This window comes from Lytechinus variegatus, chromosome 17 (assembly GCF_018143015.1).
Source record: "Lytechinus variegatus isolate NC3 chromosome 17, Lvar_3.0, whole genome shotgun sequence".
In the NCBI taxonomy this organism is placed as follows: Eukaryota; Metazoa; Echinodermata; class Echinoidea; order Temnopleuroida; family Toxopneustidae; genus Lytechinus; species Lytechinus variegatus.
Window position 1 is genome coordinate 19188617 of NC_054756.1, and position 72089 is coordinate 19260705.

The window sequence follows — 72089 nt, forward strand, 5'->3', positions numbered from 1 at the left end:
AGAGGAGGTAAACAAAGAGTGAAAAAGAAAAGAATTGATGAGATGTGGATAAATTACTAGAAAAACAAATCAAATCAAAACGAAGCCAAGTTAAAGTATGGGATGTTGATCTCACAAGAACTTTTACCCTGAGAATAAATAGCATGAAAACATGGGAGTTGCAAATGAAATCATATCAGAAATTTATATTTGGAGTGTTGTGGCCCAGTGGATTAGTCTCCGGACTTTGAAACAGAGGGTCGTGGGTTCAAATCCCAGCCATGGCGTAATTTCCTTCAGCAAGAAATTCATTCACTGTGTGCTGCACTCGACCCAGGTGATGTAAATGGGAACCGGCAGGAAGTAATTCCTAAAAAAGATGTGTGCGCTTTAATCGGTTGACTAGCTTTGCCGGGGTAATAATAATAGCAGTGCCCTTTTAAAGCGCCATGAACACCGAAAGGTGGACCTATCCGCTATTTAAGTAGTCACCATTATTATTATAACATCTGAAGGTTTCCATGGCGAAGAAGAATAGTGTAGTAGGTTTCACGGTACACCATGTATCTTTCTTGGGCAAGTGTTGGTCCTGAAATTGGGTGGTCCTTTTCAGGACCAACACTTGCCAAGAAAGATACATAGTGTACCGTGAAACCTACTACACTACCATTATTATTATTTCAAGTTCTCATTTATGCTGTAAATCTTCAGGAGAGTGCATAGAGCTATTACTCTATGGAGAGTTGTAAACACAATGGCATATATAACACTGTCCAATGGGAGAGCCTTCTCGATTTTTTTTTACTCTGAGATATCTCAAATTAATCATCTAATGTTACACTAAACACAGACAAAAACTTTTTTTTCCCTTAAACAATGTGGTACAGTGATCTGCCACCTCAGAAAATTATAGACCAACAAGAATTTTTTTTTAGAGAATTACCTTCTCTAGCAGAGGCAAATTATTCATATTCAATTCACCTCCATATTTGTTTCCCTTTCTTCTTTTATGTCATTTTTGATTTCCACAACAAGGTCAGCATGATTGTTGAGCAAGAGCACTTCAAATTAAAATGTCTAAATCAGGTTTTTGCCAAATGATTTGTCAAGGTTTGAAGACATGGGGCAAGAAAATGGATGGCACTCTTGCGTATTAGGCTTTAAATATTTATTTCACTGTGTTCAGAATAAAAAGGCTTATAAATCAATCATTTCAAACTGTTTTTGTTTTTTTAATATTCATGAGCCAAAATCTTTCTTGATTTTACAAGGAATTTACTTTCAAATAAAGAAGAGGTAGTCTATTAGAAGTTTGAATTAATGATTGTGATCTATCTCTATGTCTGAGACGAACTGTACAAGAAGAAAAACAAACGTAGAGAGCGCATTTCTTGTATCTAACTGCAGTATATGTATTTTATTTCCGGAACAAATTATATATCAGATCCGAATTTATATAATATATATATAGTTACATAGATGTACAATATACACAAACGATACTAGTCTAGAAATAAACCAAATTACAGATCGTACATGTATATCAAGCATTATGTCAGAAATCCATACACAAAGCGAATGTACATTTAAGTCATCTGCCATGATATACTCACAAATTATTCTGTACATTTTAACAGACTAATTTACACCAATTTAGGAATCATTCATTGATTGCTTTTGTGTTTTCAATATCTTTCAAAGCAAGGAAAGAAAAATATACTGTGAGTTGATTTAATACTGCTGGCAAACAATTCTTTCGGCTGTATTTTCATCAGTTAAATTGCTATACTGACTTGATACAGTATTGACATATCACATTGTTAAAAAAAACAAGATTTAGCATTGTCCACTGTTCAAACAATGAAGATTTATCATCACTTTGTATGCTTTGTTAGAAAATGGAATATTCTGACAAGACTCTACTCCAGTGTTATCAAAAAAGGAAATAAGAAGACCTTGTGCATACAGTTGTGTCAATCCATCTCTTCATTATATTTCCTTTCAATTTATTTTTTATTGGTCATTTCAAAGTGTGTATAAGTCATGCAACAAATATATCTTCAAATAATTTATTCATTCTATACATAATGAGATTGACAACCCCTTCGACTCAATGAGGCAGATATTTTGTGGAGTCTGTATATGATCTTTAAAATATGAATCTGTCTTATTTTCTCATCAACATATTTGAGTTAAACAGGAAGAACAATAAATAACATCTTCATAACTTCTGTTTCTACAGTGAAATAGATGATACTGCTGTATTTTAAAACAGTTTAATGGTTGGAAGCAATGAGAATGAGTGGCTAACATGGCAAAACTGTAAAAGTAATGAAATTGAATGATTTTGAACATCTATGCATTCAGAAAAGTCAAATTTACACCTCTATAAATTCAAATTTAATTGCTTGTTCTTTTTTTGTAACGCAAGATGTACGCGCAAGGCCTATTGTTAACTCAGAAGTCCATATATAGATTTATGTACCTATTAAGGATGTCCACTCAAAAGTTTTAACTCATTATAACATGAAATGAAATATCATACATGGAAAACACAATTTGTACCAAAGATGTTGGTCTAAAAATTAACTATACATGTAAACCAGCAACAAGTTACAATTTGAGAGGCTAAAATAATAAATTGGGTCCCCAAGATATTGCCTTTAAAAATATACTCACTCAACAGGCATGGAATGGGTAGAAAAATATTGGACACAATATGTGTAATTTATTCATCCCTTTTGGACATGAAATATGCATTGATAATACCTAGAACAGGCATTATATGGGCTCATAATAGTAAAAAAAATAAAGCTATTGTTAAAAGAGAGCCTTAAAACTATCTGTTAGTCTGCAAGTACGACTCAATTTTGACAATTCAACTAATAGACCAGTTCGTAGTTACTTCATGGACAATTTTGGTCAAATGACCTTTCATTTCTTTCAGGCAGATTTCAAGGCAAGATATTATGTAAGCTTGCCTTACATAGAAGGATGAAGAAATTGAATAGACCAGGTGACTAGAATAGGACACCAATGAACACTTCATGAAGGCATTTGTCGCATTCTTACTTTGAATGCATATCATAGCATGTTGCACAATATACTTGGCAAACTGTGAAATTCCAGTCGTGCGCATTGTTGTTTTTTGTGGATGTAATGAACACCACTATTCAAAAGAATATACGAATAATCAAGACATCAATGTTGGTGCTTATCTCATTAGATTTTAAACCACCATGTCACTTTAGTACAAATGACCTTCCTCTGTTCATGCGTAGAATCTTTTGATCATGCGAAGACAGGAACTACAAACTGGCTTATTACACATGTCTGGAGTGAAGACTAGACTCCAAACAATCTATCAGTGGTAAAGGCAGCTGCAGTACACAATGAATCTAGTCTCAATACTTCAGACTCTGTTTAATGCACTATGCAAGTTGCAAAAACTTAAGGTCTGTGCCTGGAGACTAATACCATGGTCACATTTGATCTACAGCGGCCATTCAAGCCACCTATGTATAGCTGGTACAAAAAATGTGAAAACTGCCGTTTTCAACTCGCCGTACGGCCGCCGTAGAGTAAATGTGACCAAGGTATAACTCCCATAGAATCATTTTTTTAAAAAGAAATCTTCCAGTCACAGCACAATTGTAGGATATGATTTTTAAAGTAATAAGCGAGCACATGAATCACAAAATCTTCTCTACAACCTGGGCTTCACACTATTAAATGACCCTTAGACAAGCGAAGTTAGTAATCACTCTTTGTGATAACATTGATAAAAAAGCACTGATTAATTCATGGGTTTGAATACATAGCAGTCGACCAATCTCTCAAGATTAACCTGAAGGATCGATGTCACTTGCGTGTACATACATGTAGCAGAATGCACTATCGAATGGCATGTCAAGACTTACTGAAGCAATCATATGGCAAGATCAATGCATCTCATTACTGTAGATGAAAGTAAAACACCAGAAATTAAAAGCAAAGTACTGCAGTCAGTATCATACAATATTTACAATATCAATATAGATCAAAACATCACACCTTGTCTATAAAGTTTTCATTCAAGAATGATACACATTTGGTCACTGATTCTACGCACTATAATTTCATACACTTGACCTGCAGCACAATACTCAACGGGGTACAAACTTAAAAATAAAAGGAAAAAAGATACTCAATTTTGACATCAGGGTCCCGCAACACAATAGATAACAATTAATCCAATGCTTGATTTTCGTGATTAATTGTGCATTGAAGACGTCAATCAATAAAGTGCAAAATAAATGTACTACGATGATTGGTAGGCTTTGTGTTACGGCCCCAGATTGTACGCAACAATGATTTTTCTTTGAAATAAATGAAGGCCCAAAGGAAAGAAACTATGTGTGTAGATGGATATACTGCCTATTATGCAGATACTGTAAAAGATACATGTACATTTAGATCAGCTAATGCTGGTGATCACTGCTTTCTGATGTCAAAACCCTTAGGACCTTGACAAGTCATAGCACGTTTTACTTCTATCATATTTCAATTTTGCTGTATGATTTCTCGCTCAATAAAAGCATTTAGAAGGTGTCTTTCTTTGCAGTATTCTTCATTACATCTTCACAAAATCTACCTTTGCCATTTCTGTTCAGCAATTGTGCTAACTCTGTTTATTGTACTTATCTTTCATCAGAATTACCCCAACATGTTTATGTACACAAGAGTTGTTTTTGGCCCCTTTGGAACTTGGTCATGAATTGTCCGATTTCACAGAAATCTGCATGCTTGTCCCTGCATACATGTACATCTTCCCTCAGTGATTTCATACAATCATTTTTTTAGGATTTATAACCTGATTGGTGACAAAGACCACATTACCTCAGGTTCGGAACTACAGAAAGTGTGTTTCATACGTATATTTGATATGAAATCTGCTCCAAGGGGCTCTATCAAATTATGACAATTTATTTCTAGCAAAATATACAAATAGTTCAACAACCAAATGAGGCATATCTCTCCCCCTTTAATTCATTTTTACCATTTTATTTTTCAGACATTTTGATCTTTGCAATACTTTGGAAGCCATTAACAGGACTACTTTATTGGCTACAAAGCAAGAATGATGATTCAGTGATGGACTTTGGATAAAAGCACTTATTGTATTGAAACTGTACATAGCATCAGATCTTTGTGCAATATTGGTCCAATGATTAGTTGGACCAAATGAAACCGGGCATACGGTTCATAAGAATCAGGTACCTTGTGTGTGTTTCATAAAGCTGTTCGTAAGTTAAGAGCGACTCTAAGGATGACTGTGACCCCTTCTTGTACTAAATGATACATCCCTATGTCATTAATTTAGGAAATAAGAACATGTTCCAGTTGTTTGTAAAGTTGTGCGTTACATTACGAACAGCTTTATGAAACACCCACCAGGTGTGTGTTTCATGAAGCTGTTCGTAAGTTAAGAGCGACTTTAAGAATGATTGGTGAACCTTTCTCACGCGCTCTGTCATCACCAATGAATATTTTAGTCTACATCATTTAATATGATATAGGGTATTTATATTGCGCACATATCCACATTGTTAGGTGCTCAAGGCGTTCCTATATTACCCGGCTAAGCTAGGCGTTCATAGCGCACACAGCTTTTTAAGGAATTACTTCCTACTGGTACCCATTTACCTCACCTGGGTTGAGTGCAGCACATTGTGGATCAGTTTCTTGCTGAAGGAAATTATGCCATGGCTGGGATTCGAACCCACGACCCTCTGTTTTAAAGTCTGAAGACTAATCCACTGGGCCACAACGCTCCACATAGATTATTATAGTTATTTACCACACAAAAGAATCACCAGTCGTTCTTAAAGTTTCTCTTAACTTACGAACAGCTTCATGAAACACCCATCAGGCCATCAAAAATGAGATCGCTGAAGTCCACAAGATTTCGCACCATTTCCTTTTGGGGGGGGGGTAGATAATACCCTTGGTCTCTATAACTTAAGTACAGACCTATAATAATCTATTTATTCAACCTTCGAAAATAGAGGTAAGATAAATACAAAGGGGGTAAACCGTTTATCAAGTATCCCCAATTGAATGGTAACATTTGATAGCATGAAGCAGGGGTGTAGTAAAGGTTGGCCACGAGTCACTTGTACAAACTCTATGTGAGAAGCACCAGCCTCGACTACATCCCTTACATGAACACATGTATTGCACACAGCATCACTCTCACAGACTTATTGTGGATCTCAGAAAAAAACGGGAAAATTTTTGTGCATCGGATTGGTCTAGTAATAAGTGATAAATGACATAATGGCTACAAATATTTTTGAAAATCTACATGTATTTACAGATTTGTTGATGTCATCATGATTAGTGATCTATTATCAACAATAAACAGGGCCCTGTAACACGAAGGTTAGCGGTCAATTGTTACTTTGAAAGAACAATTCTGATTTGCTCCTAGTCAGTCTACTGAGTCAAATGCTCATGCAACGATGATCATGATAGGCTATTTCATTTAGCATATAATCGCTAACCTTTGTGTTACAGGAATACATACATGTACATTTACCCTGTATGTATTACATTATATGACACAATGTCTCTACATGTTCTTACAGGAATTACATGTATATACTATTTTAGACATCTTTCTTTCAGTATGATTTAGATGCCATTATATTACAAATTAGAAGCTCCATAGTGCAGTTTTTATATTTAAAAAAATGGAACACCTGTCATATCAGTCTTCAGAAATACAATCTAAATCATAACCAATTACACTTTTTCATTGCACCAAATTCCTCAGTTGAGATGACATGGTAAAGACATGTTGATCACAAGATTAGATAAGATTTAGTGCTGTAGCTTAAAAGTCAAAGCAGTCCCAAGAACACTCACTTAATAGCAGGGATGTTCACAAAGCTGGCCACAAAACAGTTGTCGGAGAGATGTTTTTTGAAAATGATTTTGAAGTCCTGCGTGCCTCTACAAACGCCAAGGTAGCGTCTTATGAAAGGACGTCAGATGTGTAATCTGGCAGTCGCCATAGTAACAGTGCTTTTTTAATCAAAATCAAGAAGATTTGTCAGATGCAACAACCTGTTGGTAAAAATTTTTCATGAGACACTCACCTGGAATATGGAATAAAACGTGATCTTCTGGATCAGTCATAGAGTAGTGCAGTATTTTGCTCCTGAAGATCAAACTCCAATCCGACCATCGTCAATCTCAAACAGCAAAACCAAAGTCTGAATTTGATCCTTCATTTTTTTTTTCCTCCAGTTATTGTGAGAAAGATATATTCTCTGGAATATAAGAACCTTTGAGAACTTTACCCTTCTTTAATACCCAGATAAACTAACATTGGCCGCTTAACACAAAGGTTAGCAATTCATCGCTAATTTGAAAGAGAAATTCTGATTGGTTCCTGGTCAGTCCACTGAGAAAAATGCGCTTGCAACGATGATCTTGATAGGCCATTTCATTTCGCGATTAACTGCTAACCTTTGTGTTACGGGGCCCAAACTCATCCTCTGTACTGTATGAATACGCGGACAGAGCTTGGAGGTGGTTCCTCAAGGCTCTTAGCATGCTGAATTGATTTTGGGGGATGATAATGACAATTGTTTCAATGCTATTTTCTTTAATTCAAAATTTCTACATCGCAACATTGATACTTATTATTATTATATAGTTGCTATCCAAGAACTATTGTATATCTAGTTTGAAGTTAGGGAAGAAAACTAATTACTATGATCGTTGAATTTAATTGTACGAATGTGCAAGATTACAACATCAGCACTCAAAGGGTTTACTATCTCGAGAAAGAAAATGGGGTAGACATACTGACGACCCGGATACACATCAAAATGCTTCCGGCATCCATCTAGAGCAGCCAGAGGCACAAAAACAGTTGCACGATTAATCGCAAAGCTTTGTGTATTGAGGACCACATGTATGCTTTGTCTAGTAAGCTACAGCACTAGTAGGGTATAGGCGTTCACCTAGCTGTGGGGTCCCAAACGCCTAGCTTGCCGTCATGGAATACAAGATTCCTTGTGGGGTAGGGAAGGGTCGGTGATTGGCTGCGCTGGGTCGATGACGGCATCATGGCAGCATCGGCCGGCAAGTCTGGCACCACGGGTAAGTCCTGTGACAGGGAGAAGGTTGAAAGGGAAAAGAATATTCTTATCAGGGAAAGGGTTGGGATGCATCTAATTAAAGGTAAAAGGCAGTAGTTGCAGGGGAAAAAAATTCATGAGAAAGTCTTTTAAATCAATGTTAAGAACATGATTGTATGTATAGTGTATAGACCCCCTCAAACTGATATTGATAATTTTCTCACAGGTATTGAGTTATTATTGACTGATATAAATGCATCTGGTAAATCAGTTTGCATTATGGGTGACTTCAATGTTGATCTATTGACAGAAAATGCAAACACTCTCCGTTTCCAAAATATTCTCGAGTCTAATGCTCTTTGTGCAATGATTAACAAGCCAACAAGAATAACTGACAGGTCATCAACACTTCTTGATAACATTTTCGTGAAAACTACCAAAGGTTATTCCCAATCAGGTTTATTTTTTAGTGAGATTTCTGATCATCTTCCAATCTTCTGCATGCTTTATGATATCCATTCCAACAAATACAATAAGGCCAAAGTTATACTAAAGCGCAAATTTACTGAAAGCATTATTTCTAGCTTGAGGGATGCTTGTCAGGAAGATAATTGGGAGGATGTATTGGAATGTCATGATGTTGAACAGGCTTATGAATCATTTAGTAAAATTTTTCATCACCATTTGGACAAGACTATTCCACTTGTTAGAATATATAATAGAAGTACAGGAAAACGGCCATGGATTACAAAAGGTATACTACAATCTATCAAAAGAAGAAATGTCTTATATAAAAAGAGTGTAAAGAAACCTTCACAAGAGCACGTTGAAAAATACAAAAAGTACCGAAATAAGCTTACTTCTATTATACGATCATCACGGAGTTTGCACTATTCTAGACAGTTTGAGAATGCTCGAGGTAACATGCCCTTGACATGGAATGTTGTTAGAGATATATTATGTAAGCGAAATAAGTCAGAACCTGCCACAAAATTTGTCCATAAGGATAAAGAGTTTACTTCTGATGATGACATTGCAAATGGATTCAACAGCTACTTTGTGAACATTGGGCCTGACCAAGCAAAGAAAATAACTCCCGTAGAAGTTAATTACAAAGAATATTTACAAGACAGGTCCGAATCATCTATATTCCTTAAGCCAGCTGATCATCTTGAGATATTAAACATTGTTAAGTCTCTTAAAAATAGTAGGTCATCTGGGCATGATGAAATAAGTTCAGAATTGTTAAAACAAATAATTGGCTCAGTCCTAACTCCTTTACTGCATATCTGTAATCTGTCCATTTTAACTGGTGTATTCCCTTCCTCTCTTAAACTAGCCAAGGTTATTCCTGTTCATAAAAAGGAAAGCATGACCGTTATAAGCAATTATAGACCAATCTCAATTTTGCCTAGTTGCTCAAAAATACTAGAAAGAATTGTTTATAATAGACTGATTGCCTTTCTTGACAAAAACCACCTACTTAATCCCAACCAATTTGGATTTCGCAGGTCTCACTCAACAGACCTTGCGTTGTTGAAATTTTATGACTATGTATCTAGTTCTCTGGCTAATCGTGAGCACGTTATTGGTGTATTTATGGACCTGAGCAAGGCATTTGACACCCTTGACCACTCAATACTGCTTTATAAACTCCAACATATGGGAGTAAGGGGCGTTGCCCTAAATTGGTTTACTAGTTATCTTTCAAATAGAAGACAATACACATGCTATAACTATTCTAATTCTGGTATATCAGTTTTGAGGTGCGGTGTGCCGCAAGGTTCTATATTGGGTCCATTATTATTTCTGATTTATATTAATGATATTTGTTTGGTATCAAACACATTGAATTATATATTATTTGCTGATGACACAAGTGTTTTCCTATCACACCGTGATATTGATATCTTAGAAAACACCATTAATGTCGAACTTCCGAAATTATCTAATTGGTTTCGAAGTAATATGTTATCACTGAATGTTAGAAAGACTAATTATGTACACTTTAAAGGCAGAAAGTCATGTGCTGATCATGATTTAAGATTGAAACTTGACAATGCTTTGCTGGAAAGACAGACATCTACGAGGTTCCTTGGGGTCTATATCAATGATCAACTTAACTGGAATGATCACATGAAACACATCAGTAAACCAATTTCTCGAAATATAGGTATACTGTATAAAGTTAAGTACCTTGTACCTTATAAAATACTTTACATGTTGTACAATACTCTTATTCTACCTTATGTGTCATATTGCAATATTCTTTGGGCAACATCAGAGTGTCACAAACCCGATTCTTTTGTTGCAAAAGAAAGCAATTCGCATTTGTGCTGGAGTTGGTTACCGTGATCATACACGCCCTCTCTTTATAAAGCTGCAATGTCTTACTGTTGATGATGTCCATTTTCTTCAAACTTCCCTTTTTATGTATCGGTTTAATGCCAAAATGTTACCTACCTGCTTTTCCAATATGTTTCAACAAAATAATACTATCCATACCTACCACACAAGACAAGCATCTAATATGCATTTGTATAACCCTCGCACACTGTTGGCTCACAAATCTGTCAGACATTATGGACCTGATGTTTGGAATTCGATACCTACTAGTATTAGGAATATATTATCAGTGCATTCCTTCAAAAATGCGGTAAAACGCATACTTGTCTCTAAGATGTAATTTCTTTAGCAAGACACATTTTGTTGTACTGTACATTTTAAACTTAAGGATTGATATAATTTCAAGTATTATTACGCCTCATACACTCCTTGTAAATATTTGTAAATAGTTGTGGAACATAATAATTTGTTTATTTAGTTTTCTTTGTTTTGTTTTTCTTATTCTTTCCCTTCTTTGAGTAATCATTAGTTTTGACTTTTCAGTATTGTTTTTATATTTATGTATGCATTTCATATATTCAAAGGTATGACAACAGCTCAAGCATCTGCTTATTTTGTCATACCACTGCATGTCTGCAAAAATTAACCTTGTTATAATCAGTTATGTTAATGTTATGTTAATCATCATAATCATACATTATTATTATGTAAAATTCAATGTAATCAATTTTGTGATGGTTACACTATGTAAATTATCATGACATGCAGAAACAAATAAATGAAATAAATAAAAATAAATAAGTGTCCAAATATCATCATATACTTAGATATGGTCCATTAATGTGAACTCATCTTTGTAAATGATGATTTCTTACCTAAAAATGGATAATTCTGTTGATCACTAACACAGAAAAGCATATGTGAGACAGTGTAATTAATATTGCTTCGAGTGCTTATTTTGTAATTTCTCAGCAATTAAGCATTTTCTTCCAGAGCTATTTGGCACATATCTAAACATACAAACACTTTGGTGGTAATTTCATTAGATTCTGCTTGAACTCATTTTGAGATGGTTACCACATCAGACCATGGTCCTTTTGGGGCGAAACTACACCTTTCAACGATTTTGTTGGGGCTATTTGTTAAAAACCCTGCTCATCATCACCAACATCATCAATAAATCAAATGCTGAGTACTCTAAAGAGTGCATTTCATGCTTTATAAGTTACATTATCAGTTTTATTATATGAGTTGATTTTTTTTTCGTTAAAAACCTCTATCATTTCTCACCTGTTGCCTTGCAATAAAATTGAGCAGTTGGAGTGACAGCTTCCGACTTGAATGAAGTAAGCACTCCAAGCTCTTCTTCTGGCACAGGCGCTTTTCGGCTATCCTCTGGCAAACTTCCTGATTGACCACCTCATCAAAGAGAGGGACCCCGAAGCTAAGGTCCAAGAGAACCCAGTTTGATTCCAGCTCTTCAGAGTTGATCCTCTCCCTTTCATCCGGTACCTTCAAAATGAAATCACCATAATAAAGTAGACTCTGCTTAAGTCAACCTTCCATCAGTAAAGTAACTGCGTAATAAAAGACTATTTCAAACCAGAATATGCAAAATCAGGTCTTTTCTTACATCTTCTGAGTCAAATCTCGCCTGAGTCAAACAAATCTCTGTGGTATTGAGAATTGATCTCGGCAGAGTTACTTTTATAATAAATCATAATTGAATTACATAGGCCAATCTATTCTCCTTGCTAACGATAAGACGTCCATGGAAAGAGAAGAGTAGATCTAGAAAATTCAGTAGTTTTCTCATAAAGAATTTAATGGACAGTGTACTACCTTGAAGTACACTTCTTCAGATGGAGACTGTTGACATTGCAGCCCGAGATAGTCCGAGAGGACTTCATTTCCAGCCAATAACAACAGTCTTTTGTCTATTGAAAAAGAAGCCTACAAAAACTTATAAGTAAAGGTAGTAGACAAAGGTAATTGTCCATGGTATTTGTAGCCATCTGAAAGCGAGAATGGTTCCGGATTTGGCAGAGTCTTTAACCAAGCAAAATCTATTGGCACTGTCATGATTCTCATCTTTCACACAGAGCATTGGGGGTTTGAATCTTGAATCCTAGTCCCAGCCCGTTTTTCAGTCTTCAGTAATTAACTGTGCTGCCCTCAAACAAAATGTGGTGAAAGGGTTCCCTATAGGACCAATGCTTTGAATGCATTGGCGATGATGAAAAACAGTGGCAGTTTGAGCTAAAGCTGCGGTAATAATGGTGTACTTTGTAACCTCTGGAGAAACCACTTTAAACGGTAAATCCAGCTTAAACACAAGGACAGTTTGGAAGATCAAATCAACCCATGGGCATACCTGTCTTGATCCTAGCGGTAGCTGCATCGAATCTTTAGCCTTCTCGACATCCAGGCTCTTGCTCTCTGCACCATCCGCTGCCTCCCCCAGACCTTCCTCGTCATCGGCCGCCTCGCTGAGCTGCGATGCAGTCAGCCGGCTCTGAGCATCCTCGTCATCGTTGGGGCCATCCTTGCCATCTTGGCTGCTTGGCTGAGGATGCTGCGAAGATGACAGACAGCCTGACTTGAGGAGGGTGATGTAGCCACAGGAGTGGGTGAGGTCCAGCTCATCCTCAAGCTTCTTGACTGTTCTGTGAGTGTGCATGGAACTCCTTGTTAGGTAACCTGCAAACAGGCAAAGGGGAAGACAAGTAACAGGGCAGTCAATAACATGAAATGCACAGCTGCATGTTCAGTTTCCCTCCTAATGCAGTCATCCTATCAAAAGAAGAACAAAGTGTTAATATCTGTACATAAATGAATATTCTACACGACATGGGTAAGGTAGAAAATGAGTAAACACTCAGTACTTGGCATAAAATACATGTAAGAAGCATTCTGTCACTTATGAAGCTATTCTCAATGGTATATCATAAATTGTGCTCCTGTGTGCTTATTTTTGTTGGCATACTTAAACAATTTACTTTCAAAATCAGATTTCAGCTACCGGGAAATTGCAATACATACCTCCCTAAAGCAAATGTAAGTTTTGTTTTGTAATACATCCCCTAGAAGTGCATGCCAATACTTAAATTCATTATCAGATTATATGTATATGTATGCTGGAAGGCAGTTACCATCTGGAGGATGAAATAAAGATGTGATTTTTTGATAAATTTTGTGATTTTTGCAATGCGATGAGTACCTTCATAACCATTGGAACATCCCTGACTACCTCCTTCGGTTTACAACTGTTACTATTGCACATGTACCTTTTGACCATAATTCCTAGTAATTTACTTACTGATGAGTATAATTTGCAAAACTAATTCAGTGTGATTTCAAGACTTTATTGTATCAATAATACTAATAATAATTATAGGCATTCATATCGTGCCATCTATCTAGAAATAGCCTATTCTGAGGTGCATTGTTGTTATCATTATCACCCCAGCTGTAGCTCAAGCAGCCTTTCAGCTCTCGGTGCATTTCAAGGAATTATTCCTACCTGGTACCCATTCACCTCCCCTGGGTTGAGTGAAGCACAATGTGGGTAAATTTCTTACTGGTGGAAAAAAACATGGCTGGTCCTCCAACCAGCATTCTCGCCAGAAAAAAATTCAGGGTTCCCACAGAAATTTGAAAACAGAATTCCATGACTTTTCCATGACTAAATTGCTGCATTCTATGACTTGCTTTCTGGCACCGTTTCCAAAATCAGACACATTATGATGGCCTCCATAACCACCCCTCACAGCCATCCATTCCACCCACTGCCTTACTCATGACATGTACATCTACATGTATTATCATTGGTATATGGTCTGTTTCTGACCAGGGTACAGTACCATTTTCGTTTCACCAACATCAAGATTCAAAATTGTCTTGAACACAAACTCATGTAATTTCTTGAACTGACAGATTTCCATGAACTATTTCCAAATTTTCAGAGCATAGCATGCAGATCTTGTCACAAAAGTGAACTATACAATACATGTAAATGTAAATGTCAAATTTTCCAGGCATATTGAAATTAGGATCCTGAATTCACCTTTACTACAAAACTTCCACATAAAAGTCATGGAATTCTGTTTTCAAATTTCTGGGGGGAACCCTGAATTATATGAAGATGAAACACTTTACATATGTCACACATGAGCCAATTATTACAAAAAAGTGACATTAGTTTTACAATAAGGTGACATGAAAAAAAAAGGCTAACAAAAATATCCTCATCCTAAAATTCTCAACATAGTGCTGCATTTCACTCTACATTACAAAAAAACGAGGCCATTTGTGATACAACTTGAGGACCCCACTCACACCAGCTAAATTAACAAGTGTATTTCTCTATATGCTCCAAAAATAATGAGGATATCTTGAAAATTGGACATTTGATGCCTATTTTGGTATTTCATTAAACTTCATTTTCAAGTAACTTTTCCAGAGAGGACACATTACTTGATGCTAAAATAGCAATTGAAACATCTTGTGTAACTAAGAGATTCAGAACCTTATGAATGTATTGTGTTCTGATAGCCATGCTGGTAGTGCTTGATCAGTTGTGACTTGATATGTCAATTAATTGCCATGAATTTTCAGTGAAATTGTACTAAACTTTATATTTAAATTCTCTAAAAACAACTAAGAACGCAAAACTGGTTACAAAATGTGACATATTAAAAATACTTTGACTGATTAACATCTTATATCATTGCAAATAAGATGAAATTTTCTGTAGTCTGGTTGTCCGAATTTAATGTCAGGAGCAATCAATTTATTCATGGCCATGAGTATTTTGAGTGAGGAATGTGGATTGTGGCTGTGTTATACATGTATTCACAAAAAACTTTTTTTGTTATTTCAACCTTGCTAGCCCTAACACTAAGTCATCTTGGATTTTTGAACATACAGACAACTGACTGGTCTTGTAACTAACCCTAGTGTATTACTTGACCCTTTAAACCATGGTTTAGACACCAAACTCATATTCCCCAGACAGATATTGAATGAACTATGTCCTTTTATTAAAAAAAAGTAACAAACATCAGACATTTTGTACTCCATTTTTGGAAGCCATCTTGGAATTTTGAACATACTAGACCAATGAGTGTCATTGTAACTTGTCCTTATATATAATTTGACCCTTGAAACCATAGTTTAGACACAAAATCATATATCACCAGTGGATATAATTAAGTATGAGAGAACTTTGCGAGACACAACAAAACGTAAAGCTGCCATAGCCATGAGGTAAATGCAATTCCATGACTTTTCACAAATTTTCCAAATTTCCTGACTTTCCAGGATTTTCCATGACCGTGGGAACCCTGAAATTCACCCATGTCGGGGACTTGTGCTGCCACTCTTGGGGGGTGGGGGTTCACCCCTCCCGTGTGGAGTGCTGAAGCGACGGCCTTTTCATCAAGAAAAGGGTAATCACGAAATGCATTCAACTTCGGAACAAAACAGCGTTCATGATTGAGGGTCATGTGATATGTAATGGAGTTGGTCAATAGAGTCGAGACGCGTCATCCAACTTAATTCGCTGAGCTAGCTGAGCGCATGCGTGTGGCTTTCGTGCACATACACAAATGCAAAATATATCAGACACTTCCTAGTGATTTACGACTGTCTGTTCCAACACCAAACAACGTAATGGCGTGTAGATCGACATGTAAGTTTTGTGTGAGTCTGTGATCTGACGTTTCACCATGGAGCATAGCCGGTGTGTTGTGCGGGGCAAACGGGGTAATAGGCAACGGAACGACCGTACGTGCCGTCATATGCCCGAAATAGCAGCCGCGAGCTAGCTGGGCGCCTTGCCACTTTCCTAGCCATAGTAGGCCTGTAAGTGGTCTTAAGTTGGTGGGACTTCGGCGCAACCCGATAAATGAAGTTGATATCACTAAGATGAGTTCATGGAGTGTATTATTTTTTTCTGAATATTTCCATTTAATTTTTCCACGCATGTCGCTGAAATTTCCATTTCCGCACGCATGGTGTTTGAACCATGCGTATTATACACTGGCGAGAACGCTGATTCCAACCCACATCCCTCTTATTGAGAGATGTGAGTCATAATCACTAGACCACGATGCCTCCTCATCTAATATTCAAATGCCAGAGTATCCCTAATGCGGTTTCATGAAAACACACCAGAGGCCACATATACACATACCTATTCTTGAGCTTTCATCCAAAGGAAATGGTACGCATACTGTCTCCCCATCACTGAGCCAACCATGCACCTGCAAATTACAATTGCAATAAAAAAACAACAGAAAAAATAATAATCCAGTTTTTAAGGTGCTTGGAACATGTTCAATTGCAGATTAATTAACATTGGGTTCCATTGTTTGCTTTACATTTTCCACTCCCTGATGAATATTCTAGCAAGACATGATGTGAGGCGCCTCAAGGCTTTAAATTTGTATTAAGACCATACATTTTTGGGGGACTTTGGGGTCATTTAGCTTGAATTTTTGTTAATTCATTTAGCAAAATAACGCTGTTACATGGACACGGTGTCCGTGTAGCATAGGGATATTTACATTTGGTCGTAAATTAAGTCAAATTATGGCAATAAAAATTAGGTTGACCTACACTTGATTTGTGCTCCAACTTCATGGAAAGACCCAAATGTAGCTAGAATGTTATCAGTTGCCGTTTGTTGATGTTGAGTATTACACAGGTAAAAAAACCCCAAACAAACAAGATCGGCCGAAAACTTCTCATGGGGGTTGTTTGTCAGAAGGGTCCCTATTATTATCATTATTATTTATTCGACCAATAAAAAAAAATGTACATATACATACCATCAGAAAAAAAAAATTACAGTACATGAACATGTTAAGAAATTGCATGTGGGTCTGGGGGCACAAAAGCGAAATTCATCACTATTGCCCGAAGGTATGAGCCCCACACATGCTGCTCCCAAGAGATAAATCAAACATATAAATACTCTTTATACACAAAATATTGCACTTTGGAATAAAGGGGAATGCAAAAAAGGGGGTAAAAAATAAATAAATACATAGGCCTACAGATGCATTTAGAAAAAATATAACACTGCAAAAATTAGACTGCCACTTGGTCTACACCTGGTGTGTGTAATCTCCACTTGGTCTCATCACACATGGTCTAATACAAGTTCGTCTACTAAGAATATAGTCTAATCGCCATTTAGCCCATGATAATATTTTGTCTAGTTTGCAGTTGGACTATACCCATTTCCTCTCAACATCCATTTGGTCTAACATCAAGAGGTCTACCTATTTAAATATATGAACAAATTTGCATTTGAAAATAATTTACAGACGAAGTGGAAATTAGACTAACTGAGCATTAGAGTAAATAAGAAATAGAGTATAAAGTGGATGTTAGACCAAACAGTTAGACCAAACTGACAGTACACCAGAAGGTATAGGACTCTGATAAGTAGACATACTGCTTGTAGACCAATCGAAAGTACACATAAAATATTCATGTAGAACGTTAAAATACTCCTGAAGGAGGGCTTTTAGAAACTCACCTGAATCAGCACAGCTGAGTGAGCGAGGGCATCGTTTATTGTAAAGAGGGCATTTGATGTACTGACCAGGCCTGGATCGTGGCCCCATGTTGTGACCAATAACCGATCAAACTCCTGAAAATAAATGCAAGGATATTTGAAAGGGAAAAAAAAGGAGAAAAGAAAGCATATTACATGAAGAAAGGTTTGAACAGAATCTGATGAACTATGAGGACTATTTATTGTAAAGGAAAGGTAAATGAAAGACTGTTTAAAATGACAACAGAATAAACACAAAGATGCTTACTACTCTAAAAATAAGTCTCAGCTGCCAACTGTCTAGAGAGAAAAGCAGGGCCCCGTCTTTCAACAAAAAGTTCTTCCCAAAGCAAGGTCACCGGAATCCGAAACCCCCGCTCTACCGTCTGAACTGACCAAAGCTCTATCACATTCCGACTCAAGCGGTCATTAAAGACAGCTTACTATGAGGAGTATTCCAGTTTCAAAGGACATCTCTGCTTTGCAGCTCACGGGTGTAGTCTTTGTGGATCGAACCCTATTGTGTTGTACCCTGAACAGCAGAGGGCCTTGAAAAAATGCTAATGGCTATATTTCACACACATGGCCATAATTAAAATAACAGATTTATTTTATAATGTTTCTATTGCAGTCATGCTTTCTTGCCTGGAAATAAATAAATAAATACTAAATAAATAAATAGATAGATAAATAAATAAGTAAATAATAAATGAATAAATAAATGAATAAACATATAAATACATTAACAAATAAATAAATAAATACATAAATACATAAATAGAAAGATTGCTGTAAGCTTCAAGAATCTTTCCTAGAATGTTCATACAACTTACCTGAAACATTGGAGGGAGGTATCTTAACCTGCTTCCTTTGACTAGAAGGAGAGATGGAGGACCACTCTCTACAAGGTGGTAGAGATACAGCTTGAACCACAAGGAATTCACCTGATGTAAACAAACAAACAAACACAAAATGTTGATGAATTCTAGCATAATCCTATATTAAATGCAAAATCCATTAGGTACTGATTTTCAAGAAAATATTCATCTACCGTTATATGTATTTGTATCACGAGTGCATGCTCCAACACCCCCACACAAAACAGAACAAGACACACATATTAAATTTGACGATCTGGGACTCAGTTAAAATTAATCACCACAGTGGGAACATTTTAGTGTGGTATCATACACTAACAAACCAGTGTGGTGTTTCCTGATGCTGTTTGTTACAAATGACTTTACAAATTAATGCAACATGTAATAAATGATCAGTATTCACACACACATCAATAGAGCACAACAAAGGGCCACCAGTTGCTCGTAAAATGATACTAACAAAAAGCTTTATGAAATGACCCCCGTGGTAATTTTCTAAACATAAATCACTAAAAGCAGGGACACTTCCTACCCACTACACACACAACTTGAGTTTGATTTGCCGAAAGAGATGTTTTTACAAATAATTAGGTTCCTATATGATATGGTTTGAAATGAGATAGTCATGGCATGGTTTAATATCTGGACCAGGAAATGTCCCCAGAATCAGCTATTTCCAAACTCACACACAAATGCACAATTAACATCCTCTTTGAATGTATTGAATTATCTTCTCTTTTTCTCACTATTTCTATCCCCCTTTTATCTCTCTCTCTCCCTCTCCCCTTCTTTTTCGCATTTTGATCTCAATCATCCTTACCCTCCAAACTCTCCAATTAAAGATGTATATTGAGCAGTCCCTTGGTGCCCCACCCATTAATTATCAATTAATATACCTACTGCAGTTCTTTTGACTCAATTATAATCAACACAACCCTTCACTGACTCTACCATACCACCACATTTCCCTTACATTCCACATTCAAAAATAAAACTCGGATAAAATATAATTCAGAAATAAATGAAATTCAGAAACTACATCATAAATGAAAAATACTGCACAGAAAAATAAAAAATATATATGACTAACCTCTGGTATAGCAGGTCCTATATGTTGTGGTGTACAGCTACTAATAGGTCTGATCTCATTACTAAGAGGGGCCATCGATACCAAAATCCTGTAAAGTATACAATGACAATGGTTAAATGAATTCTGTACAAATCCGTTGATTACGCAGCTTATAAGCAGTGAGGGTTGGTTAATATAACACTGCTGTATGCAATACAACGCCACTTTATGCACTGAGGTGACATCATGACCAATAATGTGTTCCTTGCAGCTACAATCAGACAGTGGTGCATTGATAATCTATAATACTGCTACTTAAATACATTTTGTACAAATTGCTTGTATAGTTTTTAATCATGAAAGGATGGTTGGTACTACAAAATCTAAGAATGGCAATGAGCAGAGAAATGTTACATCCTCCTAGAGCAAATCAAAGTTATATATTACATTATTTTCTACCTTAATCTTCCATCTTCCTTTGTTTGATTTCATCTTACATGTACAATGTATGTTTATTTTTGCATTTTGCCCCAAAGTAAGTGAGTCATATATTTCTATACTCATTCTCTGATCAAATATGACATATTTTTTATAGGAATTGTTTCTTAGATTGAATTTAGTGACAAATGAATTACCAGGATCGTTTTTAATAAAGAGTTTCAGCATTCACCAGGATTTCATAAAACTCCTTTTACCAGTTAGCAATGAACTGCATCTAGAAGGGCACAGTTCATCATGAGTACGAGAATTTCATAAGAATTTGTAAGCATTTAGATTAAAGAACTTTGATAACAATAACAATGTGACTTATTAAGCAAATCCATTCTGTAGAGTGCTCAAGGCGCATAAAGAGCCAAGAGTAAAATAAAAAAAGTTTTTAGAAAATTTTTGAAAGTCTCTTCATGTCTTCAGGAAGATTAATATCAAACCAAGTTTGGTCCAGTGTGCAGTACAGTTTCTACATATTCTGTAATGATAATTTAACAAAAATCAAAAATAAATCCTGTCTCTGGTATGGCTGCTATTACTCACTCATAGTTTTTCTGCAGTACCCGAGCACACGTAGCTGGTTCTAGACCCAGTAAGCTCTCGCACCTTAGCAGATCTATACCCATACCTTTACTCACACCATCAGAATCAGGGGATATGTCCTTATTGTATCTGAAATACAAGCATACAGAAATAATGATAGCAGTGTTCTAGCTAGACCCATTTTAGTAATCGTAATTTCATGGCATTACAAATTCTTTATCAGGCCAAGTTAGTTGTTTTTAAGTAAAGGAAGATCAACCTAATAACAATCTGACAGTAGTAATAATGAACAGTGGCAGGTGACTCCAGTAACTACTTGTACTTGCTAGTAATGGGGGTGTTACAAAAAGATATAAGTTTAGCTTGAAGATGCACTTTTTGATACCAAGATACATGTGATACAGGTACATGTCAAGTACTAGTTATATCATGCCATTAAAGAGGACATGCGCTACTGTGTATTAATGGGATTAACTGCACTTTTAATATCATGTGCACGTCAGCAATAAACACAACTTTTAGTCACACTTAAATCTTTATGAAAAACCCCACTGATAGGCCATCAAGATGTCAAAGTGCAAAGAAGAGCAATGGGAAAAAAGATACTGCACATGCCTGAGGCAGAAACAGTGCCTCTGACAGTATGCAGCACAATATACATGTACGCATGAGCTACCGCTTGAGGATTAGGCTACGCAGCTCAAATCAATTCATTGTCATTAAACTCTATCTTACACAGGTACATGTGTACATTGTATGCATTACATAAACCATTAAGTTTTAGGTTGCCAATCGATTCCGCATTTGCTTCCATTTTACTTTTTAAAACAGAAGTAAAATAAGAATGAAAGAGGATGAATACATAGTTTATAGGAATAACCCCATATAAGCTGATGCTGTTTTACAGGTGTAACTGTATTTCAGCATCGCTAAATCCCTCGACTGTCGATAATTGACTGAAAAAGGGTAAGAATACATACCTTAGGAATGTGATTGTGTTTTTGAGTATGACAGCATGTTCAAAGTATCGCTGTGCTTCTCCTTCCACTACACTGTCTTTAGGAACCTGAAAAATAAATTAAAAAATCAATACAAACCATATGGTGAATTCAGTGCCCTGTCTTACAAAGCATTGCGACTGACCTGATTAACCACAACTATGGAAAGCCAGCAAAGTCAAAATCTAAACCGCATATTTTTTCAAAATATTTTCTAGCTATGATGTATATTCATGCATTCATCGTTGTCTTGAAAATTCACTGTGCTTCTCTTTGTTTACAAAGGACACTGTGCACATTTCTACTACATTATCTCTCCATTCATGAATGTTCAATTCAATTCAATTCAATTCAATTTATTCAAATTCCATTCAATAAAAAACACAAGATACAATATCAGAAAAATACATAATTGATAAGAAAGCAATTAAACATACATGAATACAAAATGAAATTTGGGAGACTGCAAAAGACCGAAAGGTCTTGACGAGGCAGACCCCGAGTGCCATCATGGCGATACAAATATTGACATATTAGAAATGAGGACATGAAGGGAAAAAAAGTACAGATGTCCTACCCCCCCCAATCGGGAACTGGAAACCAGTGTAACAATTATAAATTATCTAAATACACTTTAAGAAAAAAATTCATGAGTCATATGATGATATGATATGTTTTTTTAGCTTACGTTTAAAAGAAGAAAGCGAAGAACATTCTTTTATTTTACGAGGCAGTGAGTGCCAAACATCGGGTCCTCTATGTCTGATGGATTTATAAGCAAGTACTGTTTTGGGATTACTAAGATGAAAATTGTTGGAACTTCTGGTATTGTGTTCATGAACCTGGGTATTACGTATAAACATTGAATTAAAATTGCTTGGAACCAAGTGATTAGCATAATTGAACATAAAGTTTGCAGTTTGTAAGATATTGATATCAGATATTTTTAATATGTTCAGTTTTTTGAAAATTGGATCAGTATGGGCTAAGTAAGGAGAACTTGTGCAAATTCTTATGGCTCTTTTCTGCAATAACAGTAAGGAATTAACGTTTCTTTTGGTTCCACAACCCCAAGTAATATTAGCATAAGATAAATAAGATAATATGAAAGAATTGTACAATAGTATAATAGACTTTGGCATTAACGTATCTTTTAGTTTGAACATAATACCAATAATTCTAGAAATATGAGTTCTTAGATGCTGAAAATGCAAATTCCAGTTTAAATGTTGATCAAGAATAACACCAAGAAATTTAACATTAGTTTTCCTTTCAATTATGGTATTGTCTATTAAGATTTGGCTCTGGTCTTCCATAATGTTTTTGTTTGTGTTGTGAAATATAACATAATTTGTTTTACTGAGGTTGAGAGATAACTTATTACATTGTAGCCAGTTAGTTAATTTACGTAATTCTACATTGATGGTGTTTATCATTTTGTTAAAATCATAATGAGAATATAGCAGTGTCGTATCATCTGCAAATAACACATAACTAAGCTTTTCAGAAGACTTTACAATGTCGTTCATATATATTATAAAGAGAAGCGGCCCAAGTATGGATCCTTGTGGGACGCCACACTGGAGCTCTAAAATTTGTGATTTATGAACATCGACCTCAGTGTATTGAATTCTATTTTTTAAATAATCTCTAAACCATGCCAGAGGCGTACCCCTTATGCCATAACATTCAAGTTTATGTATTAAAATTGAGTGATCGAGCGTGTCAAACGCTTTTGATAGGTCCAAAAATAATCCGGTTATATATTGTTTTTTTGCAAGGGAGTTAGTTATTCTATCATATAAGTCCAAAACTGCTAATTCCGTTGAATGATGTCTCCTAAAACCATATTGGGCGGTGCAAAGTAAATTGTTTTTGTCTAAAAAATTATATACCTGGTTATGGATTATTCTTTCTAAGATTTTAGATAAAGAGGGTAAAATAGATATGGGTCGGTAATTTTCACATTGGATCCGATTTCCCTTTTTAAATATTGGTACGACGCGTGCTAATTTGAAAGAATTCGGATAGCACCCAAGAGACAATGATAAATTGAAAATATGACAAAGTGGATCTGCTATAAAGAAAATTATTTGTTTTAAGATAAATGAGTTGATATCGTCATGCCCACAAGTTTTGGTATTTTTAAGGGATTTTACTATGGATATAACTTCGTGTGGTCTTACGGGTTTGAAAAATATCGAGTTTTCAGCTCGTTCAGGTAAAAAATCTTTAAAAGAGTGCTCATTGGTTGTAAAAGTTTTTGATAAAGTTGGACCTATGTTTACAAAATATTTATTTAAGATGTTTACAATTTTCTGTGGGTCACGAGTCTTTTCTTTTTCAGAGTACATTTCTTTTGTGAATTCTGTTCTTTTACCCCTGCCTAAGATATTGTTTAAGATGGACCAGGTAGCAGACATATTTCCCGACACTCTTTTAAGTTTATTTGTATAATACATTTTGCGTGATGCTCTAATAATGGCTGTTAGTTTGTTACGATAAGCCTTAAATTTATTATGTTGGACGGTATTGCTAGGATTGCGTATATACAACTTATATAATCGATTCTTTTTTCGAATAGAATTCATTATTGCATTGGTAATCCAAGGATTATGAATATTATTTTTTCTTTTCTTTTTGAGCAAACAAGGTATATTTTTATCATAATATTCCTTAAATTTTTGAAGAAAAAGTTCATATGCTATGTTCACATCATGTGTTACTTGAAATACATCTGACCAGGTTTCTTTTATAAGATCGATTTTAAGGGAGTTTATATTTTCGACTGAATAATTTCTATTAAAGTATTCATTAGATTCATATCGTTTCCCTTGTGTTTTTCTTGATATTGTAAAAATAGGAAGGTGATCTGATACATCATAGTATAAAATACCACTTTGAAAATCTTCTACAATATTTGTGAAAATGTTATCTAAAAGCGTTGCGGATGTCGGGGATACTCTGGTAGGTTTGTCTATTAATGGATAGAGGGCGTAACTATTCAATAACGATATGAAAGTATTATAAGACTTGTCATTTTTTGAAAGTAAGTTTATATTAAAGTCGCCCATTAGATATATATGTTTGCCACCTTTCGAAAAATTACTGATACATGATTCTAATTGATGAGTAAATGAATCAATATTCGTACCGGGTGGACGATATGCTACGCCTACAATTACATTTTTACATTTAACATTGGAAATTTCCACAAAAAGCATCTCAAAGTCTGGTGATTCGGACAGAGGGGTCATTAATTGAAAGGAAATATTTTCTTTTACATATAATACTACACCTCCTCCACGTCCATGTAATCTGTCAGAACGTAACATCTGATAACCTTCCATGTTAAATAAAGTAGGAGAATTAGGGTTTAACCATGATTCACTTACTCCAATGATGGACAATGAATTGTTTAGGGATTTAAGTAGATTAGATACATTGTCAAAGTTGCGACTTAAACTCCGGGCATTTAAGTGTAGTAAGCTGAAATAAGACTTGTCGTTACAATTATGACAGGAGTTAAGCTCGTCGGGTAAATAATAGTGGCATTCATTGGATTTCAGTTCTTCGTCAGATAAAGACATGTTTAAAGACTCAGTCATTTAATGATTTACGTTGCTCGTTCATGCAATATACTACTATAGTTAAGTCACTGGCATTGATATCTAACGACATGTTCTTAAAGTGGTAATGGCAATTGTTACAATGTGAATTTGAAAGAGTAAATACATGGGAAAAACATCTACAGAAGCCCATTAAAGATCTAATACGGAATATGTACACACAAGGCAAAAATAGAAACAAATATAATTGTTGAAAAATAAAATAGAATATAAGAGTATAAAACAATTATAGACTTGTATAGCGTATAAACAATTTGGATAATCTGGAGGAAAATTCGTCAATTTTGAGTTTGCCTTCAGCAAATATATAGAAACATGATAAATATGCATAATGAAATGATATGTTGATATGACATTTGATTGGACTGTAATTAAGAAAACATAAATTTATCGGGTTGAAGTTGTACTGTGACATACAAGGAGTTATTCAGACATGTCGATGGAGAATATAAAATTACAATCTTTGTATGTATGCGTACATTAATGTTAAGTTGTAAATATAATATGGTTTTATTTAAACAACAGTTTCGTGAATATTACATATAGAAGGGTATTTGATATAACACAGTTTTTAAGGATCTACTAGGAATATACAAACTGTAGCGTTTGTAGAGTTTATAAGGCAAGAAGGTCACTATCTCTAAAGATTTGTTTCTTCATTGAAGTGTTAGGATCTGTTGTTTTCACTGAGGCGATAGAAGGGTATTTGATATAACACAGTTTTTAAGGATCTACTAGGAATATACATGTACATGTAAGCCAAATTTATTCAAAATAGAAGGGTATTTGATATAACACAGTTTTTAAGGATCTACTAGGAATATACATGTACATGTAAGCCAAATTTATTCTGAAATGTTCACTATTTTCATGGTCATCTCAAAGGCATATTTACAAAACTAGCTTTTATAACACCACTGCCAATGGGAGATGGAATGCAGAGTAAGCTGGTTTGGTTTTGCTTTGAAATGAATCAAGGGGTATGAGAACGTTTGTCTTACCCGATCCAACTCGGCAAGAAAGCTGTCCAGAGACTCGTCGGAAAGTTTACCGACCTCAAACATGGTTACTGCATGACTCTTCAGACCCTGTGAAAAGAAACGTACAAGAAGAAAAGCTCAGTAAATTACTTTAATACATGTATGACAATGAGGGATACAGCAAATTTTGATGTCACATGGAGGGATTTGGCAGTCAGATTCTTAAGAAACCTAATTTGAAATAAGTGGGTTTTTTGTTTTCAAATGACTAAACAATTTTTTAGTCCATGTCATCATCTCGAAATTGCATCTGTCTTTGTGAAAAATGAAAAGAAGGTCATCTAATTGTAGATCCTATTATTGCAGCATCTTTCACTCTCCTGAGGCCCGATTGATAAAGAGCTGCAACTGTTGTAGCTTTGTCATTACGGGAAATACCATGGCAACAGGGCTCAGCAGCTAATCATAATCAAGGTTACGGTCTCAGTTGCCATAATGGGAATGTTACAACAGTTGTAATTTTTTATGAAACTGGGCCACTGATCGTTAAACACTTCTGAGATTCAAGGGGATTGACTTTGACTAAAGATTAAATAAATAAAAAAAACAGGACAATACTATCCTGAATCATCTTTTGCTAACAAAATATGAGGGAAAGGAAATTTGTCTTACCGGAGATAAATTTCCCATCATGAGAAACGCTGTAAGGGTGGAATCAAACAGGAAAGCTATCCTCTTTGAATGACCTCCAGTCGCCGTGATCGCTGATGCTGAAACATCGGACTCATCGATGCTGGCAATGTCAGAGGTGTCGATGGAGCCCTCGTTGGATGGGGAGGTCTTCTCAGAGTTTGTGGTGTGAGCAGCTCCCCAGTCAATGAGGAGCAGATCATCTTGAACTGTAGATCTGTTCCAAATGTGAATAAACAGAAGTATGTTTTATACCTTGTATTATTAATCATAATTTTGAGGGAAAGGAAGTTGCAGAAGCAGATGAAGGGAGAGAAAGAGGAAAAAGGGAGCAGGAGCGCAAGAAAGGTTAGAGGAGGAGAAGTTCAGAGGACAAAGAAACATTGAGGAAGAAGAAGAAATAGACAACATAAACAAAGAACAAAACTTATAAAGCTTCTCTGAATACCAACTGTTTTCAATGTCCTAGTGGTTTATAATTTGGTGACTTATAATAAAAATCATAACAGTACTTATACTTATTACACGAGTTCATATTTTTTGATAAACTTGCAATAGTGTGAAGCTCTGTTTTTCTCTTCCAGAGCAATAATTGGAGGTATAATGAGGACCTGAATATATTTTGTGCTTCTTTGGTTAACATGTTTATCCCTACAATGTGTTGCTATCATATTGCAAAGAATGAACATTCACATACTTTTTGGTGCCATTTGCTTGGAGAATGTCTTGCCACGATGGATGTAAAGCTTCCATATCAAGGTCCTGTCCTTTCCTCTTAGCGAAACCTAGTCTGCAGTACATGGAGATGGCATTCTTCACTAGACCAAGGTCAATCTGGAGTACATTGGAAAGCTGGAAGATTGAAATCAAATAAAATGATTTTAATATTGCATTCATAATAATGTAGATTGCAATTATATCAACTAATTTAGATTGCAATCAAATTAGATAATTTAGGTTACATGTACAAGTACAATTATCAAACAGATTGCAATATACATTACAATTGTATTAATTGACTTGTAGTGCAATTACAATAAGTAATTCATATTGCAATCATACCAGACAATGCAGATTGCAATCACATCAAATAACTTTTACTGCAATCATATCAAATTATTTATATTGCAATTACATCAAATAATTTTGATGGCAGCCATATCAAACAATTTATATAACAGTTATAATAAATAATTTATATTGCAACCATATCATCTAATTTAGATTGATACAGTGTATCATATCATATGAAGCAATTTACACTGTAATCATATCAAATGATTTATATTGCGATCATATCAAATTATTCAGATTGCAATCATAGCAAATAATTTAGATTACAATCAATCCAAATAATTGAGATTGCTGTCATGTCATTGTTACAATACACATACAAGCAAATTGTGACAATGACAAATATGCATTTGTGTTATATAATGTTTCCTTCATTGAGTAACAATACGGTTGCAATATATATCTACTGCAAGAAAATCAAAATGAGAGAAATTCACCCAACAACACCCTAAATTCACCCACGTGACACCAGGGAAGCCTTTCATAAAGCAGATTGTCATTGTTTTCCACTAACAACTGTTATAAGCTACTGATATCCTTGAATCTCATTGGCACAGAAAACTAATTCAATAAAATTACTGATTATTTGTGTCATGAAACGCTCTCTGGATAGTCACCAATTTGATTAATTTAGGCATTCTGTAGCTTTGCTCACCTCTGCTACTGTTGTGTGTTCATCGATGGAGACAAAGATTTTATACAGGAGCTTCTCAAAGTAATCACCTTGGAGACGATTCATGACAAAGCCTTCCAGTGGAGGTACTGCACAATCTCTATTTCATTTCGTACTGAAGCAGAGAAACACCATAATGTGTGATATATTAAGCCAATGTTACATGATGCGGTTTTGTAGACGACAGTTCACCGTTAAATCCTAACTATGTACCGGTATTACTATATATGACAGCTTGAATGCACTTAGAAGTGATTACATGTAAATGCACTTAGAAGTGATTACATGTAAATGCACATGGTGTTATCGCACATGATAAAGGATGTCTTGCTGAAAATTCGTTTTTAAACTATCCAAAGAATGTCTCAATATATCAAGACCACTTTGTCTTCCTGGAAGCAGGAATGGTATTTGTGCAGCTCTCAGAGTAACACTATGCCAATTCTATACATGGCATGTCTGACTCATGTATGCTGACCTTAATATCATGCCCCCCTACTCCTATACTCTATATAGAGTTCCATGGAGTTAATTTCCACTATAAAACGTCTCGAGGACTTTGATACATTAATGAAATAAGGTTTTCACTATACCTGATATATAATCATCATCTTCAATTGGCACATCAACATAAACAAGACCCTTCAGATATAGTTCTGTGAAATAAAGAAAGTGAATTTTAATTTGCTTAAAAAGGATGTTCAGATTGACAGATATATTAAGAGAAAATTCACCTCCCCCACACACAAAAAAAAATCCAGTAGTACCCACTCCAGTCCAGTGAAGAACAAATTCTCCTGTCTTTTATATGAGATCAATAAAACTTGGCTTTACAAGGTTCTAAAAGTTCTCTTTCCGCCAATGTGGGTTTCAGTATTAAGATATTGTCAAATGTATGGTAAAAAATATGGAGATAGATGGGGTTGTTAAGAAGGCATATGTTACTGCTAGGACTATGCAACCGCGCCTCAGGCTGGGAAGCAATTGCCCCATCCTGAAAATATCATGAGGTACCATGAGCATCCATTATAATACAGATACAAATAATACTGATAATACTTATTATTCCAATGAAAGTCTAGGGGATACGATTAATCAATTAATGTTTTTTCCCTCAACATAAAACTGTCTTGCTAGAATCATTTCAAATTTTGGCCTTATGATTAACAATTATGAAACCAACTAGCAGGAAAATGGAAACCCGGTACACGAAATACTTACTATGCACTATGTAATAATCCATTGCACCAGCTGGTTGAGACCCTGTATCGATGATTCGATCTATAGCATTCTTCTCAGCTATTGACACAGTCTAGGAAAGAAAAAGATATCAAAAGGTATATGTATGAGGGAAAAACAACATATTACGCTTCGGGGGGGGGGGGGGGTCCAAAGTCTGGACATTTTATAAAAACAGCAACATTTAATTTGGGTTTTCTGAACATACATGCATCAAATAGAATAATTAGTTTTAAAAGTTTATGTAAGTTTTTTCGCACTTTACTTTCAACGATTTATGAAATATATTGATCGCAAATTTCTCAAAATTGTCATCTTGTCCAAACCAGCCTGCAGTATACAAGTGGGTATGTATGAGCATGTACAGTAGCCCCTGCAGCCTTATTCTCACTCTCAATAGAATAAACATGTACTTCAATATTGTGCTGCACTCAACCATGGTGAGATAAATGGGTACCTGGAAATGCCACAATGCTGTAAAAGGCCGCGAGGCTAAAACCATGGTACTAATATCCAATCGAGCGCCTGGGACGCATTTGGCAGTAAAATGTGCTAAGCAGGTTGGTATTATTACAACTTTGCTGCTTTGTTTATATTGACCATAATAAATTACTGAAATTAACAAACAGATACCCTGATGTCATCCTCGGTGATGTATCCAGCTTGCACCATCCACCATGGCTCCACGCTCACATCCTCTATAGGCTTGCCTGGAAGCAGGTCACGGATTGGTTTCCTCCGGAAGAATTTCTGCAACAAATCAAGAAGATTACATAATTTTAGCAGAAAAAAATCAGTTTCAACTTTGCATAGGCACCAGTACAGGTAAATCTACGTTGAAGTGAATATTGACCTGCGTGATTTTATCATGTATTTTTTCCATCTATCTATCTATCTATTCATTCATTCATTCATTCATTCATTCATTCATTCATTTATTTATTTCTTATTTATTCATTTATCCCTTTTTTCTTCTTGATTTATTTATTCATTCATTCCTTTTATTTATTTATTCATTTACTTATTCATTATCATTATATTTTTGTTTGCATGTGGGTACATGTACCTTCATTTCCCCAGCCCCACATCCCCTGAACAAAACTCTCACAGCTCAAATTTATGCCATTGTCGAAACAACTCATTTGCTGTACAACCAAGTCTGTACAATACATATTCAAAAAGGCCTTAATACTCTTTACACGTACATGTAAAGTGTACATCCTTTCTGTGACAAACTTTCATGCAAAAATAACATGCACAAATTGCAGTTGTACAATATTCAATGTTTACATACATGTATGTATGAAACAGCCATTGCAATTACACTGTCAGGTCAACAATCTTGGAGACAGATTACAGAGTAGCAAATAATACAAAATATACAGTGCTACGAATACATGTACTGGAAAAATGTTATCAAAGTGAGATATTACATGGACTACATGTATATACATGGTGTACAGCACTGCTCAAAAGTTAGTGAACCACGCCAGAAAACGAACATACCTAAGTGTTAGAGTTCTGCTGTGTTTTAGGTATTTAATTGTTAAGTTTAATAAGTGATAACATATTACATTCAATAAAATATGTTTCTCTGAGCTCATCCAACATTGTAGTGCTGTTGTCTACAATCAACACTCAGCATAAAGGAGTACAGTTTTGGTATGAATTACTGTTTCTTTACAAGGTGGATATTTTTTCTGACTCTGATACATGTATTTCCAATTTACCTGTTGCTGTGTTCATTACTTGTAATATATGCAATGTAATGTGTAACATTTTATGGGCCCACATACATGTACATAGTGTACATGGCTCTATTAATGCAAAAAAATATATGTTTTTTTAATGGGAGGGGGCGTGGGTGGGGGGGGGGGTCCAAGTCAAGCACAATATTGCTGCACAAGCTTCAAACGTAAAATTCTTAGAAAAAAACATAATTATCAATGATACATGTAGATAAAAAAATGTACATGTAGCACAGATTCCTAAAAGATATACATTGTACATGTATGTCACAAAATATAACTTGTGAAATAATAAATATATATAAGTATATAATTTAACATAGCTTTATTGTTTTTAGGAATATTCATATTGTTACATGTACATGTAAGTGCAGGAGATTAGTGAACATTCAGAGAGATAGCATTTACAGTACATGTATGGTTAGCTCATGACAGGCAAGCGCAATGCACCATTCAAAGTAGCTTAATTCAAAGGTTTTTACATTTCACTCAACATGCAGGATTTCTTCAACTTAAAAATTATGTCTTTAGGAGCATTACAGAACATTATAAAGCATACCAAAAATATACAAGTGGAATGCCTCTGGCCGTCTCACCTGCATCACACAGTTCAATATAGCAGCAGTGCTAACTTTGAAAACTACTCTAACTCGCACAAGATGTTCAGTGATACATGGTTACTCTTATGTCCACTTTTTATGAACTAGACCAATAAACTTACAGAGATATGATGGTTATTCAACAGATACACCCAATATGGCCAAAGTTCATTGACCTTTGACCTTGGTCATGTGACCTGAAATGCGCACAGGATGTTCAGTGATACTTGATTACTCTAATGTCCAAGTTTAACGAACTAGACCAATAAACTTTCAAAGTTATGATGGTAATTCAACAGATTTCCCCGATTTGGCCAAAGTTCATTGACCCTAAATGACCTTTGACCTTGATCATGTGACCTGAAACTCGAACAGGATGTTCAGTGATACTTGATTACTCTTATGTACAAGTTTCATGAATCAGATCCATAAACTTTCAAAGTTATGATGGTAATTCAACAGATACACCCAATTCGGCCAAAGTTCATTGACCTTTGACCTTGGTCATGTGACCTGAAACGCGCACAGGATGTTCAGTGATACTTGATTACTCTAATGTCCAAGTTTAACGAACTAGACCAATAAACTTTTAAAGTTATGATGGTAATTCAACAGATACCCCCGATTTGGCCAAAGTTCATTGACCCTAAATGACCTTTGACCTTAATCATGAGACCTGAAACTTGCACAAAATTTTCAGTGATGCTTGATTACTATTATGTCTAAGTTTCATTAATCAGATCCATAAACTTTCAAAGTTATGATGGGAATTCAACAGATATCCCCAATTCGGCCAAAGTTCATTGACCCTAAATGACCTTTGACCTTGGTCATGTGACGTGAAACTCATGCAGGATGTTCAGTGATACTTGATTAACCTTATGTCCAAGTTTCATGAACTAGGTCCATATATTTTCTAAGTTATGATGACATTTCAAAAACTTAACCTCAGGTTAAGATTTCGATGTTGAATCCTCCAACATGGTCTAAGTTCATTGACCCTAAATGACCTTTGACCTTGGTCATGTGACATGAAACTCTAATAGGATGTTCAGTAATACTTGATTAACCTTATGGCCAAGTTTTATTAACTAGGTCCATATACTTTCTAAGTTATGACGTCATTTCAAAAACTTAACCTCAGGTTAAGATTTGATGTTGACGCCGCCGCCGTCGCCGTCGGAAAAGCGGCGCCTATAGTCTCACTTTGCTTCGCAGGTGAGACAAAAACTGAGATCCACATACATGCACAGTGTAGACTTATATTGTGTAAGGGTAATATCAAAACAAAAACCAAAAAAATAACAAGAAAATCATAATATCTTGATGCCAACAAAAAATTATTTACAAAAGAAAATGTCTAAGTCTAATTGGACTAATTACTAATTACATCAAATGTTCAGGTGATAATTATGCACGATACAAGATCTGTTATGTCACACGTGCAGTACTAATGACGGTGTTGATTGAATTACACTGTGAATATGGTGCACACTTACTTGAATACTACCAGAACGATTAAGGGAGGGCTAAATAAAAGTAGCATGAAAAAAATGAACAATTCAAGAAGTAACAAGATTTTCACCCCAAAATTACACAGAATGAAAGTTAAATGGTTAATGTTACATGTCTCTTTTTGTCTTGTGTCTATTGTAATTACATCCCCTCCCCCCCCCCCCCCACGTACGCTTTATTTGTATTGCTGCAAATTGGTACATACATGTACTGTATCAATGATTATTACTTTCAATAAATAAATAAATAAAACAAAGCTATTTATCTTTTCAATATTACAAATTATCAAGAAGTGTATTTCACTTCTAATTTCTCATTATAATTCTATGATACTAATAAAAATGTTATTTTATTCTTAATAGGAATTCAATGATCAAAAGTGACAAGACAAGTATAAAGAGATAATAGTGAGAGGTATAAGAGATATAACTTTATAAAGTATGAATGAAAATACTAAAGTAATGGATGGAAAACAAATCACAACTTCATTCTTTTGAAATTTAATCATCTCGCAAAAAACAGATACTGGTACAACATACATGTACTTCATGTACACAACATGTCTATTAATGCTTGTGATTTGTATGTAAACAATGGAAGTATAAAACATTGTTTTAATGCATAAATTAATTAGATATTGAAGAATATATGTTTATGAATTAAAAATTTACCTTTGATGATCTGCATTGGTTCATGATGTCAATATACTGGTTCCTTCCAATCCCAAGTAACCTTAAACCTGTGGATTGAGGCAAAAAAATAAATAAATGTTATGCTATGCAGTTGGTAAAAAGAGCCTTTAAGAAAAAGAAATGGTGGAAATTGTGTTTGATTGGAAATTCTAACAAAACTCATAAAAAACACATTGTCAAATTTGACCAAACAGAGAATGGAGGTCCCTTTCATAAAACAAAGCCATTGATTTTCATTGACTATTGTAATAAGCTACTGAAATCATTGCATTTTAATAGATCAGAGCAAATTTTTTCTTATGACTTTCTGATTTATGACGTTCTCCCAGGATGAATGTTGATTTGTGCCATATGTTTGGTTGCTATTTGTACATGTACCAACAAACTAATGATAAAATTTGTAACTTACATATACATGTACTGTCAACATAAGTTTGGATTTCAATTTTCAGTACAAAACAATTAACACAGTGAACTTACAATCAGCAGCAGTAAAGTTTGGCAGTGAGTCGTAGCTCTTTTCACTCGACATGATATCATGCATCATGCTCAGATAGTAAGAGAAGGGTGTTATCCTTAGTCCTTTGACTGTGATGTCCGATAGATGGTAAGGGTAGAGCATCAGGTGATCTCGGCTGTACTTGAGCAGGTCTTCGTAGTACTTGCGATCATCTTTCTTTACTTGCCGTACTGCAGGAGAAAATAAAGAGAAATGAAACATGAGAATTCTTGCAAGCCAACTAATGGAGATACATGTACATGTGGTAGGAAAGAAGGCTTGCTGATGCTATTTATTTATAAAGCTCAATCATAGGTACATGTAATAACTAAAAATTAGGGGATGAAAACTATTAAATGTATATTAAAAAATTCATGGTCATACTGACACAATGCATAATGTTCCTATAAATTTCTGTTTTTAGATTGATCTTTGGGCCTCATGTTGCCATCATTAAATGTTGAAAACTGTCAAGTAAAACTCATATTATGAATTAAAGGGTTATAGAAAATTGATCTCTCAACGAGTTAAAATCAGAAAATTTCAGGTCCTTCTCCTCCTTCCTCATTTTCTTTGTCTTCCTCTTGTTAGATTCATTTTCACTTCTTCCAATCACATTCCTACTCTCTATTTGGACATTTATAAAACTTCTTTAATGATCAGACATAGCCGAATTGATTCAGCTTTTTATCTTCCACCTTTTATACTTTTAAATAGTAAAAACTACTGAGACTTACTGAGGTTGCCTTTGAAACGAAGTTGATTCTTGATACTATAGCTGAAGACACATTTCTCATATTCCTTTGGGGAATGACCAAGTAACTGAAATGAAAAAATAAAAAAGTGACTCTCTCTGAACAATACAATAAAGAAAATAATGTACAAAACAAAATGACAAAAAGTCATCCATACTGAATACTTAATGCAGCTGCGCGTATTGTACATGTAACTCTATCTATCAAGCGCAGTCATACATGTATTACACCTACATGTATATTGAAAACTCTTCACTGGTTGTCCCTGAAGGAACGCAGTCTTTAAAATCATTCTTTTGATATTTCATATAGTCAATGGAACTTCCCCCAGTTACAATAAGTCTTTGATGCATAATTACGAACCCTCAAGAACCTTACAATCCACATCATCTAATATCTTACAAATTCCAGTTGCTAAGAAATTATGCAGGGGGGGGGGGAAGGGGCCTTTGCTCATGCATGGCCTAACCAATGGAATTCTCTTCCACAGAGTTTGAAAACCCAGACTTCAGTGACCACATGCAAGGGCAACCTGAAAACATACTCTACCTGTTTGAAATTGCATTTTGATAGACAGTGACTTATATAGCCATATATGTAAATAGCTTTTGTTGTTATTCTGCTCTGAAGCGCCTTGGGCAAGATGGAAAGTGTGCTATGCAAATCTCATTATTATTATGAGGCCTAGTGAACAAGACCCAAATCTTTTACTCTTGAATAGCCTGGGTACTGATCATCATGTTCCATCATAAATCAGTCATTCTGATCATGCCTGGTGGGTGTTTCATAAAGCTGTATAAGAGCGACTTTAAGAACGACTTGTGATCCTTTTTTTGTGGTAGATGGTATATTCATGGCGATGGTTTAGCATGTTAGAAAGGTTCATCAGTCATTCTTAAAGTTGCTCTTAACTTACGAACAGCCTTATGAAGCCCCCTGGTCTTGTACGATATGCAATCAGTGTTTGCATCTCATGTTAGTTTGACTTATAATCAAATCAGTATACATGTACTAATTATTTATATTCACATATTAAATTTTACTATTTGTGAAACAATAATTTTTATCTATGAATTATTCTTCAAAACGGCATAGCTAGTCAGAAGTACGTCATCACGAAGCAGTTCAAGGGTCAGGTCTATTGTATTTGCTTTGTTAACAAACAGATCGAGGGATCTACGGGAGATCAGGTCTGGTAAGAAACGTCTCATTTTTACCATTTATAGTGAAATAATTTTCATCCCTTTATACGCATTAGGTGCCTGAAGGTTCATATGGTTGTAGATAAATAAAATTCGACAATACAATACAAGCTTAGTATGGCATGCCTTGGATTTCCTATGGAAATCAATCTTTGTGTACATGTGTCTCTTATAGATACATGGACGGGGATTCAAGACTCCATGATGAAGAAATATATGTCCAAAAAAAAAACATCATCATGGAGTCCTCAACTTCCCTTCCTACAGTACAGTAGTCAGTACACTCTGGCTTAGACAGCTGGCAGCCATCTGTTTTGAGTTTTTAATTTTTTTTTTTCAATTTCTCCTCGTATACAGACGGCTCGCTATCGTGCAGCCACCATTTAGGGGACTTACAATGACAATCCCCCGTCGGGGCTCTTCCTTCAATTTTGGTCTGTAATGAATCAAACTTTTGAAAATTAATGTGACCGAAATGCAACTTAATATTCCCTCTTGACATTAATTGCCCAAAACGGGGTAAAACTTAAAAGTCAAGTCCACCCTTACAAAAACTTGATTTGAATAACAAGAGAAAAATTAAAGCATAACACTGAAAATTTCATCAAAATCGATGTAAAATAAGAAAGTTATGACATTTTAAACTTTCACTTCATTTCACAAAACAGTTATATGCACATTTTGGTCGGTATGCAAATGAGGGAACTGATGACATCACTCTCTATTTCTTTTGTATTTTATTGTATGAAATATTTTGATTTCCTTGTCATTGTCATGTAAAATGAAGTTTCATTCCTCCCTGAACATTTGGAATTCCATTATTTTAACATTTTGTGCTTCAGGCAAGTAGGTCCTAATCATCAAATTCGTAAGAATTGAAATATTGTACATGTATAATTCAAACAATAAAAAACAAAAAAGAAATAGTGAGTGAGTGACATCGACTCTCTCATTTGGATGTAACTGGCTCGTTCATATAACTACTTTGTTAAAAATAAGTGCAACTTTGAAATGTCATAACTTTACATCTGATTTTGATGAACTTTTCATTGTTGTGCTTGTCTGATTTTTCTCTATTGATTCAAATCAACATTTTTCTGAGGTGGACTTGACATTTAAGTTAAAAGGAACAAAAACCATGATTTAGAGTCTACCTCGGCTGGCTGCCGTGCAACTTCACTTCCCAGTTTTATCCGAACTTAATAGTACATAAACAGATGGCCATTGAGTCCCATGTACAGATCGCGCTGGAACTTCGGTCTCTGTATTTGGTGACTGAAGCCAACCACCAACAGAGTTCAGCTAAACAACCAACATAACAGAGACCGAAGCTTTTTTTTGGTCTAAGACAGTGAGAGATAGATCTAACTCTGGCTCAGCAGCGGCCCAGATGACGATCTACATGTAGGCCTAAAGTAAACTAATAATAAAAACAAAAGAAAGTGTGTCTGATAAGAGTAAAAGATTGAATTAAGAATTCGGTGATACGATCCACTGACAGTAGAGGCGCTGGTCAAATAATTGGGATTGTCCCAGAAAACAAGGATATCCTCATAAACCAAGACAAATCATGTCTTGATAAATTGAGACTGTCCTTGTTTATGGGGACTTTTTTTTCACTTCCCCCTACGGGACAAAGACAGCAGTTACGGAAATTGAGAGTGCTAAAAATAGATTCAGTGACCTCAATTCCCCCCAATTCACAGTCTATTTTTCATGACTTACCGTCTTCCAATAGTCTTGTTATGAAACGTGATATGTTTACATTGACTAGCACACTTGATTGGTGTCGGCACTTGACAGGTGAATAAACTTTCCTAGATTTCTTGTGTGAAGAAATCCTTATAAACTGAGACAGTCCCTGTAAACTGGGACGATCCCAATTTTCTGACCAGCGCCTCTACTGACTGAGCACTGACACACGTGCATGTAACATCATCATGGATCATGGCAACGCCTAGACCAAAAGCTTCGGTCTCTGTTTTGTTGGTTGTTCAGCTGAACTCCGTTGGCTTCACTCACCAAATACAGAGACCGAAGTTCTAGCGCGATCTGTACAGGGGACTCAATGGCCATGTTTATGTACTTAAGATCAGATAAAACGGGGAAGTGAATTTGCGCGACAGCCGAGGTAAGTCACTGATTTTGTTCCTTTCAACTTCATTTTTCTCTGCAATTAATGCCAAGAGGGAATATAAATTTGCATTTTGGTTGCCTTGATTCTCAAAATTTTTATTCATTAAAGTTAAATGAAGAGCCCCGACGCCGGGGGGGATTTTGCATTATTTAGTGGCTGCACGATAGCGAGCTGTCTGTGTATGAGAATTAAAAAAAAAATGTTTAAAAACTCCTCGAAACAGACGGCTGCCAGCTGTCTAGGCAACGCCATGGATGAAAAAACAAAGAAGCTGAATTATGAACGGTACTACGACTAACACAAATTTGTAAGAGTGGGACTGAAAGCTGATTGAATGAACTTAAGTGAACGAACCTGCTTAATATTTCCCGGGAGTTTTCCCCAAGGATAGTTGTTTCTGATGTGAAATTCTACTTCTGAATTCATAGCTGTGCTCTTTCATAACATTTTTCGTATAATGAGCGAACAGTGGAACATTCACTTCAAAAATGTGGTTTTATAGAGATGCAAAAGTTAATATTTCGCACTTTAATAAGCTGAAGTTAGCTCTTTCCTAATCTCGTTCTTCTCGTCGAGTTGTATGGTATCGGCGATATTTTTACTTTAGAGCCATAAAATAAGCTTTAATTTATCCATCTCTATGATTGTCGCTGATGATTTTTTTTTCTCTCCCCCCCCCCACCTTTCTCGGTTCCTTATGCGCGCTCTCTCTCTCTTTCAATTAAGATGATGTATATTGTACTATAATTTTTAGTAAAAATGACAACCGTTCAAACTTCAAAGATTAAACATAAGATTAAATCTAACTTTTAGTGAGGCAGCTAGTGTTCCTTTTAATGACGAAATGGGACAGATAAGTCTATGCAGTAGAAAGTCACCCTCTCGACATTTTCAAACTTAAATTAGAAATTAAGCCTGATCACTGAGAAAAGAAATAAAGTTAATCATGAATTCGTATGATGAATTCATTGCGGAGCAACTATAAGTTTTGCCTATTATAGTTTTCAGGAGTTTCTGCATGCATATGCAAGCTATAAGCCCCGGGGGCCACTTACATTGACGAGTGGGTAACATGCAAGACAAAAAAAGGAAAAAGGATGTCTTTTTCAAGATAGGGCACGTTACGTACGTAACGTGAAAAGGGTGTCAAAAACACAAAAATAATGAAAAAAGGGGATCTATTTCGCTAGGAAAGTTGTACGTGTTTAGGGGCAAATTTGTGGGAACAAAATTAGCCCCAACACTACGTGTTTAGAGTCAGATTTTCGCGAGGTGTGGAAGGTGGGGTCGTACTAAACCAAAATGATGTGTAAAGGTAAAATGGTAAAACCGACGACCGAAGAACCCGTGATATAACAATAAAATATTCCTGTAGACCTACCTGGTTAGGGGTTCATTATTTGCCAAGAGTATCCTATTGTTTCCAATACTTGTTAAGGGTAGGGTTTCACACGCCAATACTTGTTAAGGGGTGCATTTTCAGAATATGGAAAATACGTGTTTAGGTGCTTTTCGACCCATGGTCGCGCATGGTATCAACTCGTCAATGGAAGTGCCCACCCCCCCCCCCCCGACTATAAGCATGAAACTGCTTGAAACAATAGCAGCCAGCAGCGATCGAGGGCTACATTGAAACCGTGGTGAATTAAATTATATCTAAAAAAAGGGAAAAAAATTCTTACGAAATGGAAAATATTAAAAAAAATATCAAAATAGAGAAAAATCTAACTAACATAATGCTGAAAATTTTATCAATTGAACCATATCATTGAACAATTCTAATTCCATAATGTACAGGGATGAATTGATCATTATTTCAGTTGACAATGAGGAGAAAATTTGAATATTCCATATTTCATACCAAAAGTACAAAATAAATAGTGAGTGGATGACGTCATCAGTCTCCTCATTTGCATACCTACCAGAATGTGCATATCATTGTTTTGTGAAATTATTTTACATCTGATTTTGATGAAATTTTCAGAGTTATGCTTGTTGGATTTTTCTCTTTTTATTCAAACCGACTTTTTGTTGGGGTGGGCTTGTCCTTGAAAGAAGTGCGTTATAAAGCATTGGTACTTGGTTGCAGGTAATTTATTCAAGATTCACGTATTGGTCAATGTACGAATATAACGAAGAAATTTGGTTTCCAATGGCTTTAGCAATAAGTGTACACAAAGATGAAAAGTACAATATATCATCACAATGATTACACGGACAATCACGATAAATTATCAATAATTGTCGGCAATTACTTGAATACCCCTAAATAAATTTTATATGTCGTGAATAAGCATTCCAATTTTGATGATGGTGATAAAAGTGTTTACGCTCAATACCAATGAGCGGTTGCCCCCGTCAATCAAAACATCTACATTTTGTGTAAGAGTATTTGTATATTTGATTCATGTCTTTGGAACGGCATGTTTTGGGGTTCATGCCTTCGGGCACCGCGGTGATGAATTTCGCTCTTGTGCCCTCTAACCCACATGCCGTTCCCCATTTTCTTTGCATGTTCATGTACTGTAATTGTTATTTTCTGATGTTATGTGCATTTTTTTTATATTGGTCGAATGAATAATAATGACAATAATAATTCCCAAGCCCTGAAAAAATGAGGAGCCTTGCAGATGTACTACCGTGGCTGAACGTGAATAAATATGATTTGCATCAATTGAACAGATAACAAATCCTTTCATCTGCAGAACTTGATTGCACATAATTACTTAATGCAAAACTTGGATGGACATGTTTCTTGATGTGTTATGAAGAAATTCATAAATCTTTGTTATCATTAGACCATATATATCACATAAAATCCAGTTCTAGAAATGAATTGTACTTAACGAGTTTTAAGACAAAAACAACGTAATGTTGTATTTTTTAATATTATATCGAGTGCCATATTTATATATAGAGAGTGCCATTAAGATTTTTTGTGTTGGACATGCTATATATCATGTATATAGGCCTTAATGTTTTGCAGAAAGTTAAACTTAAACATGCCTTAGATTTCTTTGTTACACATTCGACTTGACGTAATATTTGTTTCTATTACCCAACACTATACTTTTTCTTGGGTTGAATTTGCTTTTGTTACAACCCCCTTTTTAAAAATTTGGTTCCAATAGTTTCGATAGAATTTTCTTTGGTTGACATGTTAGAATTTTGTTCAAATAAGTTTGAGTTGCGTTCAACTTGCCATTTAAAATCCATCGAGTGCAATCCTTATTATACCGCAGCATTGTGTCATAATTAATTTCCTCTGCCATATCCCACACTAGCTAGAATCAAATTATACATTATAAACTTACATGTATCCAAGAATCGCTGCACGAGTTATACGCCGAATAATACTTTCCTTATTTTCTCTGCCAAAATGAATTCAAACTTTACATATATCTTTAGGTTTATAAAAACAAAATCATCAGGGCTTCAAAGTCTTCACTGAAAGAGGATGAATAGTGTAAATGAAAAATAATATACCTTTTTTATTTTGAAGATGATTGGGGAGTTAATATAGAGGAAAGAAAATATTGACAAAAATAGAAATGGGTTAAAAAAAATTAACATATTATACTCGAAGTAGAATTCGCTAGTCCTGTTTTCGACATCAACACTGTAAAGAACCACTCTTTTCCTCTCTTCAATACTGACATGCAGGGGTCAAATTAATATTTAAAAGTCATTAGTTTAACATCTGAAGGTGTTTCTAAAGTGGTTACCTCTTAACATCTGAAAACACATTAAGGGTACGCTGTTATTCAACTTTAGCATATATTTAACCTCCGAAGGTTTTTCTAAATTATATATTATAGTATCATAAAATCCACCATGTGTGTGACGGTATTAACTTTAAACAAAATCGGTTGATTAACCTCTGAAGGTGTTTCTACATTAGTTATCTCACAATATCAGAAAACCACCTGATGGTATTAAAATCAGTTGTTTTTTCCGCTGAAGGTGTTTCTACATTAGTTACCTCATAATTAGAAAAAAACCCATCATGTGCGTATGGTGTTTAACTTAAAAAAATAACGGTTGTTTAACCATTAATACGTACATGACGTGTATCGCAAGATGTATACACGTGTGTTTGGGGGAATGTAAATTGTCTGCTCGATAAGGTCCAAATAATTTTTCGTCATCGTTGCTCAACCTGGTTATGCTGGTACCCGGGGGAGCATATCAATTTTTTTGTGTACAAAAAACGCTCCTCTTATAAGGCATATAGAAATGGGACGTTTAACGCACTGTCACTAATACGCGCCGCTGTCTTCGCATCGTGCAAGCGTCTCCGTGTATAGTGGCGGGCTGCTACATTGCGGTGCAGGGGTGTTCAACTTACATATCGTGAGCGCACTCAGCTGCGTGTTTTCACTTCTTCTCCTTTCCTTGTCATTTTTCCTCGGATTACTTGTTTTCATAAATTTCCCTCTCACTTTTCTTGTTTTCTCACTCCCTTCAGTTTTGTAACTCTTCTTGATCACTTGCATTCATTGGCACACCCCGGTCAAAAATGGTACGGTCCTATTCAACATACGCTCTTAAGTCGTCGCTGTACGAATAATGAAAATGTGCAAAATTCTTCACGCGCTGCGTTGCCTAGCTATGCGTGTGTACTGTGTACTATACTGTGTACACACAATGCCATCGGCTGAACCCGCCAAACTATAGTGACCAATTGCAAAAGCTTTTGCAAATGTGAAAAGTGACAGAGTTTTTTTTATCCAATCAAAATCATTCTTAGGTATTCGCAATCTACAGCATTTTCTGCAAAATGTCTTTTTTTGATAGGGTCTATTGTGACGTATATTTTTTTACAACAATGTGAAGTCGCACCAAACGTTTCGTTTCCCGCACTTGCCCATTGGCTCATGTACAAATGGATGTCCAAAATCATCAAGAAAGGTTTCAAAAACCTCAAAAGTGACAGAACTTAATTTGACTAAAATTAAATGAAAATCATATCATGTTCAAGGTGAGAATCTGCTCTATTCTATTCTGTTTTGATAGATCACCTTGTTGACGCGTTTGGGAGATATCTTAGCAAATCCCTCAAAAACGGCGTATTTTCTATTATTCTCCATAGCGAAATAATTTAACACGCTACGCACTGCAAAAAAGGAGCGCAAACAAATTGATATGGGGGCACTCATAGTGGGTATGTGCCGCGGAGGGGACCCCCATTCTTACACTCAGATTTCCGTTCCAAGGCATATATGAAAGTTTTGTCTTATGGAGAAGAACAAAGAAAACCGCTCCAAGGCATAGGATTTTCTTCTTATCGTGAAAAAAGGAGAAAGAAATACGCTCCAAAGCTTCGCATATTTTTCGTTTCGCCGTTCCGATCGCATTGATCGATCTGCTGCAATGAGAGAATGAGCTGGAATTTTGGTGAAAAGCGGCCGCAGAGCGCTGTCCCATCACTCCGCCTCAGCTCTTCGCGAGCGCACCCGGCGGAGGCCGCGCTAGCTGTGCATGCACACATGACCCCCGGGGGGGGGGGCACTCGACCAAAAAAGTGGTAGGGGTGTGCCGCGGGCGAGACAAAAAACGCGGGCCTTGGAGCGGGCTTATTGAAAAAAGGAGGGTCCTCGGAACGGGCTTCTGAACTACAATTTTGTGAAAACGGGGGTCCTTGGAACGGATCGCCAGCGTGTGAGTACGTGCGTATGCACCCCTATGGAACGGGCTTGCGTGCATGATGCAGCTAGCGCGGCCTCTGCCGGGTGCCCTCGGGCAGAGACGATGGTCGGATAGCGCATTATATACTGAGTGCCCCCCCCCCCGGGACATGACCGTTCCATAGGGATGCATACGCCCCGGGGGGGGGGGGGGGGCACTCGACCAAAAAATGGTGTGCCGCTGGCGAGGCAAAAAACGGGGGCCTTGGAGCGGGCTTATTGAAAAAAGGAGGGTCCTCGGAACGGGCTTCTGAACTACAATTTTGTGAAAACGGGGGTCCTTGGAACGGATCGCCAGCGTGTGAGCACGTGCGTATGCACCCCTATGGAACGGGCTTGCGTGCATGATGCAGCTAGCGCGGCCTCTGCCGGGTGCCCTCGGGCAGAGACGATGGTCGGATAGCGCATTATATACTGAGTGCCCCCCCCGGGACATGACCGTTCCATAGGGAAACATACGCCCCGGGGGGGGGGGCACTCGACCAAAAAATGGTGTGCCGCTGGCGAGGCCAAAAACGGGGGCCTTGGAGCGGGCTTACTCTAAAAAGGAGGGTCCTCGGAACGGGCTTCGGAACTACAAATGTTTGTGAAAACGGGGGTCCTTGGAACGGATCTCCAGCGTGTGAGTGCGTATTTTGTATGCATCCCTATGGAACGGGCAATCGTGCACGATGCAGCTAGCGCGGCCTCCGCCGGGTGCGCTCGCGCTGAGGCGATGGTCGAAAAGCGTCGATCTACGGCCGCTTTTCACCAAAATTGCAGCTCCTTGTAGCAGTTCAATGCGATCGGAACCAACCGCGTAGCCAGGATTTCATTTTGGAGGGGGCGGTAAATGCACGCGAAGCGTGCCAACACTTACAGAGCGCGCGAAGCGCGCTCCCTAGGGGGTGGGTGCAGGGAGGGGGAGTTTCCCCTTTTGGTGTTTCATAAATTAAAATGAAAAGGAGCCGTCTCTCTTGTCTCTAGTGCCTATTTCAGCTCCAATTCAGTTGACTCATTGTGATTTTGAATATTGTTTTCATGAATCTAATTTGTTTTCAAAAAGTGATTGTGAACGCACAAAAAAGGAATACATTGGAGGAAATTAAAATAATAATACCCTCGCGCGAAGCGCGGAAGCTAAAGCGTTTTATCAGTTTTTTTGCCATGAAAAGGGTCCCGACTAAAGGGTCTTCTCAAAGATATATTGAATACTTCCCTTGGAAAGATCAGATTTGATTACAAACAATTTAGCGACAGTGCATATCTTTAACTCGCAAAATAGAATAGAAGAAGTGTATATATGCCGGGAGAAAGATATTCAGTCCCGCGCAGAGCAATGAAACTCTGAAATTTCAAAGGGCGGACGTTTCATCAAAATCAGCAGATACGTCTAATACCACCATCGGCTCTAATTAAAATGATTTTCTAAGATTATTGAACTTCTTTATGAGGAAATAGTGCGCAAAAAGTTGAAACTTCTGTGATTTATTGAAATTGAATTTAAAAAAAGAGGATTCCTAATTTCTTTGACTTATATCATCCTGAAGTGCTTCATTTTGAATAATAAAGAAATTTAAGTGTCATTCAAAATTTCAAACTGAGGACGCAAAACAGGGCAGGAGATGAATGTGAAGGGAAATGACATGAAGTTTAATAGAATTTGATAAAAAAAATATTGTACTTCTTTATTTAATACGACGCGAATTTTAGGAACCTGTTTGCCCCAGAATTATGGTTGTTTGGTAATGAGCTGAAAAGCAGGAGAAGTTGACTTTATGGAGGTTGCGGCAGAAATTGATATAAAATTTTACCCGCCCGGAGCCGACCCGACCAGAAGTTGCACGATCAATTAAAAAAAAGATAACTTCATATACTTTGGCGTAGCCTTACTCTAATTCCATGCCCTAATGGATACATTTGAACTTTAACCGGTAAGAAACACATATACCTGAGGTGGAAAAACAGGGTTAGAGAAAGGGTGGGGAAACAATGGAGAATTGCAATATTGTCATTTAACCGCGCGCAGCGCGGAAGAAAAATTCATATATAAATTTAAAGCAAGAGTGATGGAGTTTCTCTTTTAAGAAAAAAAAAGAATAAAAAGAAAAAAAAAACACAAAGCTACCTTTCTTCCCTTTCCTCCCTTCCCTTTTTCTTTTCTCCTCTCTTTTTTTTCCTTCTTTTTTTCTTTTTGGGGACGTTTTGGGGGGGGGGGCGACCGCCCCCCCTGGCTACGCGCCTGATCGGAACGGCGCGCCGCGGCGTAACGAAAAATATGCGACGCTTTGGAGCGGATTTCTTTGTTCTTTTTCTCAATAAGACCAAAAATGCTATGCCTTGGAACTGATATTTGAGTGTAAAAATGGGGGTCCCCTCCGCGATACCCACTATGCGTTTATATACTGAGTGCCCCCCCCCCCGGGGGCATAGGCCTACGCACTCACACGCTGGCGATCAGTTCCAAGGACCTCCGTTTTCACAAACATTTGTAGTTCCGAAACCTGGGCCGTTCCGAGGACCCTCCTTTATACAATAAGCCCGCTCCAAGGCCCCCGTGGCCTGGCACACCCCCACCATTTTTGGGGTCGAGTGCTCCCCCCGGGGGGCTGGTGCTAGTGTAATCAATGTTCCACTAGCTAGATATATTTTTATTACAATTTTACGACAACTTATAATAATAAGATAATCCAAGGAAGATAGCGGGGTGCTATCATAATGCAGTTGATAAGTGCTGTGTAACCAAACTGATTGAAATCAAAGAAATACCTCATCATCAATTTATTTTTTTAAAGAGAAATCGTTTATTAAGGAAAGGAAACACTTGAAAAATGAAAATAAATTCCCTAATGTTTCATTTTGATAGCTGTTAAAATATTTTCCATGTAAAGAATGGTACATAAACGAATATGTTATCAACGGATATATACTAGTGAGGAAGCAAAACAATACCTTATCATACTCAAGAAATATTGTCATTTGTTAAGAAGGAACAGCTTTCAGGTTATTCATGATTTTTTTTGTGAAATTCACTTGGGATTTCTCTGTCGATGTATTCAAGTTTGTGACAAAACTCTAATTATATTTGTATGAAAATGTGTTCGGAGTTATTGAAAGGACTATTTCAAGGCAACTGATATGGCTAATTTATTCAATTTGATCTGTGTGGTGTTTCTTATTCCCTGTGTCGCCAATTCGATTGCACAACCAATTATATGGACGAGTGAGTATATCAATGTCATGATTATAAATTATTGTGATCGTTGCGAAGTATTAAAATTATCATTGAAAAGAAATTATTAATGAATTGGTGCCATCTTTATAAGTGAGGGGGGGGGGGATTCCCGTCTCAGAAATTATATGCATTATGTTCAGGGGCCCTGGAATCGGGGGAAGGGTGGGCTTCAGTCCCCTTCCCCCCTACACACATCCATTTTTCCCCAAAACCGTGTACAAAAACGTGAAAATAACCATCTGATTATGATTATATTGCATGGTACACGGGAGTAAAAATATCGGGTGAAATTTTAAACAGCAGGAAGGTAATTACGTGTCCAACCAATTTTGGACAGTATTTTGCCAAATATCATTGTTATTTGTTACAATAATTTTCTTCAATGCACAGCATTTTCAAAACTGTAATGAAGACGAATAACGACATTTCCTCAACTATAACAGAGACGCTTTGTCAAAGAGAATCAGTGGCGTAGACAGGTCCTTAGACCTGGGGGGATGATCCCTAGCTGGGTCATACTTTATATATATATATATATATTATATATATATTTATATATACATATATATATATTGATATATAAATATAAAGAATGAAGGAGATAACGTACTCGATAAAAACAAAATATCATGGGCCAAATCAGACGAGTTAAAGAACAAAATAACACGATCTGCCTCATGGATTATCTCGTGTGTCTTTTAATCACTTTGCTTTCAGCAATAAACAGGGCATCCAGTAATAAACAAACTTCCTTGCACATTTTTCATGGCAGTAATCTTTTGTTTGATTAATGACAATGAGTAAAGATGATCATAAGAGAAATGTCATTTGTCGGATGTCTAGTTATCATCTTGGTCATGACAGTCCTGCTAAACATGATCTAGAATAACTAGTATTCCTTATTTTACTAGTATAGTAGTATACTCTTTTAAAAGTAGCGATATTGTTAATGATCAAACGAATGAATCAACAACTAAAGGAATAAACAAATAAACAGCCAAATAACTAAAAAAAAATATCAATTACAATTATAGTAATAGGGGTAAAATAAAAAAAGCTCAACATTATATTTCTTATCCACGTGCAGATATGCGGACACTAAAATGATAAGCACACTCTGTTTAAAATTACCATGATTACAAAGGCTTGATTGAATTAAGTATGGAAATGAAATAAACCTCACCGGGTTGTCGGAAGTAAACTGTATAGATAGTAACTTGTTATAATTTCGATTCATTTCTTATTATGTACCTTGTTATGATGATTATGATAAAAACATAGGTAGGAAATGTAACAGTTTATAACCTTCAAACCTAGAAGACTGCGCACGTACAGAAATCACTGGTATATATAAGTAATTCCAAAATACATTGCGCCAAAAATATTAAGTGAAAAAAACCTCGGATATCACTGAGGCCATCCAAAATTTGCACTTTCATTCCAAAATCATTCATTTACTAATTCGCTCCTTAGAGACTGAAAATTTTCACCTTTCCTTTGCAAAGTAGGGGTTGAGGACATGCATGGCCAGCAGGGAAAAGGGTCAGTGTATGTGTATAGGTAATTTCTTATTAATTCGTTTGAACAGTGTTAATGTGTTATGAAAGCAATTGCTCTGAAAGGGAGTGATTAAGCGACACTTTCTTAAATCTGTAATGAAATATTTTGAACTTATCTCCTTTGCAAATACATAATTATTATAAGGAAATGTACTTGGTGAAACTCTGAATAACGATCCTTAAATGTATATGACGACGCAAGACAGTTGTTATTACTTAAAACTTGCAAGTTGTAAATGCATATAAGATGATTGACTCTGAATAAAAGTCAAATTTTGATCATGTTTGTCATTGCTGTACGTTATGATTATATAAATGTTGAGGAGGGGTTGATTCAACCCCCCCCCCCTCCGGCCAGTTTACGGTTAAAATGCCTTGGCCTTGGGCCTGCATGCATTGGCCTTGTGTACTGAAGCCTTGACCATGGCGTTGGAGGTTTGAGCCTAGACTACACAACATTTTACTGATAAGCTGCAGAGAGAAGTTTACATGAGGTTTCCAAATGCATGTATGTCTCATTTATTACATGTAATTGCAATAACGCAAATATAGTTCTCTATATCCCATTACTTTTGAAAATATGATATTTATTTCAGCTATCCATATGCAAGATGGGGGTAGTGAACTGTTGCAATCTCCTAATCATCCGGGCAATTACTACAACAATCTCAACGTAAGATGGTTTGTTAGTGCTCCTCCTGCGTATCGATTAAGACTTCAATTCATCTCCTTCTCAATCTCTTGGGGCGACAATGTAATAGTGAGCGATGGATGGACATCGGACTTTTCAAGCTCAACTGAATTGGAGAATCTATCAGGTACATCATTACCTGTTGATATCATAACGAATGGATCCTATCTGTGGCTTCAATTCACCACAAATACTCGGCAATCGACATCTACAGGATTCATGGCCAACCTGACAGCTGAGATGAGATGTAAGTGGAAAATGTTTAATGCTCATCAACTTTCTGTCCTTCTTACAGGATTTTATACTCTTTCACCACCTTTTACAGGTGAAAAATTGGATCTCCTATAAAACTGATATAATAATCTAGCCAAGGGACGAATAATGTCGTTTTTACAAATTATTATTCGAGATCAAAGCTAACATTCCGATAAGACTGATTTTCATTCAAACGATTGACGTGAACATGATAAACTGAAGATAAATACCACACATTTATTAATCTTCATTTCTTTATCCAAAAGGATATACAACAATATTTTCAAAGACTAAAACAAGATCACATGTCTAGAAAACAATTGTTGGATTGCCGCTATCACATCACAGAACTTAGATCGTGGCCACATTCAGTCTCCTGATCATCCGTTATATTAGATTTTGTTCTTGTTATTTATTCATTTTAATACGGCAATGAAACATGTAAGCTCTTCACGTAAACAGTTTTTACCATTTCCAAATGATATACATAACGATGAAAGTATGTAGGCCTATCTGAATGTAAGATTAAGCGTTTAACGTAGCCATGATTGGATTATTTATCCTACGAGCTGCGGAGAGAAGATTATTCAAGGTTCTCAAAGACATGTATGTCTCGTACATGTATGTCTCATTTACATGTAATTGCAATAACGCAAATATAGTTCTCTATATCCCATTACTTTTGAAAATATGATTTTTATTTCAGCTATCCATATGCAAGATGGGGGTTGTGAACTGTTGCAATCTCCTAATCATCCGGGCAATTACTACAACAATCTCAATGTAAGATGGTTTGTAAGTGCTCCTCCTGCGTATCGATTAAGACTTCGATTCATCTCCTTCTCAATCTCTTGGGGTGACTATGTAAGAGTGAGTGATGGATGGACATCGAACTTTTCAAGCTCAAGTCAATTGGAGAGTCTATCTGGTAGTTCATTACCTGCTGATATCATATCGAATGGATCCTATCTGTGGCTTCAATTCACCACAATAACTCAGCAATGGACATCTACAGGATTCATGGCCAACTTGACAGCTGAGATGAGATGTAAGTGGAGAATGTTTAATGTTTATTAGCAACCTACCACTTTGACTCTATACTCTTTTACCACCTTCTACAGGTGACAGGATGGATCTCCTATAAAACTGAAATAATCAAGTCATGGGATGAATGATATTTGTTTCCAAATTACTATTCTAAAATCTAAACCAATGCCTACATTCTGATATCACTGAATGGGTCCGCCTATTTCTTGTCATAATCATTTCCCTGAGTTATATTCAATACCGATAGTCACGTGAGGTTTTAAGAGGATTGTTTTTAGTGCACTCCTGGCAGCGAAGTTACGATGTAATAGTACAACATGTCTTGTACCGAAAGGGTGTATGGGTGGACGTCGCCCTGCATATACTTTGTAAGTTATAACGACATTTCAAAAACTTAATCTTTGTTAAGATTGTGATATTGACTCCTCCACCATGGTATATTCATTGACCCTAAATGGCCTTTGACCTATGTCATGTGAGGTGAGCAATGATACTTGATTACCCCTATGTCAACAATTCATTAACCATATCCATAAACTTTCAGATTTATGACAATTTAACAATTACCCAAAACATGGCCAAACTTCATTGACCTTAAACGAACTTCAACCTTGGCCGTGTGACCTGGAACTTTCACAGGGTTTTTGGTAATAAACAATTACCCACATGTCCAAGTTTCATGAACTTGGTCAAATACCCTTCTAAGTTATGATGACATTTCAAGTTGATATACTGGGGTGGTCAGAGGGGGGTGGGGTGGACTTGAATTAAGAAAGTTATATGAGACGTGCAAATGTAGTCGTGCTTTTTATATTGGGTGGTTGCGGGCAGGTTATTGAATAATTTAGAAGCTGAAATAAAGGGGGGGTTGTTTTGAGATATTTCTATATATTCTTTTCTTTCATTTCTACTTTATCCATATTCAATTATCCAATATCAAATTGTATTTATGTAATTAAATTGAACATTTTTTTTACGTTTTTATGGCCAAATAAACAATAATAATGATGATGATAAAGTCACATTGATACCATTACCTGTCGTAAATATCGGACAAATAAAACAAGGTTATTAAACTTTGAAGTTTAGATATATTTTGTAAAAGACACCTACATGCATACCGTCTTGAAAGTAAAATACTTGGGCTGATCATGGTCCCACTTTGCTTTTCTTTATGTTATTACATGTAAATATATACATGTTATTATTCCACCTTTTCGCACAAGTATATATGATACATATATATCTTGTAATTTAAAGGACAAGTTCACCCTTGGAAGAAAATTGATGGGAATAGAAATGGGGAAAATCCAAAAAGCATAACAATGAAAATTTCATTAAATTTTTATGCAAAATAAGAAAGTTATAGCTTTTCATCTTTTTATCATTATTTCACAAAGCAGTTTCATCACATTCTGGTCAGTATGAGGAGACTGATGACATTATCCACTCCCTATATATTTCGATTTTTCCCCCTGACAAATTGTTTTAACATTTTCTTGTTTTGTAAAAATTGAAATGTTGTGTAATATTACATTAAAACAAACAACAGAAATAGTGAGAGACATCATCGACTGTATAATTTGCATATCACTGAGATGTGCATAATTATACCTGTATTGTGGTAAATAGCGATATCTAAAATATCATAATTTTCCTATTTTACAACCGACCATTTTCTTTGTTAATTTGGTGGGGTGGACTTAACATTTCATCAGTTTCATCAATTATTATCTTAAACATTTAAATCAATTGTAAATTCGTTTTCTTCATTTCTTCGTCAACAAATTCGAGTGAATATAATTCTTGAATAATAAAATGTGAAAAAATGTAAGGTAATATTACCAATTACACCTCAGAGAACATAATTATAATGATAACGTGAACAAGATTTTGAATTTTAGAATTATGCAAATTCAAACCATGCTCATTTCTGTAATCTAACCTCTTATCTTGCTCTGCAAACAAAAGGGAATTGCGCCACGCTGACGAGTTGCTGTAGGAAATTCAAATGAATATATAAGGTTTTAAATTTCAAATACATCAGTTCTAAATTTACATTTACCACTATGCCATGTCGTGTTTTCCCCCACTTGATAGCCTTCACCTTCACGACTATCCATTTAACGGCTGGGGCAGAAACCCATTTAAACTCCCGTAATTATCCTGAAGATGAAGACATTCTGGTGAACATCACATCTCCTGCAAACAGCCAAATCCAACTTTATATTACGTTCGATCCAATCCAAACTAATCATGGCAATGATGTAGTTTACGTATACGAAGGATGGACATCGAATCAAGTTGTACCAACGAAAAGATGGGATCTATCTGCATCATCTTTCCCGGTGAATATTACATCACATGGGTCGTATATATGGATACAATTCAATCGTAACGCTGGCAAACGGAGGGACATCTTTCAGGTTGTTGCATCTTCTCAGATCCGAAGTAAGCTAAGTTTACTTTAAATATAATCTGTTAAATAGCTGTATCTAGATTTGTTCAAAAGCAAGGTGTAGAGAGTGGCCACTTAATGTTTTGAAATATTTTACGATTAATGCAAATACTTTTTTTACGGTATATTCAACCAATCTTGTCTACTTTAGCCTATTTCGAATGGTGAAGGTAATAATGTAAAAATGACATGCTAAATTGACAAGGAAACGAATGAGATTTCCGTTGATATCGGGCATAGTTTTTTGCAAGATCCGTATGACTCTTGTCGGCGAAAAAAGGCTATATGAGTTGATTACATCGTTTGTGGTGTCTCTATCTTATTATAGGTCTTTAAACTTTATTAGTTGTAATAATTAAAATCAAACACTTTCTGTCTGTAGTAATGGTTATAACCTGTATTTTGTGTAGCGAATCACGGATTCAAATTTATGGATATCTCCTTCTTGGTGACCATGGCATCAAACTGTTTCAGGCCCCATGTCACAGTGGAAATTGACAAAAGTTGCCAAAAATTGACAAAATTGACCAAAGTTGCACAAAATTGTACAAAATTGCATAAACTTTTCACAAAGTTGCTCAAAATTGCGCAAAGTTGTACAAAGTTGCATAAACTTTTCACAAAGTTGCACAAAATTGCGCAAAATTGTACAAAGTTGCACAAACTTTTCTCAAAGTTGCACTAAATTGCGCAAAATTGTACTAAGTTGCACAAACTTTTCTCAAAGTTGCACTAAATTGCGCAAAATTGTACAAAGTTGCACAAACTTTTCTCAAAGTTGCACTAAATTGCGCAAAATTGTACAAAGTTGCACAAACTTTTCTCAAAGTTGCACTAAATTGCGCAAAATTGTACAAATTTTTCACAAAGTTGCAAAAAATTGCGTAAAGTTGTACAAAGTTGCATTAACTTTTCACAAAGTTATGCAAAATTGCGCAAAGGTTCACAAAGTCACATAAAATTGTACTAAGTTCCATTAACTTCTCACAAAATTCCACTTTCTGCTCCCTTCCCCAAAATGAATTAAAACTTGAATTCTAGCTGCACCATTGAAAACACTTGTGCGAAGTTGCAATGCAAAGCTTTGCACGTGTGCATTAACGTAATCGTGCACAATTAAACATGCATCGCAACTGCTCGAGTACATGTACGTAACATGTGTCTTGATGATGGTATTGGTATGATACGTAGAATTTTTAATTATTGTAGATAAAATGAAGCTTTTGAAGCCATTGCTTAACTAACGATAAAGATTACTACTATGGTGTTAGAAAAGTTGTGGAAATACTTGACAAATAACACAGCTTTAGTGAGTTTATTAGTTTTTATTATAGCTTAGTATGCCATCATACAGATACACTGAGAGGGATTAAAGTGATTAATTGTTTCTGCCTTACACTTAAACTCTATATACCCATCATCTTTGTTTATCACTTTTAACCAGTAATAACTATTCACTTTTAATGTAAAAGAAATGGGTCAATTGCCGGTGTTCATCAATGTTCAAGTATACAAGAAATGAAGGGCACAATTGTAAATGAAAAAAAAAGACTGGTAAATAAGCTATTGGCAAAGGAAAATAGGTAGTGAAAAAATTTAGGCAAGTGAAAAAGTTAGGCAAGTGAAATGTTAGGCAATTGAAAAAGTTAAGAAATCAACTGCTTCAAATTATATCGGATTTTTATGCGACTCACATATACAGTGTGTTCCTAAAAAAAAGGTAATCGAAGTTCAAAGGTCAATCATTTCAAAAGTATATGGTTTATTTTTGTAATTTGTTTACTAAACTACTAAGTAACTCATCAGCTTTAATCTGAGACATTGTTTACGTCCAAACTGTAATGGGTCACACAGTTAGGGTCCTTTGAAGGTGATAGGTACAAAACCCATTTTTTCCAAGTTTTTCGTTTCTAGGGTATGAAACCAACTTTTTATAAATTGTTGGTTTCATAGTGTAAATCCCTTTCATATAAAGTGGGGTGTCTGGAAAACGAAGACCGAAGACCGGGGACACGTATCACACTCGTGTGAAAGCGTTTGCAGTTCACGCACGAAGTGTGTACAAAGCAGTGCAAAGTGTGTACAAAACACGTGCGCGGGTTAGAATGGACTTTGGACCTTGCCCCCTACACAGTCATGTTCTCCCATTGAGATAACGCATGTCCCCGGTCTTCGATCTTCGTTTTCCAGACCTGTTGTTGGGTGTCTGGAAAACGAAGACAGAAGACCGGGGATCGCATCATTATATCCGTCTAGCTAAAATAAACCATTATTATATTCAGATCAAATTCAGGAATTTTCTGATATTGGATATGTAATCAGTTATGATTGGTTGATAAGTTAATGATTAATTGTAAGGATATCAGCTAGGGCATAATTAATACATAACAATTATAACGTACAATCATAGAGTTATATAAACCTAAAGTATTTAACTCTATGCGTACAATACACCTCATACTGCGCAATCACGTACAAGCAGTCTCAACTTAACTGCCGTTTGCAACTACCATTGACATTACGCGTGTCCCCGGTCTTCGATCTTCGTTTTCCAGACCTGTTGTTGGGTGTCTGGAAAACGAAGACAGAAGACCGGGGATCGCATCCGTCTAGCTAAAATTATATTCGAATCAAATTCAGGAATATTCTGATATTGGATATGTAATCAGTTATGATTGGTTGATAAGTTATGGTTATTTGTGTGAATGGTTCTAGGACAATTACCCCCCGGACAATTACCCCGGACAACTACCCCCCGGACAATCACCCCCGGACAATTCCCCCCGGACAACTACCCCCCGAACAACTACCCCCGGACAATAAGCCCCCCGAGGACACTTACCCCCCGGACAATTATCCTCGAGGACAAGTACCCACTGGACAATTACCCTCGAGGACAATTATCCCCCGGACAATTACCCCTGCCTGAGAACAATTACGTACAAGCAGTCTCAACTTAACTGCCGTTTGCAACTATTTTACTACCATTGCCATTACGCGTGTCCCCGGTCTTCGGTCTTCGTTTTCCAAACCTGTTGTTGGGTGTCTGGAAAACGAAGACAGAAGACCGGGAATCGATCGCGTATAATTTTGTCTAGCTAAGATAGGCCTATAATATTCAGCACCATTTTCAAGAATATTTTGATCTTGGATACGTCATCTGCTATGATTGGCTGCGGATAAGTTATGGTTATTTGTGTGAATGGTTCTAGGACAATTACCCCCCGGACAATTACCCCCGGACAATTACCCCCGAGGACAATTACCCCCCGGACAATTACCCCCCGGACAATCACCCCCGGACAATTTCCCCCGGACAACTACCCCCCGAAAAACCACCCCCGGACAATAAGCCCCCGAGGACACTTACCCCCCGGACAATTATCCTCGAGGACAAGTACCCACTGGACAATTACCCTCGAGGACAATTATCCCCCGGACAATTACCCCTGCCTGAGAACAATTACGTACAAGCAGTCTCAACTTAACTGCCGTTTGCAACTATTTTACTACCATTGCCATTACGCGTGTCCCCGGTCTTCGTTTTCCAGACCTGTTGTTGGGTGTCTGGAAAACGAAGACAGAAGACCGGGGATCGCATCCGTCTAGCTAAAATAAACCATTATTATATTCAAATCAAATTCAGGAATATTCTGATATTGGATATGTAATCAGTTATGATTGGTTGATAAGTTGATGATTAATTGTATGGATATCGTGATGTGAATGATAATTGATTGAGCAATATATCGCGCTCAGCTGGCATTTGCAATTTTACTACCATTGACATAACACATGTCCCCGGTCTTCGATCTTCGTTTTCCAGACCTGTTGTTGGGTGTCTGGAAAACGAAGACGGAAGACCGGGGATCGATCGCGTATAATTTTGTCTAGCTAAGATAGGCCTATAATATTCAGCACCATTTTCAAGAATATTTTGATCTTTGATACGTCATCTGCTATGATTGGCTGCGGATAAGTTATGGTTATTTGTGTGAATGGTTCTAGGACAATTACCCCCCGGACAACTACCCCCGGACAATTACCCCCGGAGAACTACCCCCCGGACAATCACCCCCGGACAATTCCCCCGGACAACTACCCCCCGAACAACTACCCCCGGACAATAAGCCCCCCGAGGACACTTACCCCCCGGACAATTATCCTCGAGGACAATTACCCTGGACAATAACCCCCGAGGACAATTATCCCCCGGACAATTTCCCCTGCCTGAGGACAATTACCCCCATAAAATCATCCCTTCTCTCCAGCATCAATGTTAGAAGCGGGACCCTTTTTAAGTTTTGGTCGGTGGCACAGGTTTTTCGAAATATTTTCTACTTTATCTTACCTTGATAATTTTTCTTTCTCTTTGATATTGCTCTTTTTCCTATTCTCTCACTTTCTTCTTTTTTCCGTTTTTTTTTGTTTAGCGGCGCCTTCTGCATCATGAAAAATGGGGGGGGGGGGGGTCTTGCACCCGAAATCTCCCGTTTGGCTATGTATATATTCATCAGAAAATGTGTAAACTGGCCCTCATACTAAGTTTTCATAGATCAATTGAACACGATTAGTCATAATAATCACAAATGCTGAATATCTCCGATTCCAACTGATCTGATTTTTTGAATATTTATTTTGTGTTCAATTTCAGGAAAGATATCAGGCAAATAGATAAAACGTAAAAAGACACCTTTATAGGTAAAAATATATTGAAAGTCGATAACGCATCTATCAACACTAACACTGTCAAGTAGGACTTATAATCCTGTCATTTTAAAACAATTCAACAAATAAGAAGCTAAAAATTATGAAACGATTGGTGCACATTCCAGCAAGCTCAAAAACTTTATGCAAAGATAATACAAACAAGAACACCTTGTAATTTTACCATTTAGGCCCTAAATGGTAAAATTACAAGGTGTTTTTTGTGTTTTACTCTTGGGTGAAAGCAACATTAAAGAAGGAAATTAAGTACCAAAATTACTAAATTGTAAACAATTGTAAAGAATATGACATAATCAAAAACTGATTTTTCTAAACAAATTGGCAATCATGACAGTAAACAATTCGTTTAAGATGCATTTTAAGGACGGCACATAAGAATTTATAAAGAAGTAGACCTATGCAAATCAAATAATGCGACTGAGCAGCGTGAGCTGAAAATGTTAATATTTAGACCTAAAAAGGACATTTTACAGAGCACTTTCAAGAAAAAATCAATTTGTAAATTGAAAAAATAATGAAAGCTCGATATCCGAGATAAAATATGTTTTGTATATTAACTTCAAATCTTGATATTTTAAGCTCCATATATGTGAGCGCGAAGCGCGAGCTGAAAATTTTTGGAATTGCATGTATATATTTTAACCTGAAAATTGACTATTCTGGGCAATGTTTGTGAACCTGAACAAGATGCGTCTGTAATTAGGGGACATCCCGATAGACCGCGGGTCCGATAGTCCGCGGGTCCGATAGACCGCGGGTCCGATATTCCGCAGTGCGTGTAAAATTATGATCAGATATATCATATGTCATCGAGAGGTCCAAAGGTCAAAGGATACGAGACCATGGGGTTCTATCAGGTGCGGATCCATGGGGGGGCGAGGGGGAACTGCCTCACCCCCCTTCCCCCCGCTCAAAAAAAGAGGGGGGGGGGAGGGGAAAAGGAGAGAATAAAAAGAGAGAGGAAGATGGGAAAAGAAGATAATAAAAAAGAGAGTAAGAGGGGGAAAGGAAAGACAAAGAAAAAGGGAGAAGAACATGGGGAAAGAAGAGAAAAAAGAGAGGACGGAAAAGGAAGAGAAGAAAAGAAAGCTAGGAGAAAGGAAAAGGAGGAAAAAGAAGAAGAAAAAAAGAGGAAGGAAGAGAATATTTAAATAGAGAGGAAGATGGGAAGAAAGATACGAAAAAGAGAGATAGAGGAAGAGGGGAAAAGAAGAGAATATAGAGAGAGAGAGTGGAAGGGAAGTGGAAAGGAAAGAAAAAGAAAAGAGGGATAAGTAATGGGGGAAAGAGAAAAAAGAGGAAGAGGGAAAAGAAAAAAAAAGAAAGGAAAAGAAGAAGAAAAAAAAGGAAGAGAATAATATTAAAAAGAGAGAAAGATGGGAAGAAAGATAAAAAAGGAGAGATGGAAATGAATGTCGAATGTCCCATTGGGGGATTTGAATCTCATCTTTTTAGGTTGGAATATCAAAAATTTTCACTTTAATCGTTGAAATATGTATCGTATTGATGACTAACTTTTCGACCAGTCCATAATATTTAACATTTCTGCTCGCGCTTCGCGCTCATGGTAATTATCTAGTTACATACGCGTCCTGTTCAGGTTCTCAAACATTGCCCAGAATGTTAAATTTTCAGGACAATATACATGAAATTTAATTTTTAGCTTGCATATGGCTTATGAGATTATAACACATTTATGTTGCTTATAAAGTAAATCTAGGAAATGACTGTGAGGACATGGGCGTTTGCCCCCCCCCCCAACAAAAAAGAGAGAATCAAGGCTAAGAAAAAATAGAGAGAAAAGGAAAGGGATTAGGATGAAATATACTATTATTTTCCAAATATTATGTCAAAATCTATCACAACCTTGTATTTTTGTAATAAAAGTGTCAACATATTTGCTTGCTCGCTTCGCTCACTGCCAACTTCTTATTAATTTTATGCGATACGCCATATCGAGCCCCCTCGAAATTGTTGGCTCATTATGGCACTTGGACAAATCAACTTTGAGCGGCCGATCGGGGAAAATATGGGTGAAAAAATGGCCCCTCCCCCTATTGGCGGAAGCTGGGTCCGTCCCTGACTTAGGCTTTCAGGATAAAATACAGGAAAATTCTATTTAAAAAATCAGATCGCGCTTCGCGTTCTCATTATTTATTTAGGCCTTGCGAGAAACCTCAATGTGTTTTTCAAGAATAAAATCTCAGATTTTCTTTAACGTCTACCCCCCCCCATTTCATTTATTTTTTTATCTTGGTGCCCTTGCCCCCCCCCCTGCACCCATGCTGAATAAATACGCTACTGATGGGGATAATTAGTCGAGATTGCATATTTCCTAGAGGTTATCATTGATAATATTGAAGGGTATACTAAAACAACAGTACAGAAACTACAGCTCCCGTTCACAATATTCTAGTAGGGCCTACTCTGGTGAGAAGTTTAACCAAATTGAACCCCCCCCCAAAAAAAAAAAATCACTCGTGCTTCGCACTCCCATTGATATTACATCATGGGCGGAAATCCCAGGGGGGACGTGTCCCACCTACTCAAAATAGTAGGGGGACACAATATCAAATGTCCCCCTACTATTTTGGTCTTTGATAATCATAGAAATACATCATTCTAAATCGAAATAAAACATGTATTTTGGGACGAGATGATCTTACTTTGGCGTTGATAACCTTTTCCCCCACCCCTTGTCCCCATAGGCGGATCAAGGGGGCCGAGCCCCCCCCCCCCCCCCTTGGCGGAGCAAAAAAAGAAAAAAAAGGAAAAGAAGAAGGGAAAAAGGATGAAAAAAGAGAGGAGAAAAGGAAGACAAAGACGACGAAGGCATAAAATAAGATGAGGGGAAGACTTGGAAAATAAAAAGAATCTTTCGTGCAACTATATAAAACTTTCGCTCGCGCTTCGCGCTCACATTGCCTATTAGGTGATTTACATATCTTGTTCAATATGGAGTTCGAATATCAAGTTTGGAAAACAATATACAACACATATTTCACCTCGGAAATCGAACTTTCATTGTTTTGTGTAATTTACAATTGGTTTTTAAAAAGTGCTCTGTAAAAATGTCAATTTTATGGTTTGAATGTTAACATTTGCTGCTTGCGCTACGCGCTCGCAAATTTTGATTTATCAGGTACCTATATTTTTGTGTAATCCATAAAGTTTTCAAAATATCCCTTTTCTGGTCTGATTGTTAAGACGCATCAGCTAGCGCGCTGCACGCTCGCATTTTGATTGGCGAGTTATATAAATGTTTCAATTTTGTTTATACAACAAACTACTTAAAATCCCCTTTTCATGACAGTTTATCAAAAATTATAGCTCGCGACTTGCGCTCGCATTAATGGTTAAAAATATATAAACTGATGCATTCTATTCATAATCACAAAAGTGAAATGTCCAGTTTTATGCCATGATATCATCAGATTTCGCGCCCTCATTAGGCATTAATAAATATGATATCAATTTAATAATTGAATTGTCCCTTTGTTTCATCTCGCGCTTATTTAGATGAATAGGAAGATAGTCATCATTTTCATATGATGGCATGTCGTAAGGATGTCCCGGTCCTATGTCAAAATTCAAAGTAATAATAATATCAGCTCTTTTTTAAGTGCGATCCATATCAACCTTACAATTTTTCTACTAAGTGCTAGAAATATTAAGCTGAAATTGACTCCTTTTTTCAGATCGGACTATCAAAGTTTCATGATTTTCATGATTAAAGTTGTATTCAGAATGCCTAGATTCTAGGTCTAAATATGAAACACAATCGCGCATGTTTATTCAGATACCCAACTTGTTCTCTAATTTAAATTAGTTTCAGATCACAATATCAAAAATTTTCTGCTCGCGCTTTGTGCTCGCATTATTAATGTAGGTAGACGCCATATTAATCATCCTTTTGATGATTTTCAAAACATGAACAGAGTGGCCCACTTTTAGGTCTAAATCTCGATTTTTTTTTTCTGCTCGCGCTTCGCGCTCGTATCAATCGTTAAATTACATAGCTATCCTGTTCACGATTACAAAACTGATTGAAATTTTCCATTCTTTCTTTAAAAAAGTTCAAAAATGTTCAGCTCGCGCTTCGCGCTCGCATTTTTTGATTGTTGAAATATGTGACGCCTTCATGGCTAAGTGCAAGCAGTCCTTAATAGGTACCAGTTTAAAACGTATAACTTTTTTTTGCTCGCGCTTTGCGCTCGTATTATTAATACTCATATTTTTTTAGGATTTTCAAATCATGAATAGAGTGTCTCGTTCAGTAAATAATATAGGACTAAATTTAGAAATTTTCCGCTCGCGCTTCGCACTTGCTTTAATTGTTTACTCATATACCTATTCTGCTTGATTAAAAAAGTGCTAAGAATTTCCTTTCTTTGGGTGAAAATTTCAAAAAGATTCAGCTTGCGCTTCGCGCTCGCATTATTGGATTGTTAAATGCTACTTTAACAGGTATCTTTTTCATCAGTTCATTTCCCCTTGCGCTTTGCGTTCGTAGTAATTATTAAGTTGCATACATGTCTTTTTCAGGATAACAAAAATTGCCCAGTATCAGTTCAAATTTTAGGAAAAAAATACATAAAATTCCCCCAAAAATTAGCTCGCGCTTCGCGCTCGCATCATATAAATGAGGATTATGATATTATGTATTAATTTATAAGAATAAAGCCAAGAAGTGACTAATGAGGACTACGCCTTCAAAGAAACAAACAAAAATTATCTCCGAGCTGCCGATCGGGGAAAATATGGCTGAAACAAATTTCCGACCCACCCAGCCCCCCCCCCCCCCCATTTGGCGAAGGCTGGAACCACTCCTGTGTCCCCCCTACCTTTTGGTATTTATGTATTCATGGATTTTTTTTTCAAGAACACATTAAAAAGTGGTCTTTAGTGGACCGAACGTGGGATCGGGCTAGCTAGGCTGTACGGGCATTGGATCGCTGATCGATTTGAGGTCACACGATCGGACTCGGAAGGGAACTCTCACAGTTTTGTTTAGGCTTCTGATGGAAGTAGGAGTGAACTGTGCCTGTGGTTTGCTGAAGTGAAACCTGGACTAGTGTAGACTGTAGTCTGGACTGAGTTGCCGGATCTTCCGCTGTTTCGACGTCGGATGATTGAGGACCGTGATTCGTGAGCACTTGTACTAGGCCTATTTGTAGTTGGACTGAGGATGAACGTTCGTTATCTCGTCCTGGGGGAGCCGACGCGTAACGTTAGACCTGATTATTGGCTGATGGCATGTGTTCGATACCGTGCGTTTGGACGAATTTTGCAGTCAGAATAAGTCAGTAACTTACCGTACTGGGAATGGGATCTTGGGGAGATCTATCGCTTTGGAATTGGAGCTAGGCCTAAAGACGAGAGCTGAACATGTTCTAGTGAGTGCAAACTGGTTCAATATTATTGATATTTGGACGCTTTCCTTTGCTGTGCTATAGGCCTAGTCATAATTGTTTTCTTTTCGAGCAATTGTTATTTGGACCAGTCTAAACTTGTTTGTGGATCTAGCCTATATTGATGGAAACTGTAGACTACATTTCTGGACTATTTGTCTTGGACCTGGTCTAGACCTAGATGAGTGGAGTTTTCATCATTTCCTGTGCTGGTTTTGGAATATGTTGAGCTGCTGAGACAGATTGATATCCATTTCGTGATGCCCAAACCCTGGACCTGGTCATGCTGGTTAGACTGATGGTGATATGTCGAGGACTAGGACTAGAGATCTAGGACTAAGCTGTGAATTTTGGACCTTGTGAGATGGACTCAGTTGTGGATCACAAAAGGACTCAGTTGTAAATTTCAAATTGCTATGACTATGATCAAATGATGAGATACAATTGTTGTTTACAATTTGTGTATAATGTATGCTATGTTGAACATGTTTACATTCTATTTCTGGATTGAGAATTAGCTCTTACAGCTGACAGGTCATTGCTGGTTATATTTTATATTGTAATGTTCACTTTTTAATATTTATAGAAGTCTGTTATACTTATATTAGACACAGTAAACCTCGGATGTGTCGAAGTCGGTAAAGTCGAAAACCTCGCAAAAGAAAAGTCCCGATTTTACTTATGTAATTGGATTTGCCGAAGTAAGGAGTTGAGTTTCAGCTGTGTTGATGCATTTTTCTCAGTCCCGAGGACTTCGACATGTGCGAGGTATCTTTGTACTCATTTGTTTTGTCAAAGAAATCAATTGTAAATTCTTCGCATTTATGTTTGGAAATGAATTGCAATGAAAATATTGTGTTAGGAAATTACAATAGGGCTAGGGCTAGGCAATCGCATAGGAGAAGGTACAACATAAAATTGCAAATTGGAAGTAAAGATGGAATCTATATGACATTGATTTATTTCAAGGGGTAGTACAGCTGTTGTGTGGCCAAGTTTTAGTAATCAAAACTTGCAAAATAACATTACAAACTTAGTATTATGCTGCAAAAGTATAGAAAATTACATAAGATTATGTTACCAGCATGTTATCATTTAAAAGAACCATTAAAATACAAGAGAGCGCTATCCAAAAAGAATTTTTAAACTTTGTTTTGATACAAAATTATACATTTGATTTTTTCTTCAATAATGATTAAATATAGTAATCAAAACTTTTAAAACCTCTTAGAAAATGTTCAAATAGTTCAAGAATTTGTTCTTATTTTTTTAAAAGCCTAATAAATCTTAGGGCCCAGATTTATTACGATTGGGGATACATTTATCAATATTTCAGCTATTTATGAGCTGTTCTGACAAAATAAATTTTGTTCTGTCATTAAAATTGAATTTTCCTTGAAATTTGCAACTCAGTTTTTTGTTGCCTCGCTAAAGATGTGAGTTGTCCAGAGCCTTCTCTACCAAAGTTGAACTACCCCTTTAACGTTGTTTTGGTTAATAACATTTTCGTGAAAACTACCAAAGGTTATTCCCAATCAGGTTTATTTTTTAGTGAGATTTGTGATCATCTTCCAATCTTCTGCATGCTTTATGATATTCATTCCAACAAATACAATAAGGCCAAAGTTATACTAAAGCGCAAATTTACTGAAAGCAATATTTCTAGCTTGAGGGATGCTTGTCAGGAAGATAATTGGGAGGATGTATTGGAATGTCATGATGTTGAACAGGCTTATGAATCATTTAGTAAAATTTTTCATCACCATTTGGACAAGACTATTCCACTTGTTAGAATAAATAATAGAAGTACAGGAAAACGGCCATGGATTACAAAAGGTATACTACAATCTATCAAAAGAAGAAATGTCTTATATAAAAAGAGTGTAAAGAAACCTTCACAAGAGCACGTTGAAAAATACAAAAAGTACCGAAATAAGCTTACTTCTATTATACGGTCATCACGGAGTTTGCACTATTCTAGACAGTTTGAGAATGCTCGAGGTAACATGCCCTTGACATGGAATGTTGTTAGAGATATATTATGTAAGCGAAATAAGTCAGAACCTGCCACAAAATTTGTCCATACGGATAAAGAGTTTACTTCTGATAATGACATTGCAAATGGATTCAACAGCTACTTTGTGAACATTGGGCCTGACCAAGCAAAGAAAATAACTCCCGTAGAAGTTAATTACAAAGAATATTTACAAGACAGGTCCGAATCATCTATATTCCTTAAGCCAGCTGATCATCTTGAGATATTAAACATTGTTAAGTCTCTTAAAAATAGTAGGTCATCTGGGCATGATGAAATAAGTTCAGAATTGTTAAAACAAATAATTGGCTCAGTCCTAACTCCTTTACTGCATATCTGTAATCTGTCCATTTTAACTGGTGTATTCCCTTCCTCTCTTAAACTAGCCAAGGTTATTCCTGTTCATAAAAAGGAAAGCATGACTGTTATAAGCAATTATAGACCAATCTCAATTTTGCCTAGTTGCTCAAAAATACTAGAAAGAATTGTTTATAATAGACTGCATTTCCAAACTTTTTAAAGAACTGAAATGCCGACGAACTGTTCAATACAGTTAGAGGAAGGGTAGTAAACAAAATCCAGCAGTCATATCACATGTATCACATTTTTAAGTATAATAAATTGTTTCTTCCATTACAAAATATTTTTGCAAGCAGGTCTTTTTATTTTGTTCACTAGTACCACATAAAATACTCCAGGCATTGCATGTCATCGTTAGATTTGCGATAGTATATTTAATTAGTTAATGCTAGAGTTCCATGTAATTATCTCCCAAAGAATTTAAAAGGTGGGTGATCCGTTCCACAGCATCATCCCCCACTTTACCGTATTGCATATATGGAGATTTTGGAACCACATGAATGTTAATATTTTCTCCATGATCCCTTTAGATATGAACAAAATATTATAGAGGGCTAGAGGATTAAAAAATTAATAAAAAAAAATTAAAGAAATCTTTTATATACATGCACATCTGACATTGCACCATTCTTGGTGTCCTCATACTCTGTGACTGAAGTACATGTATGAATACAGAGTTTCAAAGATGATGTTCAACTATGTGATTGTTTGGCAGAAGTGCATGACCACAGGAAAGATGCAATAGTATTATTATAAAGTCCTGATATTTGAAATCATATGCCAAGATAAGATTTTGAGACAAATGAAAGAGAGCAGGCACCAAAAGTCAATATATATATTTTGAAAACCTGCTCAAAGTGGCATTGTATTGTGTGCAGGTGCTAAAAATTGCTAAAAAATGTTTGATATTGCACAGAGTTTCAAAAACTTTCTCATAGATGCACCAAGTTTCTCTAAATTACATTAAGTTGTGCAAAGTTCCCTTAAGTTGTGCAAACTTTTCCAAAGTTTCCTGAAAATGTGCTAAGTTGCACAAAATTGCTGGAAATGGCGCAAAGTTGTACAAAATTGCCTGAAATGGTGCAAAGTTGCGCAAAATTGCCCGAAATGGCGCAAAATTGCACAAAAATGCCGGAAAATGGTGCGAAGTTGCGTAAAATTGCTGGACATGGCGCAAAGTTGCGCAAAATTGCCGGAAGTTGCGGAAAATTGTCAGAAATGGGCACAAAATTGCCGGAAGTTGCGGAAAATTGCCAGAAATGGGCGCAAAATTGCCGGAAATGGCGCAAGGTTGCGCAAAATTGCCGGAAATGGCGCAAGGTTGCGCAAAATTGCCGGAAGTTGCGGAAAATTGCCAGAAATGGGCGAAAAAATTGCCGGAAATGGCGCAAAGTTGCCCAAGCAAATGCAAAGTTGCCTAAACTTGCATGTCAACTTTGCATAATGTTGCGCAATCTTTGTCAATTTTGTCAATTTAAGGCAACTTCTGTCAATTTCCATTGTGACATGGGGCCTTGTTTCAATGTTTTAATCATACTAATAGGAAATGCAGACATTTAGAGTTTTTTCATAATGACTGAAAAAATGTTCTTCCGGTAGTGGGTGTGAAATTATCAATCTGTTGAAATACTAAAAATACAACAAAAAAAAATTTCTTAAGGCATTACATGTCCTTTTTAACCATGAGTAGAAGCTCTCGCGTATAACGTCACAAAGTAAAATACTAAACTTCTAATGGGTTCTTAAAGCTTTTATGGATTACGATTTTAACTTTCACCAATATCTTTTTTTTTTAATGTGCACAATAAACCTTAATTTTAAGGTGAACTTCTCCTTTCATGAAAGCTGTAAGTCAGGGAAAAAAATAAAGAAATACCTTTCTCAGAGGTTATCAGAGGCAGACGACATATCTATGATTTAAACAAATTCCATGAGTCACATGATTGAATTCTCTGAGACATAGTACAACCTTTCTTAGAATTGCACTATAAAATCATCTCTATGCGATAGATTTACTTCACATTTTATTGCATGTGGTTTTAAGGACAGCGCTTGTCTGTCTTTCCCTTTCTTTCTCCCTTTCCTCATTATTTGAAATAATCTGTTCCTTTCATTTCTTAATATCTCCCCATCGTTTGTCTTTACTAGTACGCTGAGGAGAGCATCCATGACACTAGGATAAAGAAAATAAGGTTTTGACTGCATTGGAATTGCGGAAGTAATTTGACCCTATATTATGACTATATGATATTTGTTGATTTTTGTCATGAAGTCAAAATCAATGCAAATATGTGGACTAAAAAAGGGCTATATTTTTGTATTTATTTTTCCTTACAGCTATCAGTTTGCTACCCGGAAATGTAAGATACATTCAGTCTCCTAATTACCCGTCCAACTACACCAACAAAACTAACGTTAGGTGGCTAGCGCCATTATGATTTATAGTTTAATTGTGCCACCACAAGTGGCTTCCCATATATGTATGCGGCGACTCTGCCACGATCAATAAATGTCTCACAACCTATTCAAATCGTCTGTAGTTTCCTTTTATCTAATTGCGTGGTGGCTTACGGTGTGATCAGAATTCCGCGGCTAACTTTCGCTACCAGGATCAAAGAATCCGGATTGGGGGAAATCTCGCTCAGAAACTTGGGGACAGGCGCTCACCAGGTCTAAATGTGGTGTGATAGTTTGGGTAGGCATACAGAGTTGAGTATTTATAAAGCGTACGTAGTCCCATATATATTATGTACTGTACTGCAATGCGCGCCGCATCGACGAAGCGATGCACGGTCGTGGCGGAGCCCACCCGCGTCGGGCTCGCATCTATACAGAGATGTGTAGCCGTCGCTGAGGCACCTCAGCGTAGGTGTCCTCCTGCTGTAGAGCATAAGTCTATCGTGACTAAATCTAAGAATGACACCCCATTTTTCCCTGCCAGTGTTAGGGGAACCCCCGAACAGTTGACAGTGGAATTGCATAGTGGTTCTCCTTTGAATTTGATAAGTGAGTCTACTGCTGATTTCTTTGGCCTTGAAGTTGTAATCGATATGTTTGGTTACAGTGACTATGTTGACCCTGAAGTGTCGTTTGCCTTACCATCTGGTATTGTTGGCATTACATCTTTTTCTCTTTTCTATGATGGATGTGAGTTGTATTATGATGGTTTCGTGGTTGAAGACAGTGTGGTGAACTTTGATGTGATGGCTGGGGCTCCCTTTATGGAGAAGAATGATGTTTCGATTCGACCTTCTAAACGCCAAATCATGTTTGGGGACTACCATACTTTTTCTTACATGTCATCATCTAATCAATTCCAATCTAATCCCACTAGTATGAATGAGTTAGATGAGCTGGATCGTGCAGTGGGTATGATAATGCAAGGATCTGAGAGTGAGTGCAAACACACTAATCCTGGATTTGACAGTGAGTGTAAACACACTCTTCCACTAAATGACTGTTCTCAAGTGCACAGAGAGATCATGGATGTTGGGTGTAATATAGAGGTGAATGAGACTGAAGCTGAGCGTCCACACATTCACCAGTCCAATGACAATGATAACATACACAATGAGGTCGAGTGTAGTGTTGGAGAGAATGAGACTGAAGCTGACCGTTTACATACTCGCAAGTCCAATGACATTAATAACATACACAATGAGGTCATGGATGTTGAGTGTAATGTAGAGGTGAATGAGACTGAAGCTGAGCATTCACACATTCACCAGTCCAATGACAATGATAACATACACAATGAGGTCGAGTGTAGTGTTGGAGAGAATGAGACTGAAGCTGACCATTTACACAATCGCAAATCCAATGACATTAATAACATACACAATGAGGTCATGGATGTTGAGTGTAATGTAGAGGTGAATGAGACTGAAGCTGACCATCCGCACATTCACAAGTCCTATGACAATAACATGCACAGTGAGTTCGGACTGATGACCAGTGTGGAGACTGAAAGTGTTATGACTGAGTATGATGTTGGAAACCCAGACTTGGGATTTACGTCACCACTACGTGAGTCGAAGATGGATGGTGAGATTGGTGAGACGTTGAGTGAAAGCGTTGAGATAGTGACAGTCACAGAATCCAAAAGCTCTAAGCCTGCTGTGAGTACTGAGGATAATTGCTGTGATCGTGCTAAGCTATGCGTAAAGACAGTAGGTGCAGTTGGGTCACATTACAATTGTCAGGTACAACATCAACATGAACATATTAGTTGCAGCGGTGACCTATCGTGTGTAAAGGTCGTAGGTGAATTTAGGCCACAAAACAACAATCAGGAAAATTACCAACATAGACAATTTTACAGTGTTCCTGATACTGAGCCTAGCTCTGCATCTGGTGTTCCTGGTACTGAGCCTAGCTCTGTTGTTCCTGATACTGAGCCTAGCTCTGGCATTCCTGATACTGAGCCTAGCTCTGGTGTTCCTGATACTAAGCTTAGCTCTGTTCCCGACACTGAGCCTACATGTAGCTATGGCGTTCTTGATACTGAGCCTAGCTCTGGTGTTCCCGGTACTGAGCATAGCTCTGGCATTCCCGGTAACGAGCCAAGCTTTGACATTCCTGATACTGAGCTTAGCTCTAATACTAAGCCTTCCTGTAGTGTCATGGTAATGAGCCTTACATTAGCTCTTTTGTGTCTTGTCTTGAACATAGCTCTAGTGGTAGTATGCTCTTGTTTCATCGTTACTCATGTTTCGGAAGCGGAGCCTAGCCTTGCTGTTGCAGGTTATGTACACAGTGCTGACATCACTTCAATAGAGAATTGTGCCATCATTCGATCGCTTTCGCATGACCTTTATTCTCCTTTCACTACAGTAGAGAACCGTATTCGCGAAATCCATGATCGGCTTGAAAACCGAACCGCTGACTACCCGTCAGACATAGAGTACGTCAATGAGAGTATCCGCAGTACAAATCGTTATTTCGGTTTCGTTCGTTGTACACGTGATCATGATATGCCCAGACATGTTTGTGGTGTCTGCAACGCAGATCGTTTTCGGCATTTCGTCTTCGTTCATTGTACACGCGATCATGATATGCCCCGGCATGTCTGTGGTGAGCCGTGTCACCGCACAGACGCTTACCTTGATATTGCGCTGTGTTCCTCTCTCATCAATAGTAACCATCACTATACGAGTCTCTTACCTTATGAGGTGTTCTATGGATGCACAGCTTACATGTACATGCATTCTG

General features: G+C 36.6%; 3 protein-coding genes across 4 annotated transcripts in view; 2 read left to right on the top strand and 1 right to left on the bottom strand.

Annotated features, from left to right (window-relative positions):
- Positions 1 to 5732: 5732 nt before the first annotated feature.
- Positions 5733 to 39991, bottom strand: LOC121430707 (protein FAM91A1-like). The gene is made up of 21 exons (XM_041628063.1): positions 39788 to 39991; positions 36077 to 36161; positions 35321 to 35530; positions 34820 to 34887; positions 34133 to 34162; positions 30920 to 31036; positions 30269 to 30359; positions 29641 to 29703; positions 29030 to 29136; positions 27998 to 28152; positions 27283 to 27517; positions 26632 to 26718; positions 21984 to 22069; positions 21004 to 21132; positions 19993 to 20080; positions 18858 to 18968; positions 18007 to 18120; positions 16654 to 16723; positions 12832 to 13157; positions 11748 to 11969; positions 5733 to 8140 (listed from the first exon to the last, which is right to left on the bottom strand). The coding sequence occupies exons 1-21, from the start codon at positions 39857 to 39859 to the stop codon at positions 7991 to 7993; spliced, it is 2616 nt and encodes an 871-aa protein (XP_041483997.1). The 5' UTR covers positions 39860 to 39991; the 3' UTR covers positions 5733 to 7990.
- A 10506-nt stretch (positions 39992 to 50497) lies between these two features.
- Positions 50498 to 52438, top strand: LOC121431293 (bone morphogenetic protein 1 homolog). Its single transcript, XM_041628803.1, has 3 exons — positions 50498 to 50831; positions 51546 to 51887; positions 52431 to 52438. The coding sequence occupies exons 1-3, from the start codon at positions 50498 to 50500 to the stop codon at positions 52436 to 52438; spliced, it is 684 nt and encodes a 227-aa protein (XP_041484737.1).
- A 1554-nt stretch (positions 52439 to 53992) lies between these two features.
- The window catches only part of LOC121430777, a 20505-nt gene continuing 2408 nt past the window's right edge, over positions 53993 to 72089 (top strand). The window contains exons 1-2 of one of the 2 annotated variants that reach the window (XM_041628169.1): positions 53993 to 54337; positions 69216 to 72089. The exon at positions 69216 to 72089 is cut by the window's right edge and continues 1814 nt beyond it. In XM_041628169.1, coding sequence (XP_041484103.1) covers positions 69626 to 72089 — 2464 coding nt within the window. In that variant the 5' untranslated portion in view covers positions 53993 to 54337; positions 69216 to 69625. The remainder of the gene's footprint in view (positions 54338 to 69215) is intronic. The other variant, XR_005972065.1, reaches the window with a different exon arrangement.

Coding starts and splice junctions, on each gene's coding strand:
- LOC121430707 (XM_041628063.1), bottom strand. CDS start 39,859: ATGAATTCAGAAGTAGAATTTCACATCAGAAACAACTATCCTTGGGGA. Junction 18,121..18,857: donor ACCTCCCTCCAATGTTTCAG/GTAAGTTGTATG, acceptor ATTTATTTTCAG/GAGTTTGATCGGTTATTGGT. Junction 16,724..18,006: donor ACTCAGCTGTGCTGATTCAG/GTGAGTTTCTAA, acceptor TGTAATTTGCAG/GTGCATGGTTGGCTCAGTGA.
- LOC121431293 (XM_041628803.1), top strand. CDS start 50,498: ATGCAAGATGGGGGTAGTGAACTGTTGCAATCTCCTAATCATCCGGGC. Junction 50,832..51,545: donor CCTGACAGCTGAGATGAGAT/GTAAGTGGAAAA, acceptor TTTTTATTTCAG/CTATCCATATGCAAGATGGG.